This window comes from Salvia miltiorrhiza, chromosome 6, assembly GCF_028751815.1.
Source record: "Salvia miltiorrhiza cultivar Shanhuang (shh) chromosome 6, IMPLAD_Smil_shh, whole genome shotgun sequence".
Taxonomy (NCBI): domain Eukaryota; kingdom Viridiplantae; phylum Streptophyta; class Magnoliopsida; order Lamiales; family Lamiaceae; genus Salvia; species Salvia miltiorrhiza.
In genome coordinates, this window is record NC_080392.1 from 15,792,199 (window position 1) to 15,862,918 (window position 70,720).

Below are 70,720 nucleotides of genomic sequence, written 5' to 3' on the forward strand. Positions count from 1 at the left end.
CATTTTCTGTATATGTGGATTGATGGATAAACGTTCCTCCACGGATACGTTCCATTTGCAAACAAAGACAAAATTTTGTCTTTCCCAAATCTTTCATCTCAATTCTTTCTTCAAATATTTAGCAGTTTTATTGAGCTCTTCAGGAGTCTCAATTAAATTTAAATCATCAACATAAACTGCTTTGATTGCAAATCCACTTTCGGTTTTCTTAATGAAAACACAAGGGCATATATCATTATTCTTGTATCTTTCTTTTAAAATATGCTCGCTCAGTCTATTGTACCACATACGACCAAACTGTTTCAACCCATACAACGATTTTTGCAGTTTAATTGAATACATGCTTTTGGGTTTTGACTGCAATCCTTCAGGCATTTTAAATCCTTCGGGAATTTTCATATATATGTCATTATCTAATGACCCATATAGATAAGCAGTCACTATATCCATAAGACGCATATCAAGCCTTTGTGACACAGCCAGCCTAATCAAAAATCCAAAAGTAATATCGTCCATTACTGGAGAGTATGTTTCCTCATAATCAATTCCTGGTTTTTGTGAGAAACCTTGTGCTACGAGTCTTGCTCTATATCTCGTAACTTCATTTTTCTCGTTTATCTTTCTAACAAAAATCCATCTATATCCAACAGGGATTTTAGATTCCGGAGTTAAGGCTATAGGCCCAAATACTTTCCGGTTATCACAGGAATTTAATTCTCTTTCTATAGCTTCTTTCCACTTTAGCCAATCAAGTCTCTGTTTGCATTGTGCAACAGATTTTGGTTCAGGATCCTCATTTAAAACTTGAAGAGCTATATGAAAGGCAAATATATCATCAACGATGATATTTTCTCTCTCTAGTATCTGATTTGAATGTAAATAATTTATTGAGATCTCATGATCTTCAGATCCAAGAGTGAATCAAATCCAACATATATCCCAAGTCTTTGTTGAGGACCCATTTTTGTTCATTGTGGGGAGTGAAATTGGGATTTAAACCGTGCAACCAAAAGTTCGTAAGTGAGAAACATCAGGTTCTCGACAAAAAATAATTTACATTTGGGGAGTATTCATGATTGGCTTATGGCCTTAGTCGAACTAATGTTGCAACATGTAATATGGCATGACCCCAAGCAGTAGTTGGGGGTTTTGATTTCATAAGTACTGGTCTAGCAATAATTTGAAGGCGTTTAATAAACGATTCCGCTAAACCATTTTGAGTATGGGAGCGACTGAATGTTCAATCTCAATTCCAATAGCCATACAATAGTTTTCAAAGGCTTTAGACATAAACTCACTAGCATTATCAAGACGAATTCTTTTAATTGAATTGTCTGTGAATTGAGCTCTTAATTTTATGATTTGAGCAAGTAGTCTAGCAAATGTTGCATTTCTAGTAGAAAGCAAGCATACATGTGACCATCAATAAAAAAAAAAAAAAAACATCAATCAATACCAATACTATAAAGTATCGAAAAGGTCCACAAGGTGGATGTATATGTCCACAAATGTCTCCTTGAATTTTTTTCTAAGAAAGATGGAGATTCGGTATTAACCTTCGTATATGAAGGTCTAATGACTAACTTGCCTTGCGCACAAGCATCACATGGGAATTCATTTGTAGAAAGAATCTTTTGATTCTTTATGTTGTGCCCATATGAATTATTGATTATTCGGCGCATCATAGTCGCTCCAGGATGTCCAAACCTATCATGCCAAAGCTTAAAGCTTTTTGTATCATTGAACTTTACGTTCATGACGTGGTTTGTCTCAATTGCTTTTATGAATGTGTAATACATTCCAGAAGGTAGTGTTGCTAATTTTTCTTTTGTCAGCTTATAGCCTGAAACAAAAGAATTTATGCAAAGATATTCATTTCTACCTTTCACACAATTGTCTCGATGTGGTATCCATTATTACGGACATTATTGAAACTTAGTAAGTTTCTTTTAAACTTACTAAAGTGCAGGGCATTTTCAATATCTAATTTAGTATCATTTGGCAAAATGATACAAGCTCTTCCGGAGCCTTCAATGATGTTTGATGCACCTGATATTGTGTTAACATTATCCTCAGCTAATGTCAAACTTAAGGAAATAATATGTGTAGTGGCACTATCGCCAAGACAAATATCACAAGATTTCATATGATGTTAATGTATATATATTCATGCCTTGTTAAAAACCTCTCCGCAAAAACCCTATGGGAAAAATTCGGTAGAGGAAAAGAGTACAAGACATATATATTTACTCATATATTACACTAGTTGCCTCGTTAAAAACCTTAACTAAGAAAACCTCGTAGGAAAAAACTTAGTAAGGGAAAAAGAGTACAACCATTCGGCCTTTAGTGCCATTTGACATTCACGGTCTAATTTTCAAGATCATGTAATATATATTTCTCTTCAAGAACATGTAATATTCTTCAGTAATATTACCTGTGCTACTTTAATAGCATCAATTTAAGATCTTAATTATTCAGGAACACTACTTGTGCTCAAGGTCTAATTTTCGAGAGCATGTAATATGAATTGCTCTTCAAAAGCATGTAATATTCTTTAGGAATATTACTTAGGAATATTACTTGTGCTACTTTAATAGCACCAATTTAAGATCCTGAATGTAATATTCTTCAGGAATACTACTTGTGCTATTTAAATAGCATCAATTAATTTTCAAGATCATTTTTTTTAATATATAGTCTATTTCAGAATATAACATGTTAAATCTCAAAATAATACAAAAATCATGGAATTTGGCATGAAAAAAAAAACAATAAACTTGACAGTAAACAAATTGATTTGATTTATTTTAATGAATATCAATTCGTCATATTAGAGGAAATTATAAAAGTAGGAATTTGATAAAATCCTATCAATTCTCGACAAAAAAAAAAAAAAAAATTATTGATCTCATCACCAAAGCATGTGAATAAATTGAATCCGAAAAAGGGGCCTTCAATATCTCCATTTTAAAGCATGGAAAACAACACTACTAGAAAAACGCTCATAGATAACGGATTTTATCCGTTATCTATGAGCAAAAAAACCGTTGTGTATAGTGGTGTTATCTATTATAGGTGTCATACACAACGGTTTAAAAACCGTTATCTATGAAGGGAAAAGATAACGGTACAACCACACATACATAACGGTTATAAAACCGTTATCTATATTGATTATACATAACGGTTTTCGACTGTTATGTATTATAATTTATCCGTTATCTATTCCATAATATATATTTTTTTCATATTATAGTTAACAGTTTTTTATACTTTTTATAACGGTTTAAACCGTTATCTTTGTAAGAAAAAGATAACGGTTTTCCACTGTTATGTATTAGAATTTATCCGTTATCTATTCCATAATATATATTTTTTTCATATTATAGTTAACAGTTTTTTATACATTTTATAACGGTTTAAACCGTTATCTTTGTAAGAAAAAGATAACGGTTTTCCACTGTTATGTATTAGAATTTATCCGTTATGTATTATATAATATTTCTTTTTTCCCATATTATAGTTAACAGTTTTTTATACTTTTTATAACAGTTTAAACCGTTATCTTTGTAAGACATAGACAACGGTTTTGCATGTATTAGATAACAGTTTTCCGCATATTTTTTTATATATTCTTAATTTTTCCTTTTATTTATATCTAAAAATCAATAAAAAAAAGTCAAATAATAAAATAACATTGACAAGATAATATTAGCATATATAACATAGCATCCAACAATTCGAGCTACACAAGTTGCCTGTTAATACATGTTTTACTACATGCGCATGTAGTAAACATCACATACATTTTTGTCTAACAATTCTCCCACCATACAAGCACCAGCTTCTTAATATCGCCCAATTTTATACAAACTACATCACCAGGGACAAGAATAGCAGCATCTTTTCCATGGACTTTTCATGGAACCTTCTATTCCAAACTCTTCTAGACTCTTCAGAGCTGCCCGGTTCAAGAACCTACAGTTACACCAAAACACTTTTGTTACAAATGGCTCACTGCTGCACTTAGTAGAAGTAGCACTACTCCCTGCATTAATTATTTCTTTCCTTTCTTTTTTCACAAGAGTATAAAATCTTCCAGCAAAGAGATGAGAGGAAAAACACATGACAGAGAAGCAGCCAGCAAATAAATCTGGGATGATAGCTGCAATGATGGGGATGAAAGTGATGCTTCCATTGAAATATAAACATGCGTAAGAGGTTCACCTGGTAATTGAAACAGAAACATGCACTGAGCAATTAACTACATAATGCTCAAGCTAGCCATGAACACCTACACCTATTTCACAAGTCATACTGCCATTCATATGTTAATGCCTTTTCCAGATATTAGTGGCAATCTAGTTGTTAGGAGTTCGGGCCTCAACATTTTTTGAAAGCCAATTGTCTCAAACATATGGCAGCATGCAAGACATAGATGGATACATGAAGTATAAGGCACATTTAATCTAAAAAGCAGACAAAAAAAAAGAGATTGGGCACGAAAATCACCTTAGCCCAGCTGCCACACTCATTTGGCTAAGTTCCTTGCCCATTTCATCACTGAAATCTGAGTTCCCACCTGCTCTAATCCCCTAGCAAACATTCGAATCAGTTGAGAATCAGCCACACAAATCATTCGAATCAACAAAATGAAAAGAGGATTAAACTGACAGAACCTCTTTGAATCAGCCACACAAATCAAACCTTTCGAATGCACAATTTGAGATGAACACAAGCACTTTAAAGAAGAAACTAAACTGAAGTATAGATTATAGGATTTTACACTTATGCATGAAAATGCATTTGATTATATTGCTAAGGATGCTTCAAATCAAACATTTATTTTTATGCTAATGCAGATGGTAGGTCAAGGGAGAAAGGAGGCAAAACATACTTGGAGTTTCAAATCAAGCATCACACACTTCATAACTGCCAAGCCGAAGTCACCAATATTAACCTACATGATCCAATTAGATGAAGATAATCATAACCACATCCCCACAATTTCAAACCTATAACTTCATAAATCCAATCAAATGTTAGTTGCAAGCAATGTCAGAGTCGAAGAAAGTTAGCCCCAGCTAGAGAGAGAGAAAGAGGTTGATGCAGTTGTGATGAGAGTGGCGTGTGGAGAAGAAGGGGTTGCAGCAAATAGGAGATGGAAATGAGATTATAAGCGAATAAACACCATCACCTGCCAAACCACAATCATTTTATACTACCTAACTAGCAGTTGCTTATCAAACAAACAAATGCAAGAGAATATGTGTAGAAACTCAATTCCCAATTTCTAGTAAACAAGTTTGAAATAAAACCTCAAACCAGATCTAAAATTACACTGCACAGAACAGCAGCTCAAAGCACCGAAATACCAAAAAAAATTATACCACAATGCAGAACCAAATGATGAAATATAGAAGAAAAAATGTATTCACATATGGAAACATATGGCAGCATGCAAGACATAGATGGATACATGAAGTATAAGGCACATTTAATCTAAAAAGCAGACAACAAAAAAAAGATTGGGCACGAAAATCATATCATGCAGACAACAGGAGGAGTCTAACAGACTATCATATCATGGAGATATTGGTACCTGAAATGCTTCTCGTTCCTCCTTTTCCTTTAACTTGTCATCTAGTGCTTTTCGCTACAAAAAATGGTAATAGATTAAGATACAAAGATTAATTAAAAATCATATACTTGAGCAATTGAGGATAATCGAATAACATGGTTGGCACCTGCAAAAACATGGCTTATTTGTGAATTTGAGTTAACCATGAGCATATAAAAGAACCATCATCATGTATTGAATAAGGTATGAGAAAGTCAGATTACGGAAGCGTTCATACAAGTCGAGATCATTAGTTTCTGTTCTGAAAGTCAAAGGTGACCTCTTGTGATTAAGTTAATTCTCAAAGTCTATTGAGCAACAAGAATACAAGAAGCTTTCTATTCAAGTCTAGATGCCGATCTCACCGAGTATCTATTTCAGTATCACCGAGTATCTATTTCAGTATCCCCTGGCCTTATAGGACTTGAAACAAAGTTCACAAGAATTCATTGTGCTAATTATCTTCTCAAATCAATCATTCAGCCATATGGCATTAAATTCATAGAGAGTAAAGGGTCATTGCAAGCAGTTCTAACTTCTCTCACCTCAGACGAAGCTTGGGTCCTATTACATCTTCAAGAAACCGAGCAAAAGCAGACTACATGGCTCTAAAGCTATCATTTCATAATATTTATTGACTAATCACAAACACTGAACTCAATTAATTCTACAGAGAGAATAGAAATACAAATACAGACCAACCTTCAAGTTTTGCGGCGTAAGAATCGCAACACGACTAGAGCACAGCTCCAAAATGACAACCTGCAATAGACACATAACATTGCTATTTTGGGTAGTGACAAGGAAAATGGGGCATAATAATAATAGCAGAAGACCTCAAAGTACATTAAGAAGGGGTTTACTTTTCATGATTGTGTATTTTTATCCTTGTTACTAGGATTTTTCCAATCCTATCATTTCAATAGGATATGAATTAAACAAAATTAGCTCAAGTTATAGAAATTATCAAGGGTCTTGGGATATCCAAATTTCCAATCCATGACGCAAACAATGAATTATCATATACTACCACTAAGAGAAAAGAGTATTAGTACATAGTAGTTAAATCAATCAAAAGAAAAGCACCTGGGGTTTCAAGAATTCTATCACAGCCTGAACTTCTTGGCAAGATTCCAGAAAATGACAGAGCAATTCCATTAAGCTATTCTGATTTAATAACCAATTTCTATCCGAACAATGCAACAAAATTCCCAGCAGTAATCAGAAGGAGAAAAACAGTTGGAAAATGGTAAAAAGAGCTGATTCAGATCTAGAAATTAAACTGTATAATCATGGAAATCTCAAAACAAATACACATAAAAAAAACACCAAAATTACCGTAGAAACGTGGGCGGTTCCAACCAAATATACAATTGAGGATAATCGAATAACAAAGAGATAATTCAAAAACTTAAGCAAAATAGCTTGACAAATTAAAAAATTTGAGCAAAATAGCTTCAGATAATTTAAAAAATTCGAGCAAAAGCCCTAATCTAAATCATATTGTTACCAACAAAGTTCAAAAATTAGGGATTTGGAATGAGATTTGCGTAAGGGATGAATAATTAGGGATTCTACCTTGGTGGTGGCTATTGTAGAAGGCGGCGGCGACAGCGGCGGCTCCTAGGGTCTGCGATTGAGAGCTCGACCGGCGACAGCTGCTAGGCCTAACGGACGGAGAGAGAGAGACGGGTGCGGTAGGTGGCAGACGGAGAAGCAAAAAACCCGATCTGCTGCTGCTGCTGCGAGAAGAGCGGCGTCGGCGGAGGAGAGGGGTGGTCTGCTCGTGCTCGGTGGAGGGGAGAAGGGTGCTCCGCCGCTCGATCTGCTGCTGCGAGAAGAGCGGCGTCAGAGGCGACGCGATGCAGGGTGGGTGGGGGCAGGGGCGGTCACTGACTCACTAGCACCGGCGTCCGGTTGCTCGTGCAGCGTCGTCCGGCGCGGCGTCACCGGGGGGAGGCGGCGGGTGTGTTAGGAGTATTGGAGCAAGCTTGAAAATCAGATTTGGAGTTAGGTTTTGAATTTTACCTAAAGTATAACAATTAAAAAAAACTTTATTAAAAAAAAGAAAAAAAAATAATGTTAATACATAACAGTATTGAGAGGCGCATTTCTTAACGGTAAAAAAACTGTTGTAAAAAAGTGTTAATAGATAACGGTTGGCTTAACGGTTTGATAAACCGTTATGTATGTAACTAATAGATAACGCTAAAAGATAACGGATTACATCATACTGTTATCTATTGTTATGGATAACACTACATAGATAACGGATTTCTTCAAAACCGTTGTCTTTTCTAGAAAATGCGCTCATACATAACGGTTTTTTTAAAAAACCGTTATGTATGAAGTGTTATGTATGTGAAATTTTGTAGTAGTGGCAACGATTAAAATGATCAAACAATTGAATCCAAAAGTTGAACTATCAAAATATTCATTTGAATATGTATCAATCGAATCCAAAAGCTCTAACAATATTAGAAATCAACGAACATAAATTTATTAGAATATAGGATAGTACCTAGAAATAGTCGAATTCGATCATGAATACTAATACTCCTATCATATTATGAATTACGCAATTATTATGTCGAAGCAATGGTACGAATTGAAATTCAATTAATTAATTAATTCTATTTACCTTGATTTGAGATTGATGTAGAATTCTGCTTCAAACATCTTCCATTGATACGTACAACGGCCATTGCTTTCCATGCCATTTTTGATGGAGTAAGTCGGAAGAAAAAAAACAATTGAATCAAAACACAAAAATAATTGCTAGAGTGTTGACTCCATCAGATTCACAAAATACAAATCATGCGACTTTTTTTTTTAATGAAAATAGTTTAAGGATAAACCATAACACCAACAATAAAAGTAGAACGATCGTGCTGATAACATGTTATAAACTAGAGAGAAACGAGAGAATATAGAAGAGAATACGAATTAAGTGTATTCAATATGAGGACCAAAGACCTCTATTTATACAAGTAGAAAGCTAGGGTTTTAGGGAGATTTCTTGGTCAACACACATAAGATATATCTTATAGATATATTTACAACAGTTTGGATGTACTTTTGGGAATAGTTGCAAACTTTGTTATGCTTTTATTATGGGATTCTATTGTGTTTTAGATTTGCTATCATTGACTCGGCGGATTTTTTTTTTCTCTTTCAAAATTAAAACAGACATTGATTTTGTTTTAACTCAGTATTTTTTAGTAGTTCAGAACCGGTGCATCACATCTATTAATTATTAATTAAGGATGACAATCGGGTTAATTTATTCAATTTCGAGTCAACCATGTTAGGTTGCGGGCAATTTTTTATGAGGTCATTTAGACTGAAAGTTTTTCAGGTTAAATCTTTTAACTCTAACGTAACACTAAATTTTCGAGTTTTGTGTTAATTCTATTCGGCCCGTCTGACTCAAAATTTAAGAAAAAAAATAAATTAATATATATTTATCTTAATAATTTTATATTTATAATAAATTAATACACACATAAATGATTGTCATTTCAACATCAATTTACATAATAAGTATTAATAGTAGTATGCAACTATTAGAGTGACAGAGACACAAACATTTTTTCTGAATAATTAGTATCATTTTATAAATTTACATCAAAACATTGTACGTAAACCATTAAACTAAAAATAAAAATAAGTAAAATGATGAGAACTTTTGCATATTGAATCAAAATATTTAAAAAATTTAATAAAATTAATTTTCAAAAATAAAGTAATGAAGCTGTGAAATTAAATAACGAAAAAAAAAATTAAATTACACAAGCAACTCAAAATTTTTTGGGCCAATCCTATGAGACTCGGGCTATTTTCGGGCCAACTCTACCAAGATGTCGGGCTATCCGATTATGGGTTTTGAAACTTTTGCAGGTTATAAATTTTTTATTGGATGTAATCCAATGTCTTACTTCATTCGTCCCCCATATTTATACCTAGAATCTTTCGACACATGTTTTTAATAAAAAAAAGTGGATGAGAAAGTTGTTGAATGTATTAATAATAAACAAAAGGGATATTTGCCGTAAAATACATGAACGTTCAACAAATTCCGATTTTTCCCATAACCTTTAAAATTTGAAAAAAAATTCAACACCTTTCAATTGTTTATGTTTTTTCCAACGGGTATGAAATATCCCCAAATACAAGTTGATTATAGGGCTTTTGACTTGGATTTTTTGATACTTAACCATGAGAGGTTTTCAATTCACAGATACATCGACTTTATTATGTCACCTTTATTATCCTTCATGCTTAGGTATCAAAAAATCTAAGTCAAAAGTCCTAAAATTAGCTACTATATGGGGGTATTTCATATATACCCATGGAAAAAATTAGAATAAATCGAAAAGTGGTGTATTTTTCTTCAAAGTTTAAAGGTCATGGGAAAAATCAGAATTTGTTGAAAGTTCGTGTATTTTACGGCAAATATCTCTAAATAAAATGTTGATAGAGAATCCCATGTTGAGAGTATTGAAAATGGAAAAAGTATCCCATGCTAAGAGAAAAATTATGTCTTATGTAGTGTCAAAAAATAGAAGGGCGCATATAATTTGGAAACATACCAAAAAGGAAGAAAAAAAAAAAAAAAAGAAGGACATAATTTTAAGAATGAAGGAGTATAACTTTATCTGGCAAGAATACACTACAAAAAAAATATTGTTAGAGGAAAAAAAGTATCGTTAAAACTCCATTTTTCATCGTTAAAAATAGTTAGCGATGGAACAGATCAGTCATTATTCCTTTAGTTGCAATCTCAAATAACGAAAATTTTCGTCATTAAAATTAACGACACATTGATGAGACGCAAATTTTCGTCATTAATTCGACGTCTCATTTTGCCCAAAATTTTCTTATAGAATTAACTACGAAAACTTTTGGTCGTTAACTAAGATTTGACAAACGTATTTTCGTCGTTGATCTATCACTAGTTTTTATTACTTTATTTTAAATTTATTTATTATTTTCAATTGCGGGGTTTTATTATTTGTTTTAGAATTAATAGTATTTTATGTCCCGATCACTTTCAGCATTTTCCAGAAAATATCCCGTACTTTCATTTTCTCCCAAAAACCCTGAACTTTTAGTTTTTTTTTTCATAAAATGCCCCGCTATACAAAATTCGATGACGGAAAGATGACAAAAACCCCGAACTTTAAGCGTTTTTCAAGAATGGTGGTTCCTAATATGGTTTTCCAACAATGACGATTCCCAAAATATTTCTTTCGGCGAGATATTTCATCTTTTTGTCAACGAATTTTGTATAGCGGGATATTTTATGAAAAAAACTAAAAGTCCGGCGTTTTAGAAGAAAATAAAAGTTCGGGACATTTTGTGAAAAACGTTGAAAGTTCGAGACATAAAACACTACTAACCCTTTGTTTTAATTTTATAATTATATACAGTTTTTCATCGAGCTGGAGGATGGGTAGGCTGCTGAAATTAACGACGGATCTCTTTCCATGGTTAATGTCCGTCTTTAATTTTTCTTTTTATTTTTATGAGAAACTTAATTTTGAGTTTTTTTAATAATGATATATTTTAGAAATAAAAAGAAAAACCCAGAGTTGGCTGTTTGTTTGATTTTTTTTCCACAATGTCGTGGTTGTATTATCTGCCCTGAGCCCTATTAATATAAAGTTCAACGGATGCATAGAAAATTTAAATAATTAAAGAAGAAAATATAAACTTTATCATATATATGTATATATATAAACAAACAACTAATAACATTGTAATTAATTAACAGGAAATAGAAACCGTCTATATAATTAATTACTTGCTAATTAATAGTAGAAGAAAAGAAACAGCTTGTATCTTTCAAATAAATAATTCTTCATTTTTTTGGTTCTCTCTATCTGTCGAGTTTCAGTTTCTGTCACTCTTGTTGACAATTTAAACTAATAATAATATAAGTGCATGCACTAAAAAAGTAATAACGATAAGAGATGATGACAATTAAGTGCATTTCCTCATTAATTCTACTAGTTTTGCCATTAATCTTGGCATATCATACCTTTGCGCAGCCCCAAATCTTTGATATTACAACTTATGGTGCTACACCGGATACAGATATCAGTGAGGTAATTTTACTCCTATTATAATTATATTTATCGACATTTGAGTAGAATTGCAAAATTGTCTAACCTTTCAAAAAAGTTGGTACAAAACAAAATTTTCAATCTTGAGGTGGACTGCCGGATCGGATTTTCTTTTTTATGCCATATGATAAAATGGTCCAGCTCGATCACCTTTCCTATGTCGAAAATTTCGTCTCATAATTAGTGGGTGATATAAAAATTAATTAAACTGATACACAGTTAAATAAAACGTAAGTTAATTATATACAAACTTACATGAATTAAAGGCTTTATTGAATGCATGGGAGGATGCAATTGTATCAGCAAATGAAAGCAAAATAGTGATTCCACAAGGAACATGGATGCTAAGCCAAGCGGAATTAGCCGGTCCGGGTTTGGGTCCTATTGAGATTGAAAATCAAGGCACTGTTTTAGCAAATGCAGATCCTAATTCCATGCCCAACCCCAAAGCCCAATGGATCGCGGTTAATTACGTCAATTCCTTCACCCTCTCCGGCCACGGCGTTTTCGACGGTCAGGGCGCCCTGCAAGCCTGGGCAACCAACGACTGCAACGTCAATAGGAATTGCTCCAAGCTTCCAATTGTACGTATATATATCGTGTTTCTCTTTACTCATTTATGTGTCGGATTATCTATTAGGAGACGTCTACTTTGTAGGATTAGTCTTGATAGATAAAAATAGTAAGGTTAATTCTTTGTTTACTTTGATGGATTGAAACTTTGGGATATTCTTGATTATATATTTTTATCATTCAAGCTAGTTTAATTTGCTTGATTTTTATCTCATTTAAAGGGTGCATGGGATTGCAAACAATCCTACTCTTGAAGATAAAAATACTCAAGCATGCATTTTATCAATCACGCAAAGTAAATGCCACCTTATATATATTATTGTTACTTGTTGAGAGAATTTCAGATCTGATGATATTTGCTAATGAAATTAAGTTCTTGATTGTTATACATGTACACATACATATTGTAATAAATTTCGTGAATTTTATATGTCAGAATTAGGCAAGTTTTAAAATTTCACATCATCCGTTAATATAATATATAAGATCATGCATGTTTCATATATAATGATGTTGTATATTTTTTTATGCCGCATCATTATATTATGATATGATATTTAAAATGGACACAATATATATATTGAAATGTTAATATGACATAAATTAATGTAAGATGCATAAATTGATTTGTAATGTGTGCAGAACTTGAGCTTCAATTTTATGAACAACTCCGTGATTCAAGATGTTACTAGCAAAGACAGCAAGAATTTTCATATAAACTGTCTAGCATGCATGAACGTGAGCTTCATCCGGCTGACGGTTGTTGCCCCGGGCGACAGTCCGAACACCGACGGAATCCACGTGGCCCGGTCCACGATGGTCAACATCGCCGATTCCGTGATCGCAACGGGAGACGACTGCGTGTCGATGGGCGACGATCTCACACAAGTCTACATCCACAATGTAACTTGCGGGCCGGGCCACGGCATCAGCATTGGAAGCCTTGGAAGGAACCTCAATGAGAGGAACATTTCTGGCATATACGTCAAGAATTGCAGCTTCATCCAAACTCAGAATGGTGTGAGGATCAAGACATGGCCATCTGCCCCAGCCACCATCATATTGTCTAACCTTCACTTCGAAAATTTGATCATGCAAAATGCTAGTAATCCTATTATCATCGATCAACAATACTGCCCTTGGAATTTGTGCAATTTAACTGTAAGTTTCATTTCTTCCAACCATTTCAAAATACTACTCGACTTTTATCAAATTCTGATTTTGTATACCATGTCACTACTAAGTTGGGAAGTAGCAAAATCAGACTAAATTAATAGTTAAATTATTATCACGCTAAACTTTAAAGTTGATATGCAAAGCTAAAATTGGACAAAAATTCAGTCATTTATGTAGATAATTAACACTTTATAAAACATATATAGTGATTCCATTATCATTTTTTCTCAGAAGTTACACAATTGTCTAGCTAACTATTACAAACAAACCATAATTATAATCGAATAAAAGACAATATAATTGGCAGAGCCCATCACTTATCGAAATTAGGCAAGTGAGAATCAAGAATGTGAAGGGGACAACAAGTAGTTCACACGCGGTGAAGCTTTCTTGCAGTTCAGCTAAGCCATGCGACGATGTGAAAATTGGAGATGTAGATATTACAAGTGCTAAAATGGAAGGAACCAAGCTCGGATTTTCCTTGAGGTAATTGCTAAACAAAAACTATTAATTTCACTATATTTTTATGTAGATATATTGATGTTAGGTTGGAAATCATGCAGAAGCATTGGTCAATTGGATTATACTATGTCGGGTGGGACAGACATAAAGGACGATCCAGAACTTGTATCATCGAATATTTCTCCATCACCTACTATTTCTCCATCTATAAATCCCTTATAATTCTACACATTTTGATTATTGAGTTAATTACCATTTTAATATAATTAACTAGTTTTACTCACGATGCAATGCACGAGAGAGTTTAATTTTTAACAATAAATATTAATTGTTTCAAAGTATTTTTTATATTTAAAATTTAATTAGTTATTAATATAATATGGATGTTATTAATTATATGGGTAGAAACAATTATTAATTACTTGTTCTTTCAAATAAAAATTATTGTGAATGTTGTTAGTATAGGACGTGTAAGTATTTGAAATGATGTCTCTTATTGGAACTCACGATGATTTAAGCAATATATATATTAATGACGTTGAGGATTGTAGTGAGAGAGTGGAAGGACAGATTGGAAGTAGTAGCGTCGAGAATTGAGAATGTTGTAAGAATATTAATGGCGTGCGTCAGAAGAAGGGGATCAGATTAGGAAGACGGCAGAAGAGCTGGGCACCACCGTGAGGGGGGCGACGGAGGCGGGTCGCGCTTCGCGGATTGAGTTGGATTCGTTCATTGCCCATGTCACAAGATAGAAGATCTTCTTTCCACCACAATTAATCCTACTATATACGAATGCTCCAATATTTACTTGAACTAATTATAAAGTGTAATGATATTATAATTATTAAATAATTTAAATATTTTATAGTAGTTAATATCAAGAGTATTATTATTATTATTATTATTATTATTATTATTATTATTATTATTATTATTATTATTATTATTATGCAATTTTATTAAAGAAAAGAAAAGAAAATAAAAAAGCACCCTTGACAGCATAAACGCAGACGCAGACTAAGGGATAATACACTGTAATTAGAGTTACATTTAACTTAACAAAAAAGAAGAGTAATATTCACATGTGTTGTATTCTACATCCTATATTTATGTGATTTCACATATGGCATGCCGGACCGAGTCGACATGCGGCATATGTGTTGCGCTGGGGAACCCCCGGACTTGTGGTGGACACGATTGTTGGTGCTGAGCACGGAGTGGAGAAAAGTGGAACGCGTGTGAACCAAGCGCGATTAAAAAAACAGAGAAAGAGGAGAGAGAGTCGCTGGAGGAGAACAAACGCAGACGCACAGACACAGAGAAGAAGAAGGAGATTTGCCCTATTTTTGTTCAATTTTTGTTGGGCTTTTTGCCCTATTTCATTTTGGGTTTTTTAATTTTGAATGGGCTAAATATAATTTCGAATTATTTCACCGATTTTGTTACCTAATTTTTAAAATAATTTTTTTATTTTAATTATTATAATTTTTATTTTTATTTATGTAATATTGAAATTTAATTTTAATGTAATGTTGAATTTTAAAATTAAAAAGTTAAATAAGATAAAATTAAAAGTAATATAGCCAATGCACTGGAGAAGGGATGCGCTATAAGGTGGCGACCACCTTAAACCTATTTCCTTCCCTCTGTCCATTATCAAACCTATTTCCTTCCCTCTGTCCATCTGAAACAACATTTTTATGATTATCAGTTTTCTGACCCTTATTAAAATTGTGGTGTGGGTTTTCTGATTATCCTTTATTCACAAACATGACCTCACCATGCAGTGGCTTGGGTTTTAGCAATTTCAGTTCACTTTCTTTGGTCTTAAGACCATTGACAATCATGTCACATGTAACTTTAGACCCACCATACTTCAAAGCTGATTTTACTTCTGAAAAAGACTCAGGGATTGATCCCAACAAGATTTGAGGTGCATACTTTTCAATTGAATCATCCCCAGCAAGTTTTAAATCATGTAATAATTTGTGAAAATCATCCAAGTTGGAGTCAACATCTTTTGAAGGATCCATTTGAAAAGTCATGAATTGATTTTGTGAAGACCATGCAGACACTTTAGATGATGCAGAGTAAATGGAATTTAGGTCATCCCACAAGTCCTTAGCACATAAATGGTGAGACACCTTTCTAACCACTGTACTACTCAAATTTAACAAAATTGTGGCCCTAGCATTATCATTCATGTCATGCAGCTTCTCATCAGTCACAGTTTTATCAATTTTAGTCAATAAAGCTTTATTAACCTTTTCCTTAACCAAAATGCATTCTATTTTGGTTTTCCAGTCCTCAAAATCATCTCTGCCATTAAATGGCACCATATGCATGTTGTTCATGATGGACACAGATGCAGCAGACAAGCAAACACCCCTCCACACAGAGGAAACCCAACAAGCACACAAAACAACAGAAGTAGGTTAGAACTGACCTCAAAGCAGAATCACTCTAAGGTTAAAGAGCTGTGGATTGCCCAATTCTCAGCACAGATTGATATGTGGAGCAAGATTCACACAGGTCACCCTAGATGTTCCAAATGACTGACCCAGTCAAGAAAATATAGAGAAAACTCTCAATCCAAGAGAGTTTAACAGAATCAGCAGAATTTCAGAATATATCACGGCAAAAAATTTCCGAAGAAAACACAAGAGACCACACAGCCACTCTAAATAACCCATTTTCTCTCTTGTTTTCCAGAATACTCGCACGAGGAGACCCTTTAAAGGGAATCCAGACGAACTGGACCGTCACAAGAGAGACCTATCACAGGCCTTGAATGTCAAGGGTTTATTGAGAGGTGACAAACAATAATGCGGAAGCACAGTTAACAACAGGATCGCAAGATACCAAAAGAACAAAACACCGAAAAGCAGCATAGAGAACCAATCCTAAAACTAGGAGCTCGGGTTCCAGCCAATTTACCAAAGCCAATTCTCCCAGGTAGGGGAGAAATCGGACTTACCAACTCCTTGCTCGTCGGGAGCGACTCGTCACAGCCCAGAGGGCGGTGGGATGGAGGAGGTGCGGTCGGAGGGTGCCCCGACTAGGTCACCGTGGCTCTGATACCATTGTTGGGTATCTTCACCTAGCCGGAGGTTCACCGCTTGATTTCTGACCGTCCTGCCGCCTCCACAGTTGCTCAAGCAACTCAGAATCCTTAGCTCTGTCCTTCTTCTTCTTCCTCCTTCTTCGAACTTGTTCCTGCAATACCAGAAGAAAAACAAGTAAAGGAAGAAAAAGGGAAAACAAAAGGAAGAAGAAAGGAGAACAGAAGTAATCAAAGAGCAGGGCTGAAAAATAGGAAAAATGTGTCATTGGGACACTTTTGGCTCAGAATTTTTCCCACAGTAGGCAAGGCTCTTCCGGCAGCTCAAAGAATCACGACAAAGGGAGGTGGAAATGCAGATAGGCGCTCAGTTCTCGTATGCACAGCCACCAAGGTCAGGAATCCGATGGTCAGGATTCTGGCGGCTCACACACTCACAACTTATCACCAAAACAGGAATCTGATGGTCAGGAATCCGGTGATAACACTACCAACAGGAGGAAGCCCTCACTCTCAAACACCGAGTCAGTTTCACAAAGAACACAGAAGGAATAGCAGAGTCTTCTTCAAGTATTTGAATGGTAGAACTTCCTACTGAAGGTAAGCATTTTGGCCGGATTAAATAGAGGGAAATGGGAGTTAATATCATCGGGAAGAAGGAGGAGACCATTAATGGAGGAGAAGCTCGAGGGATCAGGAGACCAGAGATCGGGGGGAGAGAGCTAGGGTTTCGGGAGAGAGAGGTGAAAGCGGCGGAGGATGAGAGAGAGGGAATTAGGGTAAGACTGAGTGGGGCTCGGGGTATATCAATGGGTAGGGATTTTGGGCTCGGGTTTGGGCTTAAAGGTTTAATGAGAATTGGGCCAACATTCCACAAAGATCATTTCATGTTTTCTATTTGCCTTTGCTAGTTGCAATAATTGTCGCATTTTATGTTAGTAGTATTGTTTTTTGATAATTCCATCTTTAATTTTAAAACCTTAGATTTGTATTACTCTGTTCGTCCCAACTTTTAGTATTCATTTATATTTTTAGTAAAAGTAAGTAGGGCTGGTAAATCGGTGCCGGTTTTTCGGTTAAAACCGTAACCGAACCGGAAAAACCGGTTTTCGGTTAACCGAAAACCGGTTTTTCCCGGTTCGGTTCGGTTATCGGTTAGTACTCTCAATGTTAACCGGTTAATCGGTTTAACCGGTCGGTTAACCGGTTAAACCGATTAACCGGTTTTTTTTTTAATTTAATTAATTTATTAAAATTAAAAACTCGGCCCACCCACATTAACATTAGGGCTTTCTGTTTCAGCTGTCGTTCCATCATCCATTCCACTTTCGGTTCCTGTTCCATCCACTTTCCCAGCCGTTTCTCCACCCCTCCCCTTTTCGGCCTCCTCTCCCCGCCTCCCACCGGCGCCGCAGCCTCTCCCACCGGCACCGGCGCCTCCCTCCCTTTCTCTGCCAGCAGTGCAGCGCAGCAGCAGCAGTGCAACACGACACCGCCTCTCCCTTCGATTTTTCCCTCCGCCAGCGTCGCTCTGCCGGCGTCGCTCAATCTGCAGGCGTCGTCCCCCGCCGATTTTTCCCTTCGGCAGCAGCGGCGCTCATCCCTTGGACCGGCGCCTTCTCCGCCGGTTTTCCCTCCGGCAGCAGCAGCAGCTCGTCACTTTGCCGGCGTCGCTCACTCCGCCAGGCTCGCCTCCTCCGCCGGTTTTTCCCTCCGGCAATAGCAGCAGGCAGCAGCAGAGATTAGAGATAGAAGAGTGAAGAGATAGTCTTTGATGTAAGTAAGTGTATTCATTCTATTCATGTCACTTTGCTCGCTGCTGGAAGAAGAGATTAGAGATAGATTCATCAATCATCATTTGTAGAATTTAGGTGTTAACTATAGGTGGTATATGATATACTAGATTCATCATAAAAATAGTTTCTTTATAATCAGTTGAATGCGCAGAAATCAGCCAATCTTTGTGGTAGTTATTTACTTTTCTCTTGCAAATTATTATTGCTAAAAATGATCAAAGTTGGACGTAAATAACTAAATATTGTTTACTGATCAAAGTTGAATGCGCAGAAGCAGTACATTAATCGGTTTCTACCGGTTAACCGATTAACCGGTTCGGTTAACCGAACCGGTTAATCGGTTAACCGGTTGAAAAACCGGTTCGGTTTTCGGTTAGAGGAATTCCTCTTAACCGGTTCCGGTTAACCGGTAAACCGGTTCGGTTATAACCGAACCGACCGGTTTACCAGCCCTAAAAGTAAGTGGGACCTTTGCTCCACTTTAATTATTTTAACACTCATACTAAAAGTTGGGACGAAGGAAGTATTAATTAGAGTTGTCCTATACTCTTAATCAAATACGTAGCACAACCTGTGTATAGTTCTATTCTATATAATTTTCAGCATTAACAGTCAAGTTCCTATACAGAATTCCAAAATAATTCAAAATAGTGGTTTGTGACCATAAGAAATTATAGAAATCAGAATTTAAGCATTCCCAACAAGAAACACCATCCCATGCACTGCTACACTTCTTCAAATTGGGAAAAACTTGTGTTTGGAGGCTAAAGCTTATAAGCACTTGAGAAGTGTGACAAAAAAAGGTTACTTCTACATAAGTGTTTTGTAAAATAAACTCCTATATAGCTTACAAGCTATTAAAATAAATTCTTTATACCAATCCAAACAATTTGACAACTTATAAGATCTTGAGACACTACATCTTATAAGCTCTTCAAACATGCTATTGACGCTCATAAGCTCTCTAAAATAAGCTTAACCAAACACCCTCTTAAGCATTAATGAGAAAAGTTAGTCGGTGTTTTCTCCAATGACTCGCATACATGGTGACTGTAACTTATTTGATCCGCATCTATTGATATATATAGCGTTATGTGGCTGCAAGTAGGTCACGGAAGGGCGGGCAGCTCAGCTTTGGTGAACGACAAGAAACTCACTCTCCCATTCTCGACCAAATAGAGCTTGAGAGGAATTTGACCACAACATGTTTCAAGGTGCTTGATCTCTTGTCTAGATGGAGGGTGGCCACTGCACAGAAGATGGTATCCTTGTGTAAAGACACATGTCACATCCATGGTAAACTTTATACAAAAGAAAGAAAAATAAATATAGGGTATTCTTATAGCAGTAGTATGTTAGCAAGGATCCTAAACCTGATCAACTGAATAGATAAATTTAACACAACAAAGTGATCATCTTCAAAGAAACCAAGTCATCAGTAATATACTATGAACAGAGTCGCAACTATTAATAAATTTATAGGAGAAAATATTTTCATTATCTTGCCTTAAAAGGCATAGGATAAGCAAAGTGAACAAGATTACTACAGCACTAGTATTCATTATTGTTTGTTCAAAACCCATTCTGAATTTAAAGGAAAATTAACTCATTAAGAATGTGTTGCTGAAGTTAGTTACCTGGCTAGGCAAAGAATAAAAGATGGATTGCCTGAGGAAGACTTTCTGAACTTGCTATTAGGAGGAAAAGCATCGAATATTGGTCTGGTTCCACCAAGATGCATGAAACCAAACATATCTGTGATGAAACTGTCGTCAACATTGCATGATTCTCCCATACCGTCAGCATTGGCTTTATTTTTCACACTCTTCATGGACCAAGGCACACCATGTCGGCCAACAATATACCCGAGAAACTTCAGGTGCCGGTAAACCTCAAAAGACTCCCAAGAGCATCCATACTTTTCCTTGTCTTCTGCTAGCTTTGTGTACATATCACTCAAGGGAAGGGGAGTATCGTCAACATTCAAGATATCCAAGGCACCAATCTCAGCCAAATACCTACAAAGATTTCAACAATATCACTCACAATCACAGTAAATAAGCACTACATACTGCTATCAACAGCTCAGGCAACATCAACAGTTTTAATGCATAGAAAACATACATTTTTGCCGCAAAAGAGAATTGCAACCATTGAGGGGGGCAAGAAAGTTAAGGCAGAAAAAGTCAAGTTTCAGTTAAAAGTTTGAAATGAACAAAAAATAATCCAAATCTTCTGTTCCGAAACCGATTAACAAGAATGAACAGAGTAAACATATTATATAATTCTTTTCCTCTTCAATTCAGAATAACATAAAATCAATAGTTATTCACTCCAAATTAACTATGTAAGATGTACAAACCATGCAGCACCATTAATTATTTCATTCAGCATAATTATCCATTATTAACTGAGGCAACAGCATGATTTAACAATTCTAATTCAAAAAAGTAACTACTCAAACAGAGCACAGACAATACATAAATAAATTACCCCAAGATTAACTGAGTACATAATGCACCTAAAGATAACAATGCTGGAATTAATGATGAAGAGTTTGCATCACATACAAAGTTTCTTCTATTGAGCAATATGTCTTCCCATTACGAATTATCCCGGTTGTAATCCAAAGTTTACCCTTTTTCTCCAGCACCTCAGCCATTCCCAACTCTTCCATCCACCGCGCCTTTGACCTCTCTTTCCTGCAGCGTGCATGAACATTAACCATATTTCTCGTAAATTCCTAATAACAATTTCCTTCTCACAGACACAAAAAAAATGTCCATAAACTCCATATGATTTGCTTTCCAACAGTATACCTAAATTGCAGCTTGGGTATGTCACCGGTGGCAAAGCAAAGTTCATCATCAATTGAGTCGCCGACAAAACCCTCAGAATCACTATCGCAATCATACGCTCCATCATCAGAACTCAAGCTCTGTGAGGCATCAATTTCCATTTCTTAAACTATCTGGAACTTTTAACACAAGCATTGCGTAAATTAACTTGCATTTCCACAGAAAATATGATTTCTTGTCAAATGCATAATCCGTCTTATAAAACAAATATTAAAACTTCTACCTCAGAAGTTTGAATGAACTCGCCGCCGCCGACCTCTCAAATTGCCGAATCAGAAAATCATTTGGTGCAACGGCAGCTTGCGATCGTTGAAGATTTGCTAGCTACTTGCGTAGCCTTAATGAAATTATATCTTAAACCAATTTTTCTCGTTAACAGCGGCAGCTACGAGAAGGATTGATGAGGAGAAAAATTAGGAGGAGGAGTTTTCGCCGGAAATGGAAGAAGCAATAGAAGGGGGGAGTTTGGCTGCAGACGGAGCGCGCGTGAGAGGGTAAGAGAAAAGAATTGAGCCTTGCTTAATTTAAAAGATGGGTTTGGGCCTCTCATAATTAAATTTGGGTGTCTATAAATCTATTAATAATTTCCACAAAAAAATAGAAAAATAAATAAATCTATAAATATTAAATAACTAAGTAAATAGTTTAAATCATTACACTTGATATTTTTCTCATTATATTATTTAAAAAATTAATATAAATATTAATGAAGTACTCCCCCGTCCCGGTCAAAGTGGCGCATTTCTTTTGAGCACGGGATTTAAGGAGAATAAGATTGTAGTGTAAATGTGTGTAAATGTATGTGGGGTCATATTGTTTGTAGTGTAAAATTATTATCAAAAAAAGAAATGCATCATTTTCGATCAGACAACCCAAAAAAGAATATGCACCACTTTCCATGGGACGAAGAGAGTACTATTTTTCTTAGGCCCGATATTAAATAAGCAAATTTAAATACCGTTCAATTTTTTGAGCCGACTGTTCAATTGCAGAAGTCAAGGAAAACTTCTTTCTTACTGACATTTATGAAAATGTAATCAAATCAACCATTAGTTTGCATGCATAAGAAAATTGTTGGATTGATATAGATTATTTGTCAGTACTCGTATTCTAATTTTCTTAGTTTCAAATTTACAAAATAGATTATTTGTCGGTACTCGTATTCTAATTTTCTTAGTTTCAAATTTACAAAATGATCTATAGATATGATTAATACCCCAAAAGAAAAAAAGTACTCCCTTCATCCCATTATTTATGGGACGTTACTGTTCGGCACGGAGATTAAGAATAGTAGAATTAAGGGAACTAGATGTTTAGTGTTATTTTAATTAACACACACACACACACACACAGTCACACACTCACGTACACTCCTCTCTCGGCCTCTCTCTCTCTCTCGCCGGATCGGTACATGGCGCCGCCGCCGCTGGTGAGCGCCTCCGTCGTCGGCCCCTCTCCGTCCTCCCCCTGTCCCCTCTCTCCCTTACATCTTCCCTCTCTCCCTCTCTCCATCTCTCTCTCTCCGCATCTTGTTCGGAACAGGGCATACGCCCCTTGTGCTGGAGACAGAGAACGGTCGCCGCCTCCTTCGTCTTCCAGCGCCGCCAGGCTCGCGGTGAAGAGTCGCCACCGCCGCCGCCGCCGTCGTCGGCCAGCTCAATTCACCAGCAAACAGAAATCGAAACCAAAAAATCAAAACTAGATCTACAAAATTGAAACCAAAAATCAAAACAAAATTGAAACCAAAATCGAAACCAAAAATCAAAACAAAATTGAAACCAAAATCGAAACCCACAAACAAAAATCCACAAATCCACAAGTATTGAAGACAAAATTGAAACAAAAATCAAAACCAGGTCTACCCACAAACATCGAAACCCAAGTATTGAAGACAAAAATTGAAACAATTCTTCCGTACTCCGTCGCCGCGCTTTTACTAGGATTCACCCAGAGGGGTGGAGAGGCGGAAGGTGAGGGAGGCGGCGGAGAAGAGAGTGGCAAAGGCGAGTAGAGCAGCCGTGATAAAATGCAGCGGCAAAGACAGCGACGCGGGTGCGACCGGGTGGTGGGGGGCAAGAGGGCGGTGGAGGCGGCAGATCGACGGATGGTGGTGGCCGAGAATTTTTTAAGAGAAGGGAGGCGACGGCTGGTAGGGGAGAGAGAGAGAGAGAGAGAGAGAGAGAGAGAGAGAGAGAGAAATGAGTTTTAATTAGGGTTATCATAATTTTTAGGTAGGTAATTAGTGATTAAATTAAGGCTAAGTGAACCCTAATTGTTTCCAAAAATAGAAACGTGTCATGTAGGTTGGGACAACCCAAAAAGGAAAACGTGTCATGAATAATGGGACGGAGGAAGTATTGTATTTTGCTCACCACGACAATGAAGAACGAGTACAAAAATGTACAATCTGCCCAACATATTAATTAAAAAAAAATGCCCACCATTATATGAAACCAAGACCAAATTTATAATTCAAACACCAAAAGTTTCTTCACCAAGACACCAAATTTATAATTCAGAATCGGATCGGATTCCCAAGAATCAACCACAAATACCATCAAAGAGCCAAGAAAGTTAGAACTTAGAAAGCTTACCGAGCTTGTAGCGAAGTCAGGCCGGTGGCGGTGAGGGACGCAGGGTCCGACGGCAGCGCACGACACGGTGGAGGGCGTTGGGCCTAGACAATAAAACTAACTTTTAGGGCTAGGCTACACAAAGTCACAAATAAAAGCTTTTAATTTGTAGATGGCAAAGACAACTGGGAACCTGCAGCGACGCACGACACGGCAGAGGGCGCGGGGCAAGTGGGTGTCAAGGCGTCGGGGTGGGGGTGGGGGCGGGTAACGGGTTCAGAGGGACTGAGTGAGTGAGTGTGATACCGTGGAATTTATGATATTCTATTCGGTCCGAATCGGGTATAAGAGTACCTGAATTACCCAATTTCACAAAGAAATTATAAAAAAAACCCTTCGATTCAAAAGCTCATCAACACACATAGCTAAAAGCTCGTCAACTGAATCAATTCCGAAAATCAACAAGCAAAATAGATGAACAAACATTGATACAGATGAACCTAAGTTACCTAATTGCCGCTGTGTGCTGGCTTGACCGGAGGCGGCGCCGAGAGAGAGAGTTGAGAGAGCGGAGAGGCGCGACGTGAGACAGTAGGCGAAATCGGAAGCAAGTGAGAGGCGGCGAGGCGAGAGACGGAGAGAGAAAGGAAAGAGTTGTTTCAGAGACGGCGGCGATACTCGATATATTGAATAGGGAGTCTCTTTTGTGAGCGATGAGCGCAGATCCAGGGCGCGACCCAATTTGGTTCCGAGCCAGATCCTGTCCAACATATACTCCATCCGTTCTCATAAAAACATGAACATTTTGTCATTTTGGGGCTTCTCAAAGAAACATGAACATTTATATTTGATACACTACCCTACCACAATCCATTTACTTTTCATCTCTACTTTTCATAAAATGAAACTCATTTTCCACTCGCAATACACTTTTATCTAATATTTCTTAAAACTTGTGTCACTTACAAATGTTCACATTTTTGTGAGACGGATTGAGTATATATATTTTTAAAAAAAAATTACAACAACTTTATTATTCCCTCCGTCCCACTCCAATATGCTCATTTTTCTTTTTGGGATGTCCCACTCCAATAGGCTCATTTTCCTTTTTGGGTAAAAAAATTGTACTTAATTGGTGTGGACTACACCACTTTACTATCACTTTCCTACTAAAAAGTAAGTTTTTTTAATCTCCGTGCCCAAAAGAAGTGAGCCTATTGGAGTAGGACGGAGGGAGTACATTATACTTCCTCCGTCCACCAATTTGTGTCCCAACATATATATTTTAAAAAAATCAAAACATCTTTATTACATTATACTCCCTCTATCCATCAAGTCGTATCCTAATTTATCATTTTGGTCCATTCGTGTCCTACTTATTTTTAGTAATCATTTTCTCAATTATTATCCTTATATTTTACACTTATTTACACATGCTACTTTGTGTCATAATTTATCATTTTGGTCCGTTCGGAACCTACTTATTTTTAGTAACCATTTTCTTAATCATGTGGTCTCCTGTAAAATCGATTTTATAGTGAAATCAACTTCACAATGACACTACTTCAACATGCAAATGACACTTTAAAAGTGTCATTTGCATGTTGAAGTAGTGTCATTGTGAAGCCGGTTTCTCCATAAAACCGTTTCACATGAGTTTTTGTGTTTCTTAATTACTATCTTTATATTTTACACTTATTTACACATATGTCATTGAGGGACCCCACCACTTTTAATCTTAAAAAAAAATGTAATTAATCATATCCAAATTAAAATGCCAATTTGTTTTACATATAAATTCATATCCACATACGGATACTACCATCTTCAGTAATTTTAGCATGTCAAGCAGCCTGCCACAAATTTTTGTGTTAATGAATTATTTTATTGATGTAAAATTACTGAGAATGGGCTCTTCTAGTTCTATATAATGAATGAAAATAAGCTCATTCCAATATCATGTTTGGTTTAAATATAATTCTTTAGAAATTGGATCACAAGTTTATGATTTAAGTACACTACAAAAAAGATTTTCGGTATCCCAAAGATATAATAAAATAAAAACAAAAAGGGAATCGCTGTTAACCTCACATAGTAACCTCAAGGGATACTAAAAAAATACACATTAGTCCTCATGGACAAGTAACAAAAAAGATCCTACACAATTCACAAGCTTCGAGCAATCTTTTCATACAAATCACGAGGCCAGTTCCGATTAAGGTTGTTGGCAAGAAAGTTGGCGATCTGCAAATATCAGCAAGTTTTGTCATTGAAATAACGATCATAATTTGCAGAAGCAAACACAGTCGACACGAAACATAAACCACAGTTTGTTACCTTTGCTCTCATAGCACGAAGCGATCCGTCTGTATCACTGACGTTGTCCAAACAATTGAGAGCGTCTTTGAGAAGGCCCGGTACGCAGGCTTCAACATGAGGTGACACGTTTTGGAAGACATCAGATGCGAAATCTGCAGACCTCGGGTCCAGTGGAAGAAACGGAAGTCTTGCAATCTCCCTCAATGCATCTAGCTGATTCCCAGACCTAGCGAGTTTATGGATAGCTAAGATTGCTTCGAGCTGCCTCAGCACATTTTGTTGCTCAATTACAGTGGCTCTCTCTTGAGGACTGCAGAATGGAATGAAACTCAGAAAATTTAACATATGGAAACTTATCAATAAATCCACTTACAACTGCAACCAACTCAATCACCAAATTCAATAGCAGAAACTAGGTTGGGGAAGTGCAATTATATGGAGAAGTAAAATGAAAGTAAAATATCAAATCAAAGTTGACAGACTTCAATGATTGCCTTTAAACCGTCTAGAACTAGAAATACAAACAAGGCAAGAACTAGAAACCTGATTTCAGGGTAGTATTTGAATGTTTCCAAGATCTCATTTCCAGAATGTATAAGTCCAGTGATCCTGCTTTCACCATCCAGTCTACCACGAGATAAGGCACAAAGAGCTTCAGATAGACACTTGTTTATCGTATCCAATGCAGCAGAAAATGCGCCGATTCTTTTTTGGATCTCTATGGACTGAAATGTGAAGGTAAAGTTAGTCAAATAAATCAAGGGATTCAAAAAGCATTAATCAGAAAATTGCAAAAAATAATTACAATGTTGGGAATTACCAAGGAGATATCAACCGATAATATTAAGTATCAGAGGAGAATTGAAGGGCAGGCTATCAACTCAGACATGGATATTCAGTAAAAAAGAAAAGGAAACTTAAAGAGAGTTTACTTTATCATATAAACCAGCATCCTGACACTGTCGAGCAGCTTCGAACAAAAACTGTTGTCGTGTCTTCCCATCAGTCAAAAATCTTCCCAACTGACCTTCTTCTCCAGCACCTCTTGAGCCAAGTAAAAGAGATATACCGCCATCACGTAAAAGAATCTCTGTCAGGAGTTGCTTTAACATCAAGGTCTTCTGCCTTTGCTGATCCACACTAGCTCTTCCAATCCATGACAATTGCCCACCACCCACAGCGGCAGCTGCTTGAGCATAATACTCCAATGCCATTAAATGGTCACCATGGCGCAAATACGCTGCCCCATATTGCCTAATAATGCTGGATGCCTCAGCCAAGGCATCCATCACTCCAAGTTTTTGTCCTGACCCAGAACCTTCAGAAAGGACGCCATAGTCAGCTAGCACAATTGATATATGCACTGAATCAACACTAAATCCATTATCTCCAATATCTTTCGACAAATGAAGAACGCCTGGAAGCAGCTGGATGCTTAAAAGTAATACATATGGATACACCAAAGGGTCCTTTCCATTCTTTGTATAATATGATGGCTCAAATTTATTCAGATATGCTTGTAAATCGTCCAAACTGTAAGATGATACTCCGCCATTGAGGACAACTGAAGAGGAGGAACCACCAGAGCTTTCACGTACAGCAGATAACATGAACCATAAGAAATCCTCAATTGTATTAAAGATAGTAGGTAGCTCTCTAAGCAACCTGTCAATCAGCCTCCTGGAACCAGATATAATAGCATGCAAGAGTAACTTTTTCTTGTCATATGAAGGCCGACCAACTCGGTCAACCATCCGTAATATTTTCTCGCATTCTTCTGAAGCAGAAGCTGCAGTCTCTGCTGATACCATACCTCCAGTAGAAATCCACTCAGCAAGCTAGCAAAACAAGAAGCAAATAAACTTGAAAAAATGAATAGATGATTAATGAAGGAGCATTTCTACTACTCGTACCAGAGGAGTGAATTGCTGGGAGACGCGTGATGTTCGAGCAACTCCCAGAGCATCGTCATAGTATCCAGTTCTCAGGCAAAAGTATATCTGTTAACAAAAATAGACAAATTTACCAGTTTGGGAGAATAAGTTGGGCAGTAACTTAATGCACCACATAACCCAGCAGTATTCAAGTTTACTCCCCGAACAATTCAAATATCTTAAAAAACATAAAGATCAGCTAACTTCAACTCTGAAGGAAATAGCTATGTTTTTTGCTATTTTTCCCAACCACAATTGGAACTACTAAAATTAGAGGCCAAGTAGATCCCCCTTTTAATATCTTCATTTCTTGAATTATTACTTTGATATGTTAAAATATGAAATGCCATGCCCGGATGGTCATACATAAACAGATTCTCATGAGATATTCATACTACTAAGAAGAGTACTAAACCTGCTGCCACGTGGTGTCTATAGGAGGTTGTCGACGGGCATCACCTGCATCAAAGTCAAGAACTCCATATTCCCTCAAACGCATCTGCAGAACAAAAAGATGTATCAATTAACAAACAAGTAGACTAAGCCGCATACATCCATTTGTACATTGGCATGTGTTTAATTATAATGATGTAAGCTGACTCAAACATCAAACCCGAAGGAAGGCACGGATTCTTTGCAGATTTCCAACAGCCCCACCAAGTGCAGCCTATAATAGTCATATCAAAATTTGAATATCAACTGTAATGTAACTTCAAATTATAAAACAATTTAATAGACAGGAAGACATGCACAACCTAAGCAAACACCTGCAGGCCAAAAAGGTACAATCAAGCAATTATTTTACATTGAGTAATTGAAGAATCCTAATAAGAGGTATCATTATGTGCTAACTGAGGAGAAGGCAACCATTTTGTCCACTAAAACATGCAATAAAAACATTGAAATAATTTACCTGTGCAGGATGACTATGAATCATATCCATTACATACTTCTCATGTCCCCACTCCAGATGGTGCCGAGCTCCAATCACTAAGGACATTCTCTTAGAAACACCCCGTTTTACACTTGGATCCTCACCCATTAATGTCTGCCAGTAATATTGTACATCAATAAAAAATCTGTGAAACACGAACTTTGAAAGTAATGATTATTTAAACTTGCAAACAAACCATAATTAGGTGCCAAATCTTCAGCATGCTGACAGATTTTGAGCCAGATGAGTCCATTTTCAGACTTTCATATGCATTTTTGAAAGCTGCAGCAGGCTGAGGAAAGAAATTGTTAGTTTGGTATGGTTAACTTTACACTCATTTAAAGTGGCTATATAGAAGTATGAGAGTAATTTCCTGTCTCATTATCCTGAATTAAGAACTCAGAGGAAACGATATAATATGTTGATTTTACGTGAGTCAAGCCACTGCCATTATCCAGAATTACACAGGTAACTTGAAAGATTTAGTGTATGATTTCATGTCTTACTTTGAAGGGTAAGCCATGCTGTCTAGCACTGTTAAGATTCTTCACAACTTCTGCATATGCGGCAGCCTTTTTTTCAACTACGGGTTTATCAGCCAATAGTGCCAGCTCAGCACCAGATTGTCCCGATGAAAGCTCAGGACTTGAAGCCATAGGTACTATTTGACCCTGGCGACTAATCCCACTGCTCGAATCACGGATATTTGTTCTAGGTAGTATTGAAATACGACTTAGGCTCTGAAGGAAATCTCTTTTTTCCTTTCGCCAGTCCTCCTGAAAAGACAAGTTTTGCACGGCAGAATGATTTCAAGCTATTCAACAAGAGGAATTCACCAAGAATGCTCAAATTTAAAGTCAAAACTGATTGAGATACCTGCAATACAGACATCATATAATCATTGAAACTTCTAAGATTATCCTTCTGAGCTTCCTGAACAGCGGAGAGCATTGCCATTTCATGGACCTGAATTTCAACAAATATCATGCTCACTGATAAGGAAAGTCCACTAATATAGTAATATCTTGCCACTTCCATTCTTATATGTCGTTTATAGCATAAATTGTACTTATGTGTTTAAAAATAATGAAACTACCTGTTGGAGATACTCTTCGACTGTTGTTGCCTCAGCAGGAAATACATCTTCAAATGTGGTCTTTACCAGGGAGAAGTTAAAAATGCAAAGAGAAGAACATAATAAATTAAACATCATATATGTTGCAAAAGAAGAGAGGGGAGAGAGAAGCTGGAATCTGTAATACATGAAAGATATGATGTATTGATTTTCAAAATGAAAAACTCCAAAAGAAACTATTCGGCACAACATCCAAGCTACATGTAATATAAGAAGCCAGCATGCCTAAAAGAGTATACAGATTGTACTTTATAATAACTCTAATAATTAACATTCTATTCTGCATAATATTTTCAGATGATATGGACACTGGAAATTTTATAAGTTCAAGAATTACTTGTCAGAATGACGATACATTAATTCACAGCAATCTGGAGAAATGGCTCGGCAGGAATGAATTTTTCTACCTTCAATTCAAAGGACTTGAGATCACGAGCTAGCTGCTCTGCATTTAACCCCTCCCGGGCTAATAGCCTACCAACGGAAAGAATTTCTATAGAATAAGACAAAATAACTAAAAAAAGTTATGAAATACTATCAACAGGACGCTGAGACAGTAATGAAATCTCATAAAGCTAGTGCTATTTCTATACTCAGATTTCATAATGCTAATGCCCAAGGATAACCATTTTTTTTTGTTAGCCTTTAAAGCAAACACCACTAGTTTCAAAATTTCTAAAAATGATATGCATTTTGGAACTCCGATCTCCATCGAGTTTGCTGTCACTTGTTTCATATTTCTGATCTACAACTTGATCAAATCAAACTCCACGTACTGACAAAACATTCCCATTGGACAACACACATAATTTGCAACTAACTGGCAAAGAAACAAAATCAGTTCAGACAATTCTAAAAGACTTACAAACCCATTGAGACAAAAAAAAACAATAAAATACCTAGTAGCTGCAATAGACTGAGAAGGAGCTTCGGCTCGTAGGGTTTTCGCCTTCAGCTTCTTCGACAGAGCCTCCAACTGATCCAAATTCCTCTGTTTCCACCAATAACACAACAAAGAACCAGTTCAATTAACCAAATCTCAAAATGAAAAAACATATCAGCAAACAATTGGGCTTCAGAATTTCAAGGAATCGAAAGTGAGACCTGAAGCGGCGGAAACTGAGCCGAAGGAGCGGCTTGTTCGATTAGCTTCGAAGAGGAATGCAGAAGACCGGTCCAACCACTCATGTCGGCGTCGCTCGCCATTGTGGACGGACAAAAACAGGCACTACACACACTGGGTTGCTGTGCAGTGAAAGCAGTTCTATGCTTACAGTGTATGTGTGGAAAAATGGAGGGGTTTTGGGTTTTAAAAGCCCTAATTTGAAAAGGTTTTTTGAAACCGTTTAAACTAGGGTGGTATTTGGTCCGATTCGATTATAATAAAACCAGCTTTCTGATTAACCGAAACGGAAACCGATTAACGATGAAATAATCCCCTTCACTAATTTGTAGTGGGATGTCTGTGATATAACCACTCCACCAATAATGGAATAACCCCCTTCACTCCAACCCTCCCCTTCCCCCTCTACGGCTACAAAGACCACCTCCACCCCAAATTCATCTGGTTCTACTACTACATCCACAATAAAGAGAAGAACAAAATCTCAATAACATAAAAATAGCAATCTCTTAACTAAACACATAACAATAACCGCTACTAAACTAAAAGCGAACAAAACCAGATACAAATCCACTTCAAGCTAATACAAATTCTATAAGAGCACCCACAGTGGGGTACTTGATCTCACCTACTCGAGTAAAGTGGGGACTCAGTACTCACTGCAACAACGGCGTACTCGAGGGAGACCTGATTTATCGGGTATGACTTGATGCTCTTAAAAGGGAGCGCGTGTCATACAAGCAACGGCTCTTTGCCGTTGCTATTAAGAAAAATCGAATTTTAAACAAGCAACGGCTCTTTGCCGACTAAAAAAAAAATCGGTCATTCGACCGTTGCCTTTTATTTATTTTTTTTATATTTTTTTTCTCTCTTTTTTATATACTCCTTCCTCCTTAAACACTGGGATCGAGTGAGTGCGGAGGTGAAGTTATGAGAAAATATCTGGGTGAAGACGTGTGCCAAGTGGTCTTCTGGTCATTCTAACGACATGCTTCAAAAGAAGGCCCAAACTATCGTTGCCGCTAGGAGCACTTCCGGCCCCTTCACCTACTGGAATGCATGGAAGATGCTCCGAATCAACCAGAGGTTCAAGTCTATGTACTTCGAAGGAGACGTCATGCCTCCAAGAGGACAAAGACTTCGGAGACGGGCGACTTCACCACCTCGGCGTCTGGCGAGGAAATCACGTCTTTCCGGCCGATTGGAAACAAAGTGGCGAAGGCGCCGGCGAGGGTGGCTAAGGGAAAGGGGAAGTCGTCGGCATCACAAGCCTCAGAGGCTCCACCCGAAATCAAGGAGATGTTTGAGAAGTCCAACAACAAGATAACCCGAATCATGGAGATGTACAACCAAAAGAATGCCCTCAAGAGGAAGATTCATGACGATCGGATCATGTTCATGAAGACTTCCGACATGACTCCAGAGCAGCTAGAATGGCACAACCCATAGAGAATGATTGCATGGCATTTTGGGAGGCTTTCCAGGCGACTAGATAGCTGTCATTGTCGGAGAATATGTTGGGGGTGAAGATAGGAGACCGAAGATGGAGGGTGCCGAGGAAAGGTTGTTATAGAGTCGATGTGGACTCCATGTTCAATCCAGAGCCGCTTGCTTTCGGGGTGAGAATTATTATCCGTGATGATAAGGGGAGAGTAACGAAAACGATGGCAAAACCTATGGGTCGTCGTCTAATGCTATGATATCAGAAGTTATGGCTGTAATTCAAAGTTTGGTGACGAGTATCAAGAGTGAGATCTACCCCATTGAAATCCACATCGACTCTCTTCTCGCGGCAAGAGTGATGGCATCACCGGATGATGATCACGTTTTTCTTCCGGCTGACATTTTGGAGATGATTCAAGAGGCTAGGAAGTGCATGTTGGTTGGTGTTTTTCATATTTTTCGTTCGGCTAATAGCGCAGCGCATTTGCTCACTCAGTTTGCAGGCAATAATGGCCATTTGAAGTGCTGTGAACGTGAGATGACGGAGTGGTTATCTGTAGGGGTGTAAACGAACCAAGCCGCTCGCGAACTATTTGGAGCTCGGCTCGAAAAAAGCTCATTCGAAATTCGTTCGTTTTCTAAACGAGCCGAACTCGAGCCCAAATCCGAGCTCGATAAAATTATCGAGCCGAACTCGAGCCTGTGCATGTTCGGCTCGTGAGCTCGCGAATATATTTGCGAATAGGCTCATGAATAGGTTCACGAATACGTTCGCGAATAGGTTCATTAAATAATAATTTTATATATTTTATTTTTTAAATCTTTTTTAAATAATAAAAATAATACTCATAATTAAAAAATTACTATTAACTTGATAAATTATCTATTTGTTAAAAATAAATTATAAATTATGATTCATAAATAGTCTAGTAATATATGAACAAATATAATTTTTTTTATTTTAATGAAACCTTAATATATAAATAATTCGAACCGAGCTCGAATTCGAGCCGAGCTCGAGCTCGAGATAAATGAATAATTAACGAGCCGAATTCGAACCAAACTCGAGCTTGGTATTTTATAAGCGAGTCGAACTCGGGCTCATTTTTATGCTCAAATTCGAGCTTGAGCCGAATTCGAGCCAAACCAAATCTTCACGAACCGAGCCCGAGCCTGAAGGTATTTGGCTCGGCTCGATTCGTATACAGCCCTAGTTATCTGATGTAATTGGGGAGGACCTTTGTTAAGTTTTTATAAAATCTTCTTTCTGGTTTCAAAAAAAAAAAGTTGGTACATGGGGACCTTTGTTTAGATTTTCTACCTATATATAAAAAATTGATACTCCCTCCGTCCACGAATTAAAGCCCTACTTGCACTTAAATTTTTGTCCACCAATTAAAGCCCTATTGTGCTTTATGTACATTTTTACTCTTCTTCTTTTTCTATATTTACTACCCTTTGCCATTAATGGACCCATCTTACAACAACTTTATTATTTTTATATTCTATATTTATTACACTTTATCACTAGTGGACCCACCACACAACACCTTTAACACTTTAGTCAACTACTTTATCACTTTAGTCAACTACCCTTATATTTAATCCAAAACACCTTTTTCAGCTTTCTTAGTCTCCGTGCCCACCCTCAAATAGGGCTTTAATTCGTGGACGGAGGGAGTACCAATTTCAATTATTAGATAACAAATTATAAATATAATAAAAAAAATACTATATATTTGAGTTTAATAGTATATAAAAAAGGAATAATATAGAATAATAAAAATTGACACTGCAAAAAAGAAAAAAAAAAGTTAAAATAAAATAATAATAATAATAATAATAATAATAATAATAATAATAATAATAATAATAATAATAATAATAAAGAATTAAAAAATAGATTTATTCAAAAAAAGAAAAAGGGAAACATAATTTTTTTTAAGTTTTGATCTTTAAATAAATATAATTGTTAGATTATAAATTTAATATTTAATAACATATATCAAATAAAGCTCATGGTCTTTAATTTGATTTTCATATAAAATATTTTATAATTAGTCGAATTTTACAATGTTAGAAAAGAAATAAAATAGAAAAATAAGAAGTTAAAGTAAAAGAAAATAATATATATATATATATATATATATATATATATATATAGTTTATAAATAAATCTTCAATTTTATTATAATTACAAATTTGCCACTCAATTTTAAAATTGACTTGAAATTGATTTTCAATTGAAAATTGTCTTTTTAATACTGTTGTGTGTGTATATATATATATTATAGACTATGGATATACATCACGTGAACAATGAATAACATTAATAAGTTATAAAAATTCGAAAATTAAGATCTGACACTTATAAATGAATCATTACAATTAATTAATTATATATGATATATAAATTTAATTTTTATTAGTATTTTATACTTCCTCTGTCCGTCAAAAGTATAGCACTTTGGCTGGCCACGAGATTTAATAAAAATGACGATGATGTTGATGTAGTGAGATGTATGGTTGAGATTGAATTTAAGGTGGATTTTTTTGTAAATAATGAGTATTTGTAAGGATAAAATATAAAGGTGGATGATGGGACATGACTTTAAAAGGAAAGTGGAATACTTTTTACGGACGCCAAATATAATAATTGTGTCGTATTTTTGGCGGACGAATGGAGTAATAACTAACTATGCCCGTGAAAATAGCAGTACTATTAAAAAAAGTAAACATTCGAATATATGTTGGCAGGGAAGGAACGAAGAAATGCGAGGGGCATAAATGAGAACCGCGTGGAGCCGCGTTCCGCTGTCGTACTGTGCACGCTATAACCGTACAACAACTATAAAAATGGCGCTCGTTTGCTCTGCTCCTCAGCTGCTGCAGCTCAGTTTCCATTTTCGTACCGTAAAATGAATGCGTAGTGCCGTACGGCCGTACTCTATATATTCCGATACGGTTGCCAAAATGGAAAGCTTCATTCCGGCGGAGTTCGATTTGAATCACAAAGGCAGCTCGGAGGAGGCGCAGAAGAGGTGGCGCGACGCCGTGGGGAAACTAGTGAAGAATCGCCGCCGCCGCTTCCGGTATGCCGCTGATCTTGAGAAGCGGTCAGAAGCGAAGGAGCAGATGAGAAGACTAAGGGTAAGTATGCTAGTTTCGTCTCCGATTAACCTTTTTTTTTTTTTTTCCTGGATTGTCATTTAAATACCGTGAAGATCGTATGAGTTTCGGAGCACGTCATCTTCGATTTCATCGTGCCGTTAAATCCGAATTCAGTTTTCCTTTGTTAAAATGATTGTATTTGTCACTTTTATTTTGCAGTAATAGTGAATCTTACTTAAGAAATCAAAATTATTAAATATTTCTTCATTTTTCTCTCAATCTTATTATGTTCATTCATTTTGAGACTAAATCCTAATTACGATGGTAACGTAGATTGTGACTTGTGTTTTGCAATTATAGTGTGAATCTTACTTGAAAATTAAAATCATTAGAGTAGAGATAACTTCCTTTCATCTCATTCTCCTTCTCATTTTGAGACCAAGAAAAAGCCATAGATTAAAACGCATGGAATCTAACCCGAGTTAAAAAAAAAAAAATGTGTTGAGTAGTCTGTTAAACTATCTGACCTGATTTATCTTGTTAGATTAAGGTGGTAAAGTTAGATTAATACTCCATAACACGGAGTGGTTCAAATAAATTCACATTGAGTCCACGCATATATTGTATAAAATATATTTTCTCCATCCCACTTATCTTGGCACACTTTTCTTTTTAATTTGTCTCATTTATAATGACACTTTCCAAAAAAAAATATATGGTCCCTATCTTCTCTACGCACATAAAATAAGTGGGTGCTATCCATTATAAACTGTTAGAGCATCTCCAGCGGGCGAGGCGAAGCCCGCGTCGATCCGGGTCGCTGGGGATGCGGCGTGGTTCAAAGCCAGGACGAAGGGGAGAATCGGGTCGATGGGGGAGAAGGGTGAGGCGCGTCCATGGAACGCGCGTTCATTAAAAAAAATTGATTTCATGAATTTAAGAATTTGGGGTAACAAGCTGTAGAAATTTGTAAAATAAATATAGTAGTTGCAGAGAAAGAGAGGAGATAGGGGGATGAGATCCAGTGTCCTACAATTTTATGTGTGTCATTGTGTCCCATGCTTATATCTATTATTTTAAAAATATTTTTTATAAAAATAAAATTTATTATGATACTATGAATTATATTTAATTTATATTTTAAAAAAATAGATTTTTTAAAAAGTATATACCATGACTTTGAATTTATCAACCTATTATTAGCTAATAAAAGTGAAATTAAATGATAAAAAAATAATTATATACCCTAAATTGATGGAATAAATCCTAGTTAATAATCACAAAATTAAACTAAAGCATATAAAGTTGAAATTGAAGAAAAAATATATAAGAAAATAAATAAAATTGAAAGTGGGACACATAGTGGGACATAAAGTGTGGTACACTGAATCTCATTCCGGAGATAGGGATGAAGCAATTTGGGGAAGAAAGAGAAATTAGTGGCCGGCGGTGGGATTGATTCGTTATTTAACTTTTTTTTTTGGTTTTTAATTATTTTAGGTTTTTCATCTAAAAAATTATTGTAATGTTTTTAATTTTAAAATTTTATATTTTATTTTAATTAATGTAATGCTGAATATTTAATTTAAAAATTTAAAATAAAATTTAAATTATGTAGTAATTTTTTTTGTAATTTTTATTTTTAATGTGTATTAAATTTTATTTTTAATGAAAATTTAATATTTTAACATAGAAGTGTAGAAATAGGGATTTTGTGGAAATGAAGATTTAAGACACAAGTTAAGACGCAAGGGCTGTGGAGGCTGTGTCTTAGGTGTGGACCACCACCTAAGTCACAGCCCACCGGAGATGATCTTATCCCTTTATTCTTAATTTTCGTGCCAAAAGCAAATGTGCCAAGATAAACGGAAGGAATAGTAATTATTTTCAATCTTTAGATTATGAAGTTTTACTATAACTTTATGGTCTAAGTTCGAAACTTCGAATATTATAGGTGATAAAATTTTTATTATTTTGAATTTATTATGTTTATATTCGATTCATATTATTCGATAACAAATTCATAATAGATTTATTTTATACTATAAATCATGCTTGTATAATAACTATTCCCTAATATAATACTCCCTCCGTCCACGAAAGAACTTCCTATCTTTCCTTTTTGGGACGTTTACAAAAGAACTTCCTACCTATTTTTGGACTATACCCCACCACTTATAATCTTTTTATTTTTCACTTTTCACAACTCTCAATATTAATTATAACACCTTTTCACCACTCCCAATACACTCAACTACATTTTATCAACTCTTAATAATATTTTTCTTAATACCGGTGTCACTCCCTCCTAGAAAGTTCTTTCATGGACAGAGGAAGTAGTATAAAAAAAAAAAAAAAGAATTACAGAAATAGAGAAAACATGCTTCTTTCTCGTGGTTACTTTCAGTTGCTTCTGCATATCTGTTGATTGGAAAAACCAAGCCATAACTTTCTTCAGATATAATATTATTGATCGATCTTCTACTTTATATTATAAAGGTTTTAGTTAATGCTTTCTTTTTCTTCATAAGTAGGACCTTTTAATAAGTTCATATTATGTTACAGAAATTCCCAAATGAGTGCTATGCTGGACTGTGACCAAGTTCATATTGTTTCTTATGAAACGATATAATATATCATATGCTCTTTAAGTCCATCAAATATAATACACTCACACCGTCCATCAAAATGCCGTGTGCTTTGAAGGCCACGAGTTTTAATAAATTGTTGGGAGACATGTAGTGGAGAAAAATATACAGTAAAATTGATGAATTTGTTAAATAATTAATAAATGGTTTGTGAGATAAGTTTTTTTTTTTTTTTTAGATATAAATATTGAGCGTGAATGTAGTTGAAAATATAAGTTTATGTGTACCCAAATAAAAACACTACATTTATTATAGAAGTATAGTGTTTGTAGATGGAGGTCTTAGAACGAACTACATATTAAATGGAATTCATGAATTGTGATCAATATATCTTGCACATCGTACCGTCAATTTGATCAGTGTCGTTGGATTGTGATATAGATATGTAAAATTGAAATAGTATAGTCCCTATCCTAGTGGTGAGTATTCTTTTTCTAACCTAATAAATGCTTTAATTGTGGTTAGTAGCGAACATTACTATTTAATGGTGTGGTCGTGCAGTACTCACACTGTCCACAGAAAGGTGAGTAAGACCTGAACCAAAATAAAAAGAAATTGCCAAGTTGAAGTATATCGATTTAATTTTGAGCGAATTCCAAAAAATCAACCGAAATAGTATATGTTATGAGAGGGGACAAGGTCATACCTTTACCCAGTCTGCATAATAAAATTATTCAAGATTTGTTTGGTAATTACATGGAATTGTGGGTGATTCTTCTCATTTGTCGGTTCAAAATCTTTGTAGGTAAACTTACCAGCATAATTAGTCATTTGCAAAGTCAAATCTAGAATGGACTCGTTTAGTAATACAAGTATGGTTACACACACTAGTAAATTTCATCTATTGTAGTACCTCTTTGTTATTAGTTTTCTTATTTTTCTTCTTATCTTGATAAAAAGGTTGAACTTTTAAAACAAAGAAATACGGAATCTTGTCTCGATGGAGCTTAATCAGAATTGCAGAAGTCACTCGCGTCATTGATCTATAATTAAATATTGCTACAGTACTTTCTTGACTTGTAGTTGTAGCTTCATAGTAAAGGCAAATAAGGAAATTTCCTAGAAACTTACGACCATCTCGATCTATAATACAAACACATAAATGATAGTGCGAAAAGACATTTTTAAATAAGACCTTGTGGATCGATCTCCAACGCTTAAACTCGACCTGCATGTCCGACCATTACTTTGTATATTAGTTCTGTTAGTTATTATATAAATAAGACCTTGCTTAGAAGCAAACAAATTTTATTTAAAGAATCTAAACTAATATTATTCTTAAATGAGACTTTGTATAAATATAAATGAAATTTTATTTACACAAATGAATTTCATTACTTAAAATATTAATTATAGAGGAAATGTGTTTTTGTTTTTATTATTATTAATTGCTGGTTGGGTCGGACGGATCACAAGGGTTGGATTTGGGCGTTGGATGTACATAAGTTGAATAAATCTTAACACTGAAAAATATTAATATCCCAAAATTTAGGCGAAGTTATAAATATGTTAATTTGAATTGGGGGAGGGGGAAGGGGAGGGGGAGGGGACGGGGGGGTGTTTAGGTAAAGTGGTTGCAGTTTTCCAAACAAGTTAGCTGATCAGGTAATCCTACTAATAAATAAGTTATTTAAATGAAGAAGCGAGACGGCTCCTAATAATGGTATATTCTTTATTTTGAATCAGAGAATTGCAAAAATATTTTAAAATTTTAACATAAAATTGAAGTTGAAAATTGATTAATATTTTTTTTTATTGAAGCGCGCAGAATAATGTTTTTAGTGAGCATGGCGGCTCTTTTTTTGGCTATATATGCAGTTATCCTTGAAAATACAGTTATGATCATACCGTAGTACTATGAAACATTTGACAGATTATCATCTTATTTTGTCACTATTAGGCTCGGTACTAGTTGCCATATCTTCAGATTGACTCTGCTGCGCGCATTCTTAACTTTATCTTCAAAGGATGCTCCTCCGACATATTTGAATAAAATTTGGAGTATAAACCTAGCAATGATGTTCGTGTGAATATACTGATAGTCCAGGAAATGGAAATAGTCAAGAGTTCCGAGATGATTATGACTGGCATATACAAGTCCATGTTGATTAAGTAAGCCACAAAATGAACATTTATTCCAGTCAATTACTTTGCTGATGTAGTTTTGAGTCAGCATGGAATGTGAACTATCACTTGTTTTCAATCACTATCTACCTGTAAAATCTTTCATTTCAATGATAAAACCAATATACCTGGTGAAGTGATCGAATGGAGTGTTTACTTTAGCAGCCAAACTGGGGAAACCAGAAGTAGCATTTCCAACAGATTGTATTTGTAATTAACTATCTAATGAACCATCTGATTTTTGTGGAACACGGTAATGAATTTGCTAAATTTCCTGCATAAAATATATTCGTCGGCTAATTTGATTGGTAAAACCGTAAAAGTAATAACTGTTGGTGGCTTGGTGCACTCATAGTATGAAGCAATTTCATGCCAGAAGAAGTATCTCTAGATGGATTTTTTTTTGCAATGCTATCTTGCTAGAAACATAGCTTTTGCTAGTCCAACTTGCTCCATGGTCTAATCTCTGATTGCATTGACACTGGCTGCTAGTTATTCCCCACAATAACACTCTTGCAATGGTGAAATAGGACATGACTGCAATTCCCTTTATATACGTATGTAGTCGGTTTGGTTCATCAAGAGAGAAGTGTCTGCCTCTCTTGATTTTGGTTTTATGTTTTAGTATTGATCAGTTGATCTTCAGATGGGATCCTCTGCATTTTCCAGTTCTTACTGTTCAAAATGTGCTTACTTGATCACAGCTTCCAGGTTCTTTCAGGCATTATGTGGCTTTGCCCAATTTATTTTTCTGAATTTGATTATATTCCTTCTGTTTACCAGGAAAACATACGTGTATCTTTTGTTGCTTACACTGCAGCACTCAGGTTTATAGAAGGTATATTTCTGGTCATGCCTATATTTCAGTTATATGTAAGAGTCCCTGTTTGATCCATCTTGCGTATTTGTTGATCCTTGTCTAATAGCTGGACAAGCAATGAAACCTCCCTCAGCAGTTGGGAGTGGCGCGAGCAGATCCAACGAACAAGATATTGCATCGGAGTTGGGGACTGGGCTCAAAGAGGATGCTAGACTTGCAGGATTTCGGATTGATCCAGATAAACTTGCAACTATAGTATCTTCCTATGATATCAAGACATTAACTAAACTCAAGGGAATTGAAGGGCTTGCTGCGAGATTGAATGTATCTCTAGATGAAGGAGTTAAGTCCGAGGATGTGGCCACCAGAAAAAATGTGTTTGGTCCCAATCTGTACACTGAGAAACCATCCAAGAGCTTCTGGATGTTTCTATGGGAGGCTTTTCAGGATGTGACACTCATGATACTTATAGTCTGTGCCGTGGTTTCCATTGGGGTTGGCCTCGCCACAGAAGGGTGGCCGAAGGGTATGTATGATGGGGTAGGGATCATACTAAGCATATTTTTGGTCGTTATGGTTACTGCAGTTAGTGACTACAAGCAGTCATTGCAGTTCAAGGAGTTGGACAAGGAGAAGAAGAAGATTTTTATCCAAGTCACTAGAGATGGAACTAGACAGAAGATCTCTATATATGACTTGGTGGTTGGAGATATCGTTCATCTCTCAATCGGAGACCAAGTTCCAGCAGATGGAATTTTTGTAAAAGGATACAATTTGCTCATTGATCAGTCAAGTCTCACAGGTGAAAGTGTTCCAGTAAATATATATGAGAAACGGCCTTTTCTTTTAGCAGGAACCAAGGTACAAGATGGAACAGCGAAGATGCTGGTGACTACTGTTGGCATGAGAACTGAATGGGGGAAGCTGATGGAAACACTCAGCGAGGGAGGAGACGATGAGACTCCACTACAGGTGAAGCTGAACGGTGTAGCTACAATCATTGGGAAGATCGGACTGGCTTTTGCTGCCCTGACCTTCCTTGTCTTGACAGCAAGGTTTCTTATGGACAAATGGCTAAATCATAAGCTTAGTAAATGGAACTCGAGTGATGCTGTGACGCTTTTGAACTACTTCGCAACTGCAGTGACTATAATTGTGGTTGCAGTGCCGGAAGGGCTGCCTCTTGCAGTGACACTGAGCTTTGCTTTTGCAATGAAGAAGCTGATGAGTGAGAATGCACTGGTTAGGCATCTTGCCGCCTGTGAGACGATGGGATCTGCTACGTGCATTTGCACTGATAAAACGGGGACGTTGACAACGAACCACATGGTAGTGAGTAAGACATGGATCTGTGGAAAAATCAAAGAAGTAGATGCCAGTAGTAGCGTTGGTGCATTGGATTCTAGTATATCAGGAGCTGTGTTGAAAATTCTGTTGCAGGCAATATTCAACAATACAGGGTCTGAGGTAGTGAAGAACAAAGACGGAGAAATTTCCATTTTAGGCACACCTACAGAAGCAGCAATACTAGAGTTGGGACTGCACCTTGGTGGTGATCTTGATGAGCAACGCCGCATGTGCAAGTTGCTGAAACTCGAGCCTTTCAACTCGGAGAAGAAGAAGATGTCTGCACTCGTCATTCTACCAGATGGCAAGCTCCGAGCTTTCTGCAAAGGCGCGTCTGAGATTATACTCAAGATGTGCGACAAGAGCATCAATGCAGATGGGGAACCTGTTCCATTGATGGAAGAACAAGGGAGAAATGTGTTGGATGTGATCAATGGCTTTGCCAACGAAGCTCTACGTACTCTCTGCTTAGCTTTCAAGGAAATTGATGATGGTTTTCATGGGAATAGCATCCCTGATGATGGCTATACGCTGATTGCTGTAGTCGGAATCAAGGACCCCATTCGACCAGGGGTGAAGGAAGCAGTTCAAACTTGTTTAGAAGCAAGCATCACTGTGCGCATGGTCACTGGTGATAACATCAATACAGCTAAGGCAATAGCTAGAGAATGTGGGATTCTCAAAAATGATGATCTTGCAGTTGAAGGTCCAGCTTTTCGTCACAAGACGCCTCATGAGATGGGCCTAGAAATACCAAGAATTAAGGTGATCAATATATATGTATGCGCGCACACACACACACACACATAATGATTTCCATTGTCTATTTACAGTGTTAAGGTCTTGAATGCAGGTCATGGCTCGGGCGTCGCCCTCCGACAAACATGTCTTGGTGAAGACCTGCAGAAGTTTGCTTCGAGAGGTAGCTGCAGTTACCGGGGATGGGACTAATGATGCTCCGGCAATGCATGAGGCAGATATTGGACTAGCTATGGGCATTGCTGGAACAGAGGTTGGTTTGCAGACTTCTTTTATGGAAACAAATGTTGCTCATTAGTATTGTATGAGGTGTTCTAAAAAACAGTCGAAATAAATTCAGGTTGCAAAAGAAAGTGCTGATGTGATTGTGCTGGATGACAATTTCTCAACAATTGTCACTGTCGCAAAGTGGGGGCGTGCAGTGTACATCAACATACAGAAATTTGTGCAATTTCAGCTGACCGTTAACATTGTTGCTCTCATGATCAGCTTCATATCAGCTTGTGCCTCAGGTACTTAAATGTTTCTGTTTCTCATCATTTTTGCAAAATCAATGAATTGGTGTAGTGTATATACATGTTGACATCTAATAGAAGTTTCCGGCAAGAAACATAACTTGTTTAATTTGTTTGCTGAAACTCTAGGATCTACGCCCCTCACTGCCGTGCAGTTGCTGTGGGTGAACCTAATAATGGACACCCTCGGAGCACTTGCACTCGCCACCGAACCACCACACGAGGGTCTGATGAAGCGGCCGCCCGTCGGGAGGTCGGAGAGTCTCATCACCATGGCCATGTGGAGGAACATCATTGGTCAGAGCATATACCAGCTCACTCTCTTGCTAGTCCTCAATTTTTCTGGGAAGCAGATCTTGGGACTCAATGGCCCTGATGCAACTGTAGTACTCAACACTTTGATATTCAACATATTTGTGTTTTGCCAGGTAACTAACTAACTAACTAACTAACTAACTATATCTTCATCAAATCCACAACAATTTCTTGAAAACTTCTTCTCTCCCTATCTTGATCCAGGTCTTCAATGAGATAAACAGCCGCGACATCGACAAGATAAACATCTTTAGAGGCATATTTGGGAACTGGATATTCTCAGGAATAATAGTCTCCACAGTTGTATTCCAAGTAATAATAGTAGAGTTCTTAGGTACATTCGCGAGCACCGTACCATTAAAATGGCAGCTATGGGTGCTCAGTGCGCTGCTGGGCGCGCTGAGCATGCCCATTGCCGTTTTATTGAAGTGCATTCCGGTTACAGGGAAACGCAATGGTGCACGAAGCGATGGTTATGAGAGGCTCCCGAGCGGCCCTGGGCTCGCTTGAAGCAAGTATTTGGATGAGCCAGCAGCAAGTAGTATGAATTGTTTGCTATTTTTGGGGTTCCATTTTGCGTGCTAATGTAGGAGTGTTTGAAGATCCCCAGCAAAATGGGCTAACATCTTTCTAACCTAAGCAATGTATATATCTATACTCTCTGTTATCTCTCTCATCTGTGCTTTTGTCTATACAAGTATTCTCCCTCTAGTTCCTTACCATTAATAAAAGTCTGATTGTGCATGTGTGTTTTTCAACATCGAAAAAAGACATATCAAATATATGTAATTTTACTAGTGTTTATTCAAGAGTTTCCGTTCACATAACCCGATTGCAGATCTTTTAACTGGTTATAAGAATTCAGGAAAAAAAAAAACCGGTAAATTGGAACTATAACCCTTGACTATACATTAACAACTATATTTCTCGTACAATAACACCATAGAAGCTGGCAGGCTCCATCTCCTAACAAAATAATCTGTACAATGCTGCTATACAAATTTTCCTACCTCACTCGTTCCCACGAGTTCGTCCCTACCTCCAATGGTGCAAACAACACGACTCCTCAGCAACGAGGCGGCTGCCACTTGCGCCCTAGGGAAGATCAGCATATCCAACAATGCTTGAATGCCTCGCAAAACAATGTCATCATCTCGCTTGCAGTTTGTTATGCCTCATCGTTTCTTCAGCAGCTACAGTTCTGAGCTCTGGTGTTGAATAGCTGTAAATGCAGGTTCGATGTTCTCATTCACACTCTTTGTTGGCCTTTTCAACCTCTTTGGTCTTTGCTGTATCGATTCGGCGTGCTGTGAGGGATCCTCGTGTTCGTAGTCCGCTATTGTTCGATTTGGTGATGATGAATCAACCTGCTTTGAGCCCTTCTGAGCCCTTGCTTTCGGCTGTGTTTGCTTGTCACCACCGGGTTTCCTCTGCAAAGGCAACTTATGCATTACTAAAATATGAACTCCGAAAATCGATTTTAAAATCCAGTCATCACCATATGAATGCTGGAAAATTAATTATAAATGGCTCCTAAATTCTGTAGTCATATCAAGTTCAAAGGAGCCAGAAGAGAGATTATCACCTTTTTGCTGCTGGATTTTGTTTTTTTCAGGATCTTGAGGTTCAAAGTCATTGTCCTGTAATTCAGCATTAGCAAAATCCTCCAAAGACGCAGCTCCTTCTGCATCGATTCTGATGCCCTTAGCACCACTCTTCTTCTTTTGTCTATCTTTTGCCTGTTTCCGGAGCAGAACCCAATTTGTTTCAATATCTTGAACAAGGTTCACAGTGATGAGTTCAGCATATGAAAGAAAAGCACACCTGTTGTGAGACTTCTTTTAGTTTTTGCTCCAGTTGAGCATCATCGATCAATAATGATACAACGTCCTCAGGAGCCAAAAGGTCACCTTGGACATGACCACCCGTCATCACAAGCTGCTGGACGGTGTTTTTCTGACTCGCTCTCTGCAGAATTTTTTCCTCTACCGTCTCTTTACAGATTAAGCGATACACAGTTACCTAAGCGATGAAAGGGACGTGATTCAGTGAGAGGATTACGAAGATCAGAACTCAAAGCCGCTTAAATATCAAGACCAAAGATGCATAGATATATTGTTGACAGAAAAACCACATGCAGACGTTCTTACGTTGTAGAAAGTAAGCCATATGTAATATCGAATAGAGAAATCAATCACATGACTACATTGAACTTATATAGGGCTCCGTTGCAGTAGGAATGCAGAAAAACAATTTCAAGTTCAAGTGCATCCATGATAATCAACATAAGCTGCACATTATTAAACTAAAATGCACTACATACACTGCTTAGGAAAGAACACGAGAATGAAAATTGAAAATTTGTAAGCCGAAAGCACTTATCTCAACTCCAAATGCTAAAAGACTTGTTTAGAAGTTTCCAAATTTTGGTGCAATATTTTCAATTTAGAGGGCAGAGAAAAGACATAAAGTGACTAGCACAATGCCAGAACCATTAAGCAAAGGCTTTAGGCAATAGTCGATAAAGAGAGAGATACTAACATCCTTAGTTTGACCCAGACGATGGGCCCGATCCATTGCCTGTAAATCCAAAGTTGGATTCCAGTCACTTTCATAAAATATGACTGTGTCAGCAGCTGTCAAGTTGATTCCAAGCCCACCAGCTCTTGTGCTCAGCAAGAACACAAAGATATCACTCCTAAAAATAATTGGCAGGAAGCTCAGAAAGGATCCATAACAGAGAGAGGGAGAGAGAGAGAGAGAGTGAGTCAACAAAGCATATACCGGTGCTGGAAATCTTTCACCATGTCACGGCGATCCATTATTGTGGATGACCCATCAAGCCTCAAATACCGGTATTTCCTGTAGTTCATATAATCCTGCAAAGCGATTGTTCAACCTGAGAAACCACTCTCCAACAATCTTGCGCACAGTCTAAATAATTCTATAGGCAAATTATAGCAGTACATGGAACATCTACCCTCTCGACCATATTTATATCTCCTCATAAAACAGGCATGTTAAATCAAAACATGCAGGACCTCAGTTAATAGTTCTCACATGAAACAAACTCTAGTCCCTTCAACATCTGAATACAAAGGACCCATATTTCAAGTGGAGCTAGTTTCAGTAAGGACAAATGGTGCTGTAAGCCCTCTACAATGGTCAGTTTAGATAGGCAAGACAAAGATACTGTATTGAGAACTTAGAAAAGCGTTACAGTAGGATCTACTCTTTTTAGGACGAAAGAAGTTGCCAGTCACGATAGTTATAGCAAACCGCAAAGGATTATTGACTATGTGCCAATGATCTATGGTCAAGAGGAAATATCATAATCACCGACAATGAGTTAGATTTACCTCGAGGATATTCAGCATTTTTGTCATTTGTGCAAAAAGAAGAACACGATGATTTTGTGCCCGTAGACGCTTCAGAAGTATATCAAGTGTTTGAAGCTTCCCAGAATCCTGGAATAAGTACAAGATATCATAACAAAATTCCACTTGATGCGTCGGGCCAGTAAGCAGTAAAGGGGGTGAGGAGAGGAAGAGCGTACTGTCAACATTTTTGCAGGATCAAATGGTTGCATGGGAGGACAAGACCCGAAGATCTTGTATGTAAGCTGAAGGGCAGGTTGTATGATTGGTAATTCAGCGTCAATCTCTTGTATTAAAGGGTGAGTGCCAGTTGGTTTCCTTGGGCCATTACAATCAGATGTTCGTGCAAATCCAGTCAACAACCTCTTTAACCAGGGGTGATGCCATTCTTCAGCCATCTTGTATGCAAAGTTTCTATCTGAACAGCGGACATTTATCTGGAGCCAAAAGCAATCCCAGAAGATCTCAGTTGAGAAACAAGTAATCAAATCCACATATACATGTGTATGTGTGTGTGTGTGTCTATGATATAGGAAAAGTATAGATTACTACTTACTGGAGGTGCCCTAGTTCTAGGGATGAACGAGTATACTGAATGCACAAGCTTGATATCAGATAGAAGCCTATCCTGGTAAGTCATGATAAGAGCCTCAAATGGAGCATCCGTAGGACCTGTTGCAAGCTTTCTTCTAAGAACATTTTTCTCCGACCTACTAGGCAGTAGCAACATTCGTGTGACAGCTCTCACTTTTTCCGTGCCAATATGGGCATGCTGGATATCGTGGACATCATCATCATCACTTTCCATCAACAGGTCCAATATTGTGTCTAAATATTGGCGATCTGATCTCATAATAGAGAATAATAATATCTCCATGAAAGAACCAGTTGCCAAGAATGACACTTCTGCCGGTGATAGATCAATAAAGCGGGAGAATTCAAATGCTCCACTTCGTCCAGAATTATGATCCGAACTGTAGTCCTTTTGGAGTGAAGAACTGGAGATATTTTCTGGTGAGAATATGTTAAATAACTTCTGAATTGACTTGCTGCTTAAATACTGGCCAGCTTCTGAGTTGTGAACCTTGGAACCACCAACAGTCTCTTGGTAGACCAGTTTTGGTATCTATTGGAGTAAAATTCAAAGAAAAATCAAAGGCTGAAATGGACTACATAAAAAGAACACTCATCAGGTAGTAAACACAATCATCAGAATAATAATCCAGAAGAGACATTACCATATATTGGCCAATTAGATTATTTAATGAAACAACATAACTTAATTTTCGTACAGGTAGGTTTCCTAGAAAAAAGGGTGGGCGACCATCCTTTAGGTTAAACAAAAAAATATTTTCCACAAATTTCTGGTCTAATAGTTTTACAGAAATTCTTTAAGGACTCATAACGTGTAAAACTAATCCAAGTCCACGATGACAAAGTCGTGTGGGCTAACAGAAGTTATTCAGTTTCCAAAGTGTGAAGATTACAGCACCAAGTATCTTGCTAATATATTAACGTTTGAAATTAACAGAGTGCAACTACATTCTGCTGAATGCATAGGGAAGTTTCTGGATGGAAAAAAGTGAGCACTGTTTTTGGGGGGGGACTAGCTATTCAAAATTACCTCGTATGCAATAGGGCTTCTGCCACCAGAGTAAAAGACGTCTTCCAGCTCGCCAAAGGGAGGAGGGAGAAGAGAATTTGGGACATCTCCAAAATGAAAATATGTGCTTCCTTCATTTCTCTCAAATAATTCTGGATGATTGCACACCTGGATTGCAGGGGGGAAAAACCCACCATTATATCATTTCTGAACCGAAAGATGGGGAAGCCTACAAGTTACCCTCCCTTTATAAGTTGTCCAAATTCCATTACCTAAGTATGCTTTCTTCAATTACATCATGTGACTTTGATAATATCTTCAGACATTGTTCATGGTAAAAATGAAACGTAAAATGTAGTTGTAGTCCATCCCAATTGGATAACTCTAGTCTAGAAATGCTACCTTTCTTAGCTGGATGACAATGTTCATCAGGTTTAGAATCTTTTTTTCACTAAGATGTCCACGGTTTCCATCAAACAACTCTGCAAGGGATATCTTGTTCTTTATAGCTTGGTAAAAAGCTTGCTGTCGAGAACTTAATTTACAGTGTACGGTAACTTCGGTTTTTCCTGTCAGCTCAGAGACGACATCCTTCTTAACTCTTCGCAGCATGAAAGGTTTCAGAATGGCATGCTGTTATCAGTGAGTTTTGAGAAATAAAGTGAGAAGCAAAATAGAGTGAATAATAAATCCAAAACATAAACAATAGAATACAACATATCACAGGATAACTTTTTTTAATCATAAACTCAAAGCTTCAAAGCAATTATTTGACATCAACATAATTGATCAGCCGGGGCATACCCACACGGATGTCCAGCCACAAATGCAACTATAGGGTCTCGATATACAATAAACAAAAGCATACTCTTTGACCTAGAACATATGATTTGCTACCAACTCAAACTCCCAGCAACACGTTAAAACTATGCTTTGCGCTCCATAAGCAAGGAATGTGGTGCTTACCAATCGATTAAGCTGGTGCTCATTTAATGTCCCACCATGCTCTGCATGACTCTCAATTCTGATAAAGTAAAGGAGAATAAAGATAATAAAACTTGTAGCTCATATAGATCATGGAGACCAACAGCTTAGAGAAGAAACATACCCTTTTGAAAACCACTCATTGAATTGCTCATGGCTATCAAATAAAGTTGGCATAATAAAATGTAAGAGTGCCCACAATTCAGCCATGTTATTTTGAATTGGAGTTCCAGTCAGAAGCAAGCGATTTCGGCAATTGAAACTGAGCAGTGTTTTCCATCTTATACTGTCATTCCAACATCCAACATTGTCAATGGTAGCATATATAAAATATTTACCTATTTATGTGTGTGACTGGATAATTTAGGAAATAGATAAAACCACAAGCTGCAAGTAGCTGTACTACTAAGTAACAAAGTAAATCTTAGAAGAGAACTCAGAAGAGGGATTGTATGTACATCAAATGGAAACAAAAGTTGGTATTAAGACAATTTTGAAGAGCTTTTTGGAATATTGGTGTCTATGCTGGGTAAAAGCTTTTTCTGGGACACATACATGTCAGATATGAGATATGTATAAATAGGAAATTGCAATTATGTGGTATGTTCTTGGAGTAAAGCGATAGTTGAAGACTCAGACCTGTTAGAACTTTTGATTGCCTGGGCTTCATCCAACACCATGTATTGCCACTTTACGCGGCGGAAGTACTTCTCATCAGAAACCAGCAGCTGGTAACTGGTGATGAGAATGTGAAATCCAGCTTCTCTGACAAGTTGGACAGGCGTGATTCAGTAAAACAAAAGAATAGACTTGAAAATATCAGAAAAGCCAAAATGTCTCAAGAGTCTGTTTGTGCTTCCACAAAAAGCTCCAACGAGGGCCAAACAAATCAAGAGTCTGTTTGTGCTTCCACAAAAAGCTCCAGCTATGGAAGCGTGACACTTTTCAATACCCATTTCTCCAATTTACAAGTGAAGCAATACCACAGTCAATGGCATATCTCGATTTTTGTTTCCTAATTTCAACCCCTCGCAGAGCCCATTGTGTTTGCTTGTATGTAATATCAAATCTCACATCCCAAGCATTCTCTATATGTATTTATTTTTTTGAGAAATATGTCTTTATTTATAATCACTTATCACCATTCACTAAATTAAATTTAAGCAACCTTCACTATCTCTATAATACATGCATGAAAAATGTTGGCTTGTATCAAATATGGGCACTAGCATCATGCGACATAGAGAAGCAAGTACACCAGCATGGGCAATCTAGTAACTTATGCAAAATGTAGAACCTCTTCTCAAGCAGTCAACAAATAAAAAACAAGCCTTACGCATATACTTGTCCTCAAAGCATAGGCTAATTTGTGCGCTCAACCATTCATGATACTTTACTGCCACATAAATTGTTTAAGGCTGCTATATTGAAATTTTTACTTATCTTTTCTAGGCATATTTTGGTTCCAAGATAACGTCTCGACTACCAATCCTTGAGTTGTGTCATTTACCAGAATTTAAATATCATCTAATTCTCATTCAGATGCCAAAAGTCCACCATATCAGCGAAGTTTTAAGTTACACCTAACAATTGATCTGCAAAGAATCAGACCACCAGCCACGGCCCACGGTGGCATATAATTGAGATATAATGCAAGTATCAGCACGTGCTTAATAGAGCAAGTAGCTAAAGGAAGGGCAGGGACATTAGAACTGGTGAATCACCTTCGATAAAGACGCTTTGGGTTAATGTTCTTCCTAAGCACTGTACGCTCCTGAAGACCACCCCAATATGGAAGAGTCTTCAAGTCAGGACAGAAACGGCTGATTTCATCAGCCCAATTATTCAACACAGAAGCAGGAGCAACCACCAGAAAAGGCCCCCATATATTTTTTTCCTATAAAACAGAACCAGTTAAAAAGAATGCCTTGCAGCCACTAGCCAGAAACTCAAAAGAATAATTAATTACCTCAGCCAAATGGGCCAAGAATGCCATGGCTTGAATTGTCTTTCCCAGACCCATCTCATCAGCAAGAATACCATTTAAGCCCTGGAAAGAAAAGATGTGAATCAGATCCATCCCGGGAGACTTCTATAAGTGGGAGCAGACGCTAGTTACCTGCTCATAACAATTTACAAGCCACTGAAGGCCTTTTAGCTGATATTCTTTAAGGGAACCCTTGAACATCTCAGGCGTCTGCACTGTTGATGCTACAGGCATGGTTGACCTGAGAACACCATTCACAATTACTTACTAGTACATAAAAGATCGAGGAGATAATGCTTTTGTCTACTGAAAATCGAGGGTGGGGATCAGGAAATATGTCAAGAAATAAAAAAAAGAAACCCACGGGTGCAGCAGATCAATATTGCTAGACTCAGTGACCAAGCCATCTTGGAGAGGGGCCTCAGCTTCTCCAGCTAGACGTAGCTTTAAGCATTCATTATCAAATGCACTAGTCATTTTCTTCTGCTTTGAAACTGCATCATGGGCTGCTCTGAGAGCTTCCCTTCTTAATTCAGCAGCTTCAGGATCATCTTCCTCCTGCTGCTGATCTTCTGAAAGAATTTCTTGGTCATTAGATTTTTCATCACCCACTGCTAATGCTCCAGAGGGCTGTGAGGTCTTATTCTGCATGAAGTGACTGTAAAGTTCTGTCTGTGACAACAGAAAATTGAGCCTCTGCTGCTGCCTCTTAGCTTCACGAAGTTCTTGTTCTCGCTTCAGAGCTTCAGCAGCTTCTTTTTCCTCTCTTTTCCTCACTTCCGCCTTCAAGAGAACAATTTCATAGATTACAAACTCCATACAGCTGGCTGTATGTAAATTTCTCACCAAAGTAAAAACCATGTCGAATCAAGTTTTATCTAACATCAAAATTTTGGGGGAACTTTTATAATAGTGCAATAGTATTTTATTTGACAGTGTTTCAATTCAGTTAATAGGTAATGTGCTTAAGAAGGTTGTTTCTTGCTGAAAATAGAAATCAGAATAAGAAAGTACCATCTCCTTGTCAACTCTCTTCCAAAGCACTAGCATGTCTCTAGCCAGTTTCCTTGTCCTGATTCCAGCACCCCTCATCAATTTGAGGGATCTGCTGACTTTCATTTTCACCTGGAAAAGAATCGAGATTGGCATAAAGACGGAATACTGGATAAGAGTGTCAAGTTCATCATGATAGATTGTATGGGAAAACAACATTGTTGCAGTAGCACAAACCTCTCTTTGACAGATTTCAGAAACTCTCTTAGCATCAGTTATTTGCTTTCTGTAGAAGTTGGTGAAAATCCTGTGATGTTTTGGAATCTCTTTTCTTGCTATATTAACCCAATATTTACTAAGCTTTTCCATTTCTTCCCTCTCAATAACAGAAGGATCTTTCTTCACCTTTGGCTTCTTGGGTAAGCCACGTTCAATAATCTGCACCATTCAAATATCAACATGACTAACAACCGATATATACAAGAAAAAAAAAATAAACGTTGAGAAAGGAACTTTCCTAACCTCATATGTATCCCCCTTCTCCAAAACTTTTACATAATAAACCTGCAATGTACCACCTTCTGACAAAATAGATCGTCTAATCCTTCCAGCTGCCCCTTCTGGAATGCCATCAGTTCCCAATGCTGTTTCACTAATGCTTAGACAGAAATTCTCAGCAGAGTTATTGGTCTGCTGGGCTCTCAATCTTGCCTGAAGAGATTCATACTGAGGCCGCTGATCACCCATCCCTGCCCTGCTTCTCTGCTGAAACTTGTTATCAGAAGCCATCATTGCATCTAATGACCCCAAGTCAAGGGTGCCCTTTAAGTAAAATTCCTCCACTCGGATATCTGACATACTTGGCAAACTTAGTGATGATGATAGCTTTTCATAAGGAAGAGGAATCCTATATGTGATGCCATCCCCAATATCAAGAAAAGCTGGTTCAAGATTTGGTCTGAAATTTTTTGAACAATGCACCAAGGATGAGCCCAAATTAATCAAAGATCAGTCACATCAGTTACAACATAGCAAACATTTAGTGACACCTCTCTTGAATTACTTTTATCAAACATCAACTTGTATTGGAAACCAACTAACAAGCAATGAGCTCCTAGATCTCTCCATCCAGAATCTTGATAAAAAAGCTTGGCATATCTTCCTTTCTTATATAGTACTATGGTAATTGACTCGTATAACCATTTTGGTCGATGTATTTACTTTTTCCTAATAATAATCATCTGATTTTAGTGACTAACATGCTACTGTCCCACAAGCTAACCTTGTCTGCCATTTGAATAATAGCAAGTCCCCAGAAAAATGTACTTGACATAGATAGAGAGTCATCTCAGGATTATGTTCCTTCTAAGAGTCTTCCTAATCTCACTCCCAATCATATACAGTACGATCGAACTCACAAAGAAGAAGGAAAATACTGACTTAAGTCCTGCTAATCTTACAATTGATTGCAGCTCAGTATAATGTAAAATAACCAACCAACATAAAGAATACTACTATGAGATAACCTTACAATCTTCAACAACGAGAAATTCTATTATCCGCAGTACTATTTGAAGTCAAAACCAGAAATTTTCCAGAAGCTAAATTTTTATATTAATGATAAAAGCAATATGTGTAATGCATAAGGCGAGAAGCAAACCTGGAAGCACCGTATTGCAGCCCAAAATCTGATTCAGGATAGTTTCCTAGTTTTTGGGAACTACTACTGTTTAGAAAATCTGAAGTTGATTCAAACTTGGGAAATCCTCCTCTGTTATCATTCATTGCTTTCTGATCTTTAAGGGCCACATTAGTTTTGATTGCCATTGTCCCGGTTCTTGCCGCAGGATTTTGGGGTGCATGATTGAGCCTCCTCTTGTACTTCTGAATATGATCTCCAAGCATTGCACGATATCGCTCCTCTGAAATATACGAACTGTAACTGCCTGTTTCTTCCTCGTCACTGCTATAAGCACTCCGCCTCTTCTTTTTTGATCCCCTCTCCGACATTATTCCATTCATGTCTCCCCCTAGTCAACCAAAATCAACTCGATCTCAAAATTACGAGAAGAGCCAGAAACAACTCCAAAACTTATCAACTTACATAACCGAACGCCATCCATGCAATGGTAATAATCAATAAAAATGCATGTTATTTAACTGATTGCCGTGTTCAATTTCAACCCAAAAAGACAAAACCAAAAGGCAACAAAAACCAGAAAATATATATACGTATATATATGTTCTAGCAAAACCGAATTGCCTACCTTGGCTACCTCTGCTCTCATCCTGACTACTATTCCCATAATAATCAAAATCTTCATCTTGTTTCGGCAGTTGAAAGTTCATCAAAGGCTAAAAAGAATTGGGGAAAAAAAATTAATACCACCATAACGATTCAATTTATTCAAGAAGAAAAAAGTCACACTAAAGTGCCCATGAACCCAAGTCGAAATTAAACTAACCACGCATAAGAGCACTATAAAACCCAAAATAGCAAAACTTTCACAGAATTATTCACAAATTCCCACCTTTTACGTCAAAACCAAATCGCCACAACAAAATTCACACGCACAAAATGCAAAGAGAGAGAAAATCTAATTTCGAAGTGCAGAGGCTCCTCCAAATTACCTCAAGATTGAATAGATTTCCGTAAGTATACTTCCGCTTGGAGTCCATGAGCTCTACTACTGAATTTACGGCGAAGAAACCAGAATCCGGCGACGAGCATTGGCGGCGAAAATTACGTTAAGAAGAAGCTTGGTGAATTGGGGCGGGAGTGGAAGAGGAGGTAAGGAAGACGCGAGACGAGCCCTAACCCTAGAGAGAGAGAGGGGAGAGTGACGGGGGAGAGAGATAAGGAGAAGAAGAGAGGGAGCGGGGACATAGGTGGAGTTGTGCATAGGTCCTTGCTAAAATGAGCCGGTGGGATGGGGGTCGGTTAACGTGCGCGCCTCGCTACAGTGAGCCTTTTCTATCTTCTTCTTAGCAAATTTTCCCTCTGTTTCAGGGCATTTTTTACTAATAATAATATTGTAATAATGCGACACTTTTAAGAAGTGTATAATTGGAAAAGGCCAAAAACTGTTATTTTGTATATTTCCTAATTTTAGAATGGAATGTTAGAATCAATGTAGTTCATATTTATTGAGAATTCAAAAGTTTATGTTATCAAGTACTCAAGTTTTTAATTTATATTTATGTTTTTATATTAACTAACACGTTCTCTCATGCGATTATGGTTCACAATATATTTTACTCCCTACGTCCCGCGCAAAGTGGTGCGTTTCTTTTGGGCACGGGATTTAAGGAGTTGTAGATTAGTGTTTTAAGTGTGTAGGAGAGAGAAGGTAATAAAGTGATAAAATAAGAGAGAGAATGTGATAAAGTAGGAGAGAGAAGGTAATAAGAGAGTGATTAAGGAAAAATAAGGGGTGTCTAATTTTTTTGCCAAAAATGGAAATGCACCACTTTCGGTGGGACAACCCAAAAAGGAATACGCACCACTTTCCGTGGGACGGAGGGAGTATTATTTTTAAATTATATAAAAATGTCAAAATATCATCATTTATAAGTTAGATTAGTCGGTGACCAAAAATAAATTCTAAAATATTAATTAGTTAATCAAAAGGGTTAATTGCATATAAATTATTGAACTTTGAACAAATTCTCATTTTGTGCACAAACTTTAAAATCTTTATTGAACTTACTTAACTACTAATTTTCCCCTAAAAAAAATAACTAATTTTTTCTCATTTTACATACCGATAACTCTCTCTTTTACATGGTTTATGGTTTTAATGTTCTTATGGTGTCAATTTTATAGGGATTGAATGTTTGATGATTGTTTTGTGCTTAAATTGTTTTATATATCTTGATAAATTTGATACTTGCTCATACATTAATGAAATCTACAGATATTTTGAAGCTGAATTTGGAAGTATGATCTGCATGAAAGTTGTACATCATCACGATACGAAATCGGGAGTGCTTCAGACGAGGAAGATATGGCTGAAATAAGAAAGTTGCGCGCCGCAGTGGAAAGCCGACGACCTCGCGGCGATCATGCGGCGCCCACCGCGATATGAAGGAATTTTGGGCTGCCAGCGGTGACCCAGCGGCGATCGTCTGCCTGGGTCGTCGCGGTTCCATGTTTTTCTCCATTTTTTTACGATTTTTTCATATATTTTGGGGGGTTTAGATTGTGTTTTTTCATGTGTATATATATAGGTCCTTTTGCATGTTGACCTATTAGACAACTCTATATACCTCTCTTCTCCATCTCTTCATCACGTCTACTTTTGAAAAACTATCTATATTTAAAAACACATAAGTATTTATAGAACTAGAATAAATGAAAAGATATTAATAATTTACATTTAGAAAAAATCTTTAAGAATTTTATGATATTATATCACCAATAAAATAAAGAAAATAAAAATATCAAAGAATGAAAAGCCTCAAAAGGAATGAATATATGTAATGCTATGAAATTTTTAAAAACATAATTTAATTGCATCATCCAACAAAAAAATGTCATGACAAGTTAAATTCTGCTTATTTATTAAAGATAATTATGAGCTCCATTTACACACTTTATTATATGCGAATGATACATATAAGTATTAATTATCACGCTTGATTATCAGGATTGTAAAAATATCACATATAATCATTTTTCTAATTTAAATTCAAAGTTAAGATTATATTCTTGAAACATATATTTAAAGAAAATTATAATATTAAATCATATATTATTTTAATAGTTACTTGATTCGTTATTTCACGAAGTCTTAAAATTTCATCAACCAAATGATTACATGTATATATAACATTTTCAAATGCAATAAAAATTACATTGTGTAATACTCCCTTCGTCCACGAAAGAACTTCCTAGAAGGTGGTGACACAAATTTTAAGAAAAAGTGGAAAAAATGTTGTTGAGTGTATTGAAAATGATGAAAAACTGTTTTAATTAGTATTAGGGGTAGTGAAAAGGTGAAAAGTAAGAGTAATGGGATATTTATAAGTGGTGGATATAGTCCAAAAATAGTTAGGAAGTTCTTTTGTGGACGTCTCAAAAAGTAAAAACATGAACTTCTTTTCGTTTTTATTTTATTGTATAACTTTTTTATTTTAAATATATTATTTACATATTATATATTAAATTAAAGCTCTTGTAATGATCTTTATTTTGATATGTATATTGCATATTTTATTATTAACTTATAAAAAACATGTTTCTTAGGAATAAAGAAAGAAAATGAAATAAAGAAAATTTCTATGTTTAGTTTGAAATTTCTAATTTTCTGTTAGGTCCGGAGGGTCTCGAATAAGTGTATGGGGGGGGGAATACACCTATAGGCTATTTTTAATGAAATCAATCAAGATCTCAATACAGAGATCAAAAGCGAAACTTCAAACACAAACTCAGACACTTGTTTACAGAAAAGAGTTTTGACCAAAACAGGGTTGACGACTGATACTGAAAGACTCTTCAGTAAGGAGTTATCAGTTAAGTCACAAGTACTTAACTGATGCACGTAAGGCTTCAGTCGAGTTTGATAAACAGAGATGTTATAAATCTTACTGACTATCAGAAGATAGATCAGTCAGACTGATAACACACGCAGCAGAAATATTTTGTTTCGCAATAGTCTTTTGGGTTGAGCACGTTGTTAGACTTAAGTTTCACTTTGCTATTAATCAGTTTTCAGTTGATAAAAGGAAGAGCACAAGTAACAAATGAAATACTGAAAACTGTAAATAACACAGAGATTTTTACGTGGTTCGGAAAACACTTCCTACATCCACGGTCGGTTGATCAGACCAACAACTTCACTCTGCAAGTGCTTACGGGTGCACTGCAAACCGATGCTTGTGCTTACGGGTGCACAGCAAACCGAACCGTGTGCTTGCGAGTGCACACAACCGAAACAACTGAAGATCCAATTTTCAGTACCAACACACCTTGTTGGATTTCTCACTCCTAGCACGAACTGGCACTAGGATCTCACGGAGTCAGAGTACCTTCCTGAACTCCTTTGCAACTCAAACACTCGATTCTATCGGTCGAAGGGAGGTTTGAAATCTTGCCAACTGAACTTCAAAGAACAAGTTCTTTGGAGTTAGTTTGACCTAGGCTTTGGATATACAAGGTTTGCCTAAGGTCTAAGAGAATATATGTAATCAGCAGTGACTGATTTTTGGCTTTGGGATTCTCTTCTTCGATTCAAGCTTTGGGGAGTTTGAGCTTTGGTTGAGAAGCAATTTTGACAGAGCTTCAGCTTATGTTGTTGAATCGATGAAGATTGAAGTGATCCTCGAGCGCTACTTATAGGAGAAGTCTTGAATAGATCCGTTGGCGGAGAAGGTCATCAAGATTTATTCCGTTGGAGAGTAATTTGAACTTGGGCTGAGGCTTCAATCTTCGAGGTTCCTTGTTTGGTGAGAACGGCTATGTTGAAGAGCAGGAGATGCGATGTCTCTGATAAAGTAGTCACCAAATAGGAATGACCTCTGCAGAGAAAGGACGATCCTGAGATCTCTGCATTTAATGCGGCTGTACTTCTGGAGTATGTGGCTTCCTTTGAACGTTGGAGGTTCAGTCCGAGGAAGAATGTTTTACTGATACTTGACTTTAGTATCAGTCCGTTGATTCCACGTGGCACGCATTAAGTAATCAGTTCAAGACTGATTCTTCGACTGATACTTCAGTCTTCAGTCTTCAGTCCTTCGTTCTTCCGTCTTCAGTCTTCAGAACAGCAACTGAACTAGAAAAAGAAATCTACACTTGAGTTCGAGCAGTTCTAGTCTATTACAAATGAAACCTATGGATTTTGGTATCATCAAAACAAGGATTAGGATATTCCATTAAGTTCCCAACAATTTCCCCTTTTTGATGATGCCAAAACCACACAACAGTTCTAGATAAGAAAAAGACTGAACTTAGAGCACAAGTCCTAAAACAGGGTGAATACTATTCCCCCTTAACAATAGAACCTAAAACTTGTACTAAGAGAAAAAACACAACAGTTCAAAAAAAGAACGAGGAGAAGACAGAAAAACATTAATTAGAGCCTGGACAAAGAGTCATTGTCTTCAGGTTGAAATCAAAAGAAGTTCTTTTCATTAATAGAAAAGACTGATGAGACATCAGTCGAGGTACATGGCAAGACTTACAAGGGAGTAAAAACAACAAAACAAAACACATGGGGAAACCCATGGACTCTAGCAGTCTGCTTGGCTGCGCCTTGAACTTCTTGATCTCCATCTTCAGTCTTCATGTTCCTAAGCTTGTTCCACTCACACTTGTTTTCCGTTGACTTGAGGTCTTTATGGCTAACCTTTCTCATGATCATCTTGATGATCATTTTGCTTAATCAGCTTCAGTCTTTTGAGAGGATATATCTCTGAGATCTTTCCCCCTTTTTGGCAACATCAAAAAGGAAGAATTGACTGAAGGATGAAGCTAGGATCACGCGAGGATTGAAGGAGGCTCGTACGAGGATCCAGAGAAAGGTGTTGGGGGCATGATGGAGGTGGAGAATATGAAGGTTTAGAAGAAGAAAGTGAAAGAAGAGAGTGAGGAAAGAAAATGAGGGAAACGAATGATTTATGCTTAAATTACTCTATTTTAAGGGTTTGTTTGTGCGTATTTTAAGATAATCTTCTGGAAATTGGTGCGTTTTATAGTGTATTTTATGCTTTGCAGGAGATTTAGGCTTTCGAGATGGAAGAATGCAGTTTTGGAGAATTTTGGATGAATTTGGCGTTTTCTAGGTGTTCTGGTCTCCAGACAGAGGAACCGACATCTCCAGAGCAGAGAAATCACCATTCCTCTGGCGTCAGAGAAATCAAAGACCAGAGCAGCGAAGTCAACTCACCAGAGCAGAGAAATCAATCGCCAGAGGAACCGACATCTCCAGAGCAGAGAAGCGCCAGCATCAGAGAAGTAAAGTCCAGCGCTCAATAGTCAGGGAAGTGAAAAGTCAGAGAAATCACCATTTCTCTGGCGAGAGCAGAGCAGAGAAATCACCATTTCGCTGGTGACCCATTTCTCTGGCGAGGTCAGAGAAATCATCCGTTCCTCTAGCGAGAGCTGCGAATTCGGCAAGAGTAGGAGTATTTTTCGGAGCGCGCGTCCAGCTGGAGAGTTGCCTTATTTTACACGATTCTATTACCTTTAGAATTCTACTTTGCATGGCAACTCTCATATACCATGATGATCGAAGGAAATCTGAAAACTATAAATAGGTCCTCTTTTGACCTATCTAGATATACCGAAAACCCTAGCATTCATATTTCAGTTTTATAGCTTTAGAATATTTTAGCTTTCCAGTTTTCAAGGCTTGGATCAAGATTGAAGATTCAAGTCGCTACAATCGTTCCTATTCGGTTTTTATACAATTTGTTTTTACAATTGCGTTCAATTTAATTATGTTTATATTTGATTTTATTATGTCTGGCTAGTTCTTTTATTCTGAACCTAGGGTTTGTACATAGCTAATTGATTATGTGTTTTTGATTTATTGATATCAATTTGCCTTCCAACTTGTGATTCATGATTCCTGGTGCTTATTATTCTTGTGAATTATCTGATCAATGATTTACATGTCTAGCTGTTCAGTTTGAGTCTTGAATGCGATAATTGTTCAGCCGATTCAGGAATGCATGATATAGTGTTAGCCTTGAGTCTTGAATGCGATAGGTGAAGCTATAGGAAGCTATTCTTTATGTGCTATTTGGAGTTAATTGATTCCTTGGAGTCTTGAATGCGAAAAGGGGTTAATTAATCTACGTTCATAGGTGTTCGTTAGAGAAGCTTGTGAATAATATAGTGATCTTTCATCAGGGTTGGATTAAATTGGTAATTGAATCAATAGGTTGAATGCATGTAGTTGATTAGTGAAAGTACATCCCTAGGGTCAGAGTTTTCCTTATATTTGAGTTAATTATCATAGTCTATATGCTCTTTAGTTTTCAGTTGGTTAATTCTAGTTCGTGTCTCACCTTCATAATTATTTTACCTGCATACTGTTAGTGTCTGTTTAGGAAATAGATAGAGTAATTTCGTTTTACAGTCTCTGTGGATACGATACTCGATTGCTACGTTTGTGCTACAATTGCACCGTGTTAGTTGCGGTATTTTGTTGCTAATAAATTAGTGATCAACTTTTTGGCGCCGTTGCCGGGGACTGTTAAGAAGTTGCTTTAATATTTTCGATAGGACTTTATAGTACTACAGGTTTTATTTGTTTTTATTTTTCTTTTCTAACTTTTAAAAAGTGTGTTTCTGTAGGTTGCGTATGAACACTAGATCTCACGGAAATCCTCTTTTTGAGTTGGACTTTGAGATCAACAAGACTTTGCGCGATCTTAAGAAGCAGCAGAATCAAGTTGAGAAAGATACGATGGCTACTCCTGAGCAAATCCAAATTCAAATGCGAGCTCTGCAAGAGCAATTGAAGAAGCTGACTGATAAACAGGAGACGAGAGAGGCTCAGAAACAACCAGCCATCAATGAAGCGTTCATACCACAATATGTGTATCAGGAGCCTCCTCGAGTGAACGTTAACAACTTTGAGCTGAAAACGGGTTTGATCACGATGGTCCAATAGAGCCAATATGGTGGACAAGCAATCGAAGACCCTAATGCGCACCTGGCGCATTTCTTGGAGCTGTGTAGCACGGTGAAGATGAATGGTGTCCCCGATGACATTATCCGTCTTTGTCTTTTTCCCTTCTCACTGCGGGATAAGGCGAAGTCGTGGTATCATACGCTGCAGCTGGGAGATAATATCATGTGGGAAGATTTAGCTCATGCATTCCTACGCAAGTTTCATCCGCCTGGCCTTACGTTGAAATTGAAGATGGACATCGTGCAGTTTCAACAGTACGAAGGAGAAAAGCTAGCGGAAACTTGGGATCGGTATCAGGAGTAGCTCAGAAAGTGCCCAGGCCATGGATTTGATGAGGGCACACTCGTGATAATGTTCTATAATGCCTGCGGGGAGCGTACAAGGATGCACATGGATACAACTGCAGGTGGCTCCCTACTCCAGAAAAGCAGTTCTGACACATGGAACATTATTGATAGTATGGCTTCTACGAGCTACCAATGGCCATCTGAGCGAATTCAATTGAAGAAGGTTGCAGCTGCGTCAAGTTCTGATCCTATTGCAGCAATGGTGACTCAACAAGCAGCGATGGCTACACAACAGACAGCGATGGCTACACAGCTGACAGAGTTGACTACAAAACTTGGTGAGTTGAATGTTGGACGTCCTGAGCAAGCTGTGATAGATCCGTCAGGCATGGAAGATGTCAATTTTGTGAATGGCAGAAACTATGGGAATTTCCAGCGAGGACAACCTGGAATGTATGGCAGAGGTCCACAATTTCAGCAGGGTCAGCAGCAGTTCCAGCCAGGAGCACGCACGCATCCTAATCTTTCTTACGGCAATCCGAACAATGCTTTGCAGCCTCCACCTGGATTTTCTGTATCTAGCGGAGGAGTTATAAATGAGCCGAAGAAAGTATCACTGGAGGATATGATGCAGCAGATGTTAACAGAGATGTCTAGCATGAAGACAACTGTTAATTCAAGGATGACTAATTTGGAGTCTCAAGTGGGAAATATTGGGAATAATTTTTCATCACTGTCCAAGCAAGTGCAGATTTTGGAGACTCAAGTTGGTCAGATTGCTAACCAAGCAGCTGCCAGCACACACCAGGAAAGTTTCCTAGCAACACTGAGATCAATCCTAAAAATCAGTGTAATGCGATTCATCTAAGGAGCGGAACTCAATATCAAAATCATACAGAGCAGAGGAATCACCATTCCTCTGCAGAGCAGCGAGATCACCCAGAGCAGAGGAATCACCATTCCTCTGCAGAGCAGCGAGATCATACAGAGCAGCGGGACGACAAGAATGGAAAGGAGAAAAATGTAGAGATTATGGAGGAGGATGACATGGAGATGATTGTGTGCGATTCACAGCCTACTATTAAGGTATCGTCGAATACCTCTGTTGTTAAGAAGCCTATTCCTACTCCTACGTTTCCCAGGCCAGAGTACAAGCCTGTAGCACCCTTCCCGAATAGCCCGGCAAAGCCGAAGATGGATAAGAAGTTAGCCAAGTTCATGGAGATGTTTTCAAAGCTTCACATCTACATTCCTTTACTTGATGCTTTGAGAGATATGCCAGGCTATGCCAAGTTCCTCAAGGACACAGTCTCCAACAAGAAGAAGTTGGGGAAATATGAGATGATTAATCTTTCCGAGGAATGCAGTGCAGTGCTACAAAGGAAGCTACCATTGAAGCAGAAGGATCGTGGCAGCTTTACTATTGCTTGTGTGATTGGAGGGCAGAATTTCTCCCGCGTTCTTTGTGATTTAGGGGCAAGCATCAATTTGATGTCTCTCTCTATTTTCAACCGGTTGGAGATTGGAGATATCAAGCCTACATCTATTGCATTGCAGATGGCAGATCGTTCCATAACTTACCCCAAGGGAATTGTGGAGGATGTCCTAGTGCAGGTGGAGCAGTTTATTTTTCCTGCAGATTTCGTAGTCTTGGACATGCCGGAGGACAAGAATACTCCATTGATCTTAGGACGTTCGTTTCTAGCTACGGGACGTGCGTTGATAGATGTGCAAGAAGGAGATCTGACTTTCCGCGTCAATGATGAAAAGATGACATTGTCCATTTATGATGCGATGAAGAAGCCAGCTGAGCCACAAATCGAGGATTGCAATTCAATTGAGTCTGTAGTGGATTTCCCTGCAGCCGTGAAGGATCCTTTGGAGGAGTGCATCACACAGTCATTATACCCTTATTCCAATCTAGACGAGGCGTGTGATGAGATCTTAGATTATATTGCAGAGCTGGAGGCCGTAGAGAGACATCCCATCGATCCTGTGCCTTACATGGATATTCACAAACCTGTTGATGGGGGAAGCAAGTCGGTGGAAAAAGAAAAAGAATTCCCTGCGCCAGAGGAATCATCCAGAGCAGAGGGATCATCCAGAGTAGAGGGATCACCCAGAGCAGAGGGATCATCCAGAGCAGAGAGATCATCCAGAGCAGCGGAATCATCCAAAGCTGCAGCCGCACCCAAACTTGAGCTAAAACCGCTCCCTGAGCACTTGAAGTACCAATTTTTAGGTGAGAATGAAACTTTTCCTGTTATTGTATCTGCCTATTTATCTCCGTTGGAGCTGGAGAAGTTGATGCGAGTTTTGAGGAAATACAAGTCTGCTATAGGATGGTCTATTTCTGACATCAAAGGAATTAGTCCTTCTATTTGCATGCATCGTATTCTATTGGAGCAGGAATACAAGCCTAAGGTGTAGCCGCAGCGACGTTTAAATCCGGCGATGCAAGAAGTTGTGAGAAAGGAGGTGCTTAAGTGGTTGGATGCCGGCATTATTTATGCCATCTCTGATAGTGAGTGGGTGAGCCCAACTCAAGTTGTCTCTAAGAAGGGAGGCATGACTGTGGTAAAAGATGAAAGAGATGAGCTCATAGCTACAAGGCTAGTCACATGATGGCGCGTGTGCATTGATTACCGAGCTTTGAATGCAGCCACACGTAAGGATCACTTTCCTTTGCCGTTCATTGATCAGATGCTTGACCGTTTGGCAGGATACGAGTACTACTGCTTTCTGGATGGGTACTCGGGCTACAATCAAATAATGATAGCCCCGGAGGATCAGCATAAGACCGCGTTTACTTGTCCCTATGGCATCTTTGCTTTTAGGAGGATTTCTTTTGGTCTTTGCAATGCTCCTGCCACTTTCCAGCGCTGCATGATGGCGATTTTCCATGGGTTGATTGAAAATATCATGGAGGTATTTATGGACGATTTCTCTATCTTTGGATCTTCTTTTGATAATTGCTTGGAAAATTTGTCGCAAGTATTGCAGCGTTGTGAGGAGACGTCTCTAGTGCTTAATTGGGAAAAGTGCCACTTCATGGTTCATGAAGGCATTGTTTTGGGGCATAAGGTCTCTACCCAAGGTTTGGAGGTGGATCATGCTAAGATCGTGGCCATTGAAAAGTTGCCATCGCCTACTTCTGTGAAATCTATGCGGAGCTTTCTTGGGCATGCAGGATTTTATAGGCGCTTCATCAAAGACTTCTCCAAGCTGTCAAAGCCACTTTGTGCTTTACTAGAGAAGGATGTGAAGTTTGTATTCACCAATGAATGCCGCGTCTCCTTTGAGAAGTTGAAAGCCGCGCTGATTTCTACGCCAGTGTTGATTACGCCGGATTGGAATACCCCGTTTGAGTTGATGTGCGATGCTAGAGATTGGGCCGTGGGAGCTGTGTTGGGACAAAAGAGAGATAAGTTATTCAAGGTAATTTACTACACTAGTAAAACTTTGGATTCTGCTCAGAGGAATTACACAACCACGGAGAAGGAGCTGCTAGTTGTGGTGTATGCTTTTGATAAGTTCCGTTCTTATTTGATTGGAACTCATTCAATTGTCTACACTGATCATGCCGTCATCCGCTACTTGTTCACAAAGAAGGACTCCAAGCCCCACTTGATTCAATGGATCTTGTTGCTTCAAGAATTTGATATGGAGATTCGTGATCGAGAGGGATGTGAGAATGTGGTAGCCGACCACTTGTCTCGATTGGAGAATCCGATCGAGGGGGATGATCCAAAGATGGCCTTCAATGAGTCTTTTCCCGATGAGCAGATTTGGGCGGTGCTATTTAAGGATCCTTGGTATGCAAAGTATAGCAATTACTTAGTTATTGGAGCTCTTCCCGAGGGGTTGTCGCACTATCAAAAGTAGAAGTTCCTCCATGATGTCAAGTTTTATTATTGGGAGGATCCTTACCTATACCGGAGGTGCGCCGATGGCTTTATTCGACGATGTGTTAGGGAGCATGAATGGCCGAAGATCATTGAAGAGTGCCATAGCTCACCTAGTGGAGGCCACTTTGCTGCCAACCGCACTGCCATGAAAGTAAATCATAGTGGATTTTATTGGCCTTCTATTTTCGCAGATTGCCATGCTTTCGTGAAGTCTTGTGATCGATGCCAGCGCATGGGCAACATTACCAAGCGGGATGAGATGCCGCAGAACATCATTGTCGAGGTAGAGCTATTTGATGTTTGGGGAATTGACTTCATGGGTCCTTTCCCTCCTTCATGTGGTTTTTCCTATATTTTGCTTGCGGTGGAGTATGTGTCTCGATGGGTGGAGGCGATCCCAACTATCACAAATGATTCTAAGGTAGTCATTAAATTCTTGCAAAAGAATATTTTGACTCGGTTCGGAGCACTGAGAGCGTTGCTTAGTGATGGGGGGTCGCACTTCAACAACAAGTTACTAGCAAACGTATTGGCGAAGTATGGAGTAAAGCACAAGGTGATGACTCCATATCATCCTCAAGCTAATGGACAAGCAGAGTTGGTGAATTGAGAGATCAAGCAAATTTTGGAGAAGAGCGTCGCCAACAAGAAAGATTGGGCAAAACACTTGGATGATGCTCTTTGGGCGTATCGCACTGCCTACAAAACTCCGATTGGTATGTCTCCCTATCAACTTGTTTTTGGCAAATCCTGTCATTTACCTGTTGAGATTGAGCACAAGGCATATTGGGCGACGAGGAGAATCAATTTGGAGTTCAAGGAGGCCGGTCATACAAGGCGAGATATGTTGACGGAGTTGGATGAGTGGAGGAATGAAGCTTACGAGAGCTCTCGTATCTACAAGGAAATGGCGAAGAAATTCCATGATTTGAACATCCGCACAAAGGAATTCAACCGGGACATGAGGTACTCTTGTATGATTCTAAGCTTCGACTATTTCCTGGCAAGCTGCAGTCTAAATGGAGAGGTCCTTACGTGGTTCACAAGAGCAATTGGAATGGGACCTATGAGTTGCTTGCGTCGAATGGGTCTACTTTCACTGTTAATGGCCATCGCCTCAAACCATACTTCAAAGCAGGGTTGGACCGCGACGTGGAAGTGGTCAACTTCGTTGATCCATGACCGTAAGGCATCGACGAGCTCTAGACGTTAAATTAAGCACTTGTTGGGAGGTAACCCAACTGTTTTTCTTTGTTTTGTTTTTCTTTCTTTTAGTTTCGTTTTGTTTCTTTTTGTTTCTTTGTTTGTTTGGGGTTTTTAGTGCAGTGTTGAGCTTGAAAGTTGCGAGATCTCGCGCTTTGTTCATGCCACCGCCAGAGGAACAGGTGTTTCTCTGCCAGATTTCGGGAGGTCTTCATGTTCCAGCGCAGCCTTTTCTACTCTTCGCTGCCCTGTCCAGCGCCGCCACTCTCTACTCTGCCCAAGGTCACAAACCTTATTTCGCCGCCTCTCACGATGGTTCAGTTTTTCAATACCAATAATCAAGGACGTTTTCTACACTCTTCGTATTTCTGTTATGCCCTGAGGACATGGCATGCTTTAAGTGTGGGGGGTGTTTTGTTGTTGCTTATATTTTTCAAAAATTGGGTAAGATCAATCTTTCTACGCTTAGTTTTTGGTCCCGAATCTTGCTAATTTTTATGAATTTGTGGAAGAGAAGATGGTTTTCGATGTGCATTTCGGGTTTGTGTTTGTTTGGTGGTTATTCTTATTTTACTTTTAATATATGTTTCTTGATTGTGCAAAGAATTATGAGTTTTGTTGCAACACTTTTGTAAGTTAGTAAAACGTGATTTGTCCGGTAGATGCTAGAAGGAGTGTTGTCATTGTGATTGCCTACGATCATATCTTATCTGTGAAAAATGCAAAAGTTGGACGAATTGCCAACTCTGAAATTGCCAGCTCTGAAACATCTGGCATGTTCTGAAAAAGTGGCAGCTCTGAGTCTCTGCTCCTCTAGTTTAACTATGAGCATGGGAAGCCACGTGAAAAGACTTTGGATTACATCCAAATGGTTTTATTTCATGAATTATAGCTCAACTATCAAAAATTTCTAAGCACACAAAGTGTGAAAAATGGTGATATTGATTATAAAGGCGATCACATTAGGGAATTCACTTCTAGCGGAGAATTGGGTCTGATCGAATTACTTGCATTACTCTTTTGTTGCTTCTTAAACTTTGAGTTACTTGCATGACCAAGAGATGTGTGTTGATTGTAAAGTGTAGAATTGACTTTGTGAATGTTTGGATGGAAATTAACATTGTTGAAATCAATCTCTTCCTAGGATTCATATAGATTTTGCTTGAGGACAAGCAAAAGGCTAAGTGTGGGGGAGTTGATTTATGCTTAAATTACTCTATTTTTAAGGGTTTGTTTGTGCGTATTTTAAGATAATCTTTTGGAAATTGGTGCGTTTTATAGTGTATTTTATGCTTTGCAGGAGATTTAGGCTTTCGAGATAGAAGAATGCAGTTTTGGAGAATTTTGGATGAATTTGGCATTTTCTAGGTGTTCTGGTCTCCAGAGCAGAGGAACTGACATCTCCAGAGCAGAGAAATCACCATTCCTCTGGCGTCAGAGAAATTAAAGACCAGAGCAGCGAAGTCAACTCACCAGAGCAGAGAAACCAATCGCCAAAGGAACCGACATCTCCAGAGCAGAGAAGCGCCAGCATCAGAGAAGTAAAGTCCAGCGCTCAATAGTCAGGGAAGTGAAAAGTCAGAGAAATCACCATTTCTCTGGCGAGAGCAGAGCAGAGAAATCACCATTTCGCTGGCGACCCATTTCTCTGGCGAGGTCAGAGAAATCATCCGTTCCTCTGGCGAGAGCTGCGAATTCGGCAAGAGTATGAGTATTTTCCGGAGCGCGCATCCAGCTGGAGAGTTGCCTTATTTTACACGATTCTATTACCTTTAGAATTCTACTTTGCATGGCAACTCTCATATACCATGATGATCGAAGGAAATCTGAAAACTATAAATAGGTCATCTTTTGACCTATCTAGATATACCGAAAACCCTAGCATTCATATTTCAGTTTTATAGCTTTAGAATATTTTAGCTTTCTAATTTTCAAGGCTTGGATCAAGATTGAAGATTCA

The 70,720-nt window shown here is 37.6% G+C and overlaps 6 protein-coding genes across 8 annotated transcripts; 2 read left to right on the plus strand and 4 right to left on the minus strand.

Annotated features, from left to right (window-relative positions):
* Window positions 1–3,714: 3,714 nt before the first annotated feature.
* Window positions 3,715–7,836, minus strand: LOC130990167 (uncharacterized). The gene is made up of 6 exons (XM_057914383.1): window positions 6,710–7,836; window positions 6,326–6,385; window positions 5,606–5,659; window positions 4,901–4,963; window positions 4,516–4,598; window positions 3,715–3,981 (listed from the first exon to the last, which is right to left on the minus strand). Exons 1-6 carry the CDS (start codon window positions 6,779–6,781, stop codon window positions 3,882–3,884), a joined length of 432 nt encoding a protein of 143 aa, XP_057770366.1. The 5' UTR covers window positions 6,782–7,836; the 3' UTR covers window positions 3,715–3,881.
* Window positions 7,837–11,601: 3,765 nt separating this feature from the next.
* On the plus strand, window positions 11,602–14,011 carry LOC130990169 (polygalacturonase-like). The gene is made up of 4 exons (XM_057914384.1): window positions 11,602–11,733; window positions 12,018–12,335; window positions 12,967–13,485; window positions 13,808–14,011. Exons 1-4 carry the CDS (start codon window positions 11,602–11,604, stop codon window positions 13,988–13,990), a joined length of 1,152 nt encoding a protein of 383 aa, XP_057770367.1. The 3' UTR covers window positions 13,991–14,011.
* A 5,564-nt stretch (window positions 14,012–19,575) lies between these two features.
* Window positions 19,576–25,030, minus strand: LOC130990565 (uncharacterized). The gene is made up of 7 exons (XM_057914786.1): window positions 24,760–25,030; window positions 24,557–24,604; window positions 24,272–24,354; window positions 21,639–21,757; window positions 21,390–21,521; window positions 20,457–20,837; window positions 19,576–20,067 (listed from the first exon to the last, which is right to left on the minus strand). The coding sequence occupies exons 1-7, from the start codon at window positions 25,028–25,030 to the stop codon at window positions 19,929–19,931; spliced, it is 1,173 nt and encodes a 390-aa protein (XP_057770769.1). The 3' UTR covers window positions 19,576–19,928.
* Window positions 25,031–26,212: 1,182 nt separating this feature from the next.
* LOC130990170 (nuclear pore complex protein NUP93A-like) lies at window positions 26,213–32,356 on the minus strand. 3 transcript variants are annotated; one of them, XM_057914385.1, is made up of 15 exons: window positions 31,677–32,356; window positions 31,472–31,563; window positions 30,980–31,046; window positions 30,534–30,593; window positions 30,314–30,403; window positions 29,944–30,213; window positions 29,634–29,729; window positions 29,417–29,551; window positions 29,117–29,170; window positions 28,919–29,002; window positions 28,483–28,569; window positions 27,502–28,407; window positions 27,113–27,294; window positions 26,588–26,879; window positions 26,213–26,494 (listed from the first exon to the last, which is right to left on the minus strand). In XM_057914385.1, the coding sequence occupies exons 1-15, from the start codon at window positions 31,776–31,778 to the stop codon at window positions 26,417–26,419; spliced, it is 2,595 nt and encodes an 864-aa protein (XP_057770368.1). In that variant the 5' UTR covers window positions 31,779–32,356; the 3' UTR covers window positions 26,213–26,416. The 3 variants fall into 3 exon arrangements, with proteins under 3 accessions (XP_057770368.1, XP_057770369.1, XP_057770370.1); XM_057914386.1 differs by lacking the exon at window positions 31,677–32,356 and having other exon boundaries at window positions 30,980–31,065; window positions 31,472–31,569; XM_057914387.1 differs by lacking the exon at window positions 31,677–32,356 and having other exon boundaries at window positions 30,910–31,065; window positions 31,472–31,569.
* A 3,544-nt stretch (window positions 32,357–35,900) lies between these two features.
* Window positions 35,901–45,521, plus strand: LOC130990172 (putative calcium-transporting ATPase 11, plasma membrane-type). The gene is made up of 7 exons (XM_057914389.1): window positions 35,901–36,288; window positions 41,805–41,859; window positions 41,948–43,953; window positions 44,042–44,200; window positions 44,288–44,459; window positions 44,592–44,890; window positions 44,982–45,521. Exons 1-7 carry the CDS (start codon window positions 36,061–36,063, stop codon window positions 45,285–45,287), a joined length of 3,225 nt encoding a protein of 1,074 aa, XP_057770372.1. The 5' UTR covers window positions 35,901–36,060; the 3' UTR covers window positions 45,288–45,521.
* Window positions 45,522–45,546: 25 nt separating this feature from the next.
* LOC130990171 (chromatin-remodeling ATPase INO80) lies at window positions 45,547–56,734 on the minus strand. The gene is given in 24 exon segments (XM_057914388.1): window positions 45,547–46,207; window positions 46,363–46,386; window positions 46,388–46,516; window positions 46,602–46,799; window positions 47,319–47,475; window positions 47,562–47,656; window positions 48,137–48,244; window positions 48,334–48,591; window positions 48,711–49,280; window positions 49,779–49,925; window positions 50,160–50,390; window positions 50,724–50,781; window positions 50,866–51,027; window positions 51,381–51,506; window positions 52,466–52,638; window positions 52,711–52,791; window positions 52,861–52,969; window positions 53,093–53,511; window positions 53,743–53,853; window positions 53,959–54,159; window positions 54,244–54,679; window positions 55,382–55,751; window positions 55,989–56,076; window positions 56,353–56,734. Coding segments are annotated over 24 exon segments (4,536 nt in total). The 5' UTR covers window positions 56,401–56,734; the 3' UTR covers window positions 45,547–45,970.
* Between the last annotated feature and the right edge of the window lie 13,986 nt (window positions 56,735–70,720).

What these genes read in the sequence shown, in the direction of transcription:
- LOC130990167 (XM_057914383.1), bottom strand. Translation starts at nt 6,781, where the DNA reads ATGGAATTGCTCTGTCATTTTCTGGAATCTTGCCAAGAAGTTCAGGCT. An exon ending in TAGAATTCTTGAAACCCCAG is followed by an intron (nt 6,386 to 6,709) that starts GTGCTTTTCTTT and finishes TGTCTATTGCAG; the next exon opens with GTTGTCATTTTGGAGCTGTG. An exon ending in TTACGCCGCAAAACTTGAAG is followed by an intron (nt 5,660 to 6,325) that starts GTTGGTCTGTAT and finishes CATTTTTTGTAG; the next exon opens with CGAAAAGCACTAGATGACAA.
- LOC130990169 (XM_057914384.1), top strand. Translation starts at nt 11,602, where the DNA reads ATGACAATTAAGTGCATTTCCTCATTAATTCTACTAGTTTTGCCATTA. An exon ending in CGGATACAGATATCAGTGAG is followed by an intron (nt 11,734 to 12,017) that starts GTAATTTTACTC and finishes CATGAATTAAAG; the next exon opens with GCTTTATTGAATGCATGGGA. An exon ending in GGAATTTGTGCAATTTAACT is followed by an intron (nt 13,486 to 13,807) that starts GTAAGTTTCATT and finishes TATAATTGGCAG; the next exon opens with AGCCCATCACTTATCGAAAT.
- LOC130990565 (XM_057914786.1), bottom strand. Translation starts at nt 25,030, where the DNA reads ATGGAGTATATGTTGGACAGGATCTGGCTCGGAACCAAATTGGGTCGC. An exon ending in CTGACTTCGCTACAAGCTCG is followed by an intron (nt 21,758 to 24,271) that starts GTAAGCTTTCTA and finishes GATGCCTCACAG; the next exon opens with AGCTTGAGTTCTGATGATGG. An exon ending in TGCTCAATAGAAGAAACTTT is followed by an intron (nt 20,838 to 21,389) that starts GTATGTGATGCA and finishes AAATCTTTGTAG; the next exon opens with GTATTTGGCTGAGATTGGTG.
- LOC130990170 (XM_057914385.1), bottom strand. Translation starts at nt 31,778, where the DNA reads ATGGCGAGCGACGCCGACATGAGTGGTTGGACCGGTCTTCTGCATTCC. An exon ending in CTCAGTTTCCGCCGCTTCAG is followed by an intron (nt 31,564 to 31,676) that starts GTCTCACTTTCG and finishes TGGTGGAAACAG; the next exon opens with AGGAATTTGGATCAGTTGGA. An exon ending in TCAAGTCCTTTGAATTGAAG is followed by an intron (nt 30,594 to 30,979) that starts GTAGAAAAATTC and finishes TCCCTGGTAAAG; the next exon opens with ACCACATTTGAAGATGTATT.
- LOC130990172 (XM_057914389.1), top strand. Translation starts at nt 36,061, where the DNA reads ATGCGTAGTGCCGTACGGCCGTACTCTATATATTCCGATACGGTTGCC. An exon ending in TGGGCATTGCTGGAACAGAG is followed by an intron (nt 44,201 to 44,287) that starts GTTGGTTTGCAG and finishes AAATAAATTCAG; the next exon opens with GTTGCAAAAGAAAGTGCTGA. An exon ending in ACATATTTGTGTTTTGCCAG is followed by an intron (nt 44,891 to 44,981) that starts GTAACTAACTAA and finishes ATCTTGATCCAG; the next exon opens with GTCTTCAATGAGATAAACAG.